The sequence below is a fragment of a genome, unplaced genomic scaffold (assembly GCF_019419815.1).
Source record: "Pyrus x bretschneideri cultivar Hongxiangsu unplaced genomic scaffold, Pyrus_bretschneideri_v1 Contig10, whole genome shotgun sequence".
Taxonomy (NCBI): Eukaryota; Viridiplantae; Streptophyta; class Magnoliopsida; order Rosales; family Rosaceae; genus Pyrus; species Pyrus x bretschneideri.
This window is the reverse complement of record NW_025999391.1, coordinates 6,185,952-6,241,861: the sequence shown is the minus strand read 5'-3', so window position 1 is coordinate 6,241,861 and position 55,910 is coordinate 6,185,952. Positions and strand designations below refer to the sequence as shown.

General features: G+C 38.2%; 6 protein-coding genes across 8 annotated transcripts; 3 read left to right on the top strand and 3 right to left on the bottom strand.

Annotated features, from left to right (window-relative positions):
- The first annotated feature begins 11,248 nt into the window (after positions 1 to 11,248).
- Positions 11,249 to 12,305, top strand: LOC103960058. Its single transcript, XM_009372450.3, has 2 exons — positions 11,249 to 11,497; positions 11,810 to 12,305. Exons 1-2 carry the CDS (start codon positions 11,373 to 11,375, stop codon positions 12,024 to 12,026), a joined length of 342 nt encoding a protein of 113 aa, XP_009370725.1. The 5' UTR covers positions 11,249 to 11,372; the 3' UTR covers positions 12,027 to 12,305.
- Positions 12,306 to 12,828: 523 nt separating this feature from the next.
- On the bottom strand, positions 12,829 to 20,051 carry LOC103960067. Its single transcript, XM_048567527.1, has 15 exons — positions 19,864 to 20,051; positions 18,899 to 19,060; positions 18,654 to 18,770; positions 18,491 to 18,575; positions 18,049 to 18,157; positions 17,873 to 17,940; positions 17,648 to 17,767; positions 16,511 to 17,571; positions 16,081 to 16,281; positions 15,929 to 15,989; positions 15,427 to 15,540; positions 14,806 to 14,919; positions 14,589 to 14,695; positions 13,978 to 14,055; positions 12,829 to 13,398 (listed from the first exon to the last, which is right to left on the bottom strand). Exons 1-13 carry the CDS (start codon positions 19,953 to 19,955, stop codon positions 14,597 to 14,599), a joined length of 2,403 nt encoding a protein of 800 aa, XP_048423484.1. The 5' UTR covers positions 19,956 to 20,051; the 3' UTR covers positions 12,829 to 13,398; positions 13,978 to 14,055; positions 14,589 to 14,596.
- A 1,721-nt stretch (positions 20,052 to 21,772) lies between these two features.
- LOC103960093 (WD repeat-containing protein WDS homolog) lies at positions 21,773 to 25,526 on the bottom strand. Of its 2 annotated transcripts, none has more exons than XM_009372525.3 (5): positions 24,968 to 25,526; positions 23,814 to 24,527; positions 23,584 to 23,685; positions 22,205 to 22,840; positions 21,773 to 22,092 (listed from the first exon to the last, which is right to left on the bottom strand). In XM_009372525.3, the coding sequence occupies exons 2-5, from the start codon at positions 24,456 to 24,458 to the stop codon at positions 21,907 to 21,909; spliced, it is 1,569 nt and encodes a 522-aa protein (XP_009370800.2). In that variant the 5' UTR covers positions 24,459 to 24,527; positions 24,968 to 25,526; the 3' UTR covers positions 21,773 to 21,906. The 2 variants fall into 2 exon arrangements, with proteins under 2 accessions (XP_009370800.2, XP_009370792.2); XM_009372517.3 differs by lacking the exon at positions 24,968 to 25,526 and adding an exon at positions 24,632 to 24,961.
- A 2,877-nt stretch (positions 25,527 to 28,403) lies between these two features.
- Positions 28,404 to 33,223, top strand: LOC103960082 (receptor-like serine/threonine-protein kinase ALE2). 2 transcript variants are annotated; one of them, XM_009372485.3, is made up of 9 exons: positions 28,404 to 28,924; positions 29,095 to 29,178; positions 29,424 to 29,537; positions 29,619 to 29,717; positions 30,390 to 30,758; positions 30,842 to 31,102; positions 31,193 to 31,588; positions 31,721 to 31,961; positions 32,266 to 33,223. In XM_009372485.3, the coding sequence occupies exons 1-9, from the start codon at positions 28,858 to 28,860 to the stop codon at positions 32,978 to 32,980; spliced, it is 2,346 nt and encodes a 781-aa protein (XP_009370760.2). In that variant the 5' UTR covers positions 28,404 to 28,857; the 3' UTR covers positions 32,981 to 33,223. The 2 variants fall into 2 exon arrangements, with proteins under 2 accessions (XP_009370760.2, XP_009370752.2); XM_009372477.3 differs by having other exon boundaries at positions 28,406 to 28,924; positions 31,190 to 31,588.
- A 658-nt stretch (positions 33,224 to 33,881) lies between these two features.
- Positions 33,882 to 37,305, top strand: LOC103960117 (ribokinase). Its single transcript, XM_009372535.3, has 12 exons — positions 33,882 to 34,115; positions 34,204 to 34,293; positions 34,516 to 34,593; positions 34,702 to 34,776; positions 34,930 to 34,982; positions 35,232 to 35,382; positions 35,497 to 35,607; positions 36,065 to 36,191; positions 36,338 to 36,435; positions 36,567 to 36,705; positions 36,904 to 36,956; positions 37,050 to 37,305. The coding sequence occupies exons 1-12, from the start codon at positions 34,071 to 34,073 to the stop codon at positions 37,155 to 37,157; spliced, it is 1,128 nt and encodes a 375-aa protein (XP_009370810.2). The 5' UTR covers positions 33,882 to 34,070; the 3' UTR covers positions 37,158 to 37,305.
- Positions 37,306 to 43,396: 6,091 nt separating this feature from the next.
- LOC103961439 (FT-interacting protein 4) lies at positions 43,397 to 46,866 on the bottom strand. The gene has a single exon (XM_009373984.3). It carries the CDS (start codon positions 46,765 to 46,767, stop codon positions 43,684 to 43,686), a length of 3,084 nt encoding a protein of 1,027 aa, XP_009372259.2. The 5' UTR covers positions 46,768 to 46,866; the 3' UTR covers positions 43,397 to 43,683.
- Between the last annotated feature and the right edge of the window lie 9,044 nt (positions 46,867 to 55,910).

Genomic DNA, 55,910 nt, shown 5'->3' with positions numbered 1-55,910 from the left:
CCTGCAAAGCCTCTAAGAAAGCACTGACATTTATGGATATTACCGCCAACACCTGGGACAAGTTGATTTGTTGTTGTTGGAAGAGGAGGCAGCGTCTAGCTTTCCAAATATGCCAACATGAGAAAGCAACAAAAGACAGGATCCTCTCTATGTCGGGCTTCAAGTTTTCATTGGCCTTGATAATTGCAAAAAGCCAATTCGTCCACGTTGTAATCTCATTCATGTTTATCTTGTAGTTTAGAACTCCACCAAACCATATAGTTTCCACCGACGGACACAGGTGAAGAAGCATATTTCAGTTTATAGAAAGCCGCCATTGTGGCCAGGGCATTATGCATCATTGATAAGCTCATATTTATATATTTTTTACATCAAATTCACTTGTCTTTTCGTAGTTAATTCCTTATATTTTTGAGCTATTTACTTTGTTTTTATGTTTTGAAGGATTTGTTAAGCAAAGAAAAGAAAAATATCACAAGTGGGATTTTAAGTAACAAATTCGTCAAAAATGACTGTGCAGGTCAACTGACTTTGGAAGCAAGTTGCGGACAGATCAGAATGAATTAGATAATGAGCCTTATATGTTTGGAAAGCTATGGATGTCTATTTTCTGGAGCATTTCACGGATTGCTAATATAGAAGAAGTTATGGCCATTTTAACACTGAAAGGTTTCCAAGAGGCTGAGCAGTTTGTGACTGACAAGAAAGCATTGAAAGCAATAAATCCAATACATCTAGCAGCCAAAACTGATGCAGCCAAGAACAAACCAGCTGACACCTATTCAAATATAAAAGGAAATGGAATTAAAGATGAAGATTAAGTGGGAGTAATTGGTATAAAGGCTACCCAAGGAGTTACAATTGTTTTACCATTTCCTCTTACTTATTGTCATCACTAAATGGCTATTAGTGGGTGAGTTAAGGAGAAGAAAATGATGCAGCAAGAATTGGTTTAAAAGTAGTGTTGGGGAAGGAAGGAAAGAAGAGGCCTCAGTCGATTTCTTTCGGTTCTATTTTCTCAAACTCATGTCTATCTTTTGTTTTAACTTAAGGATTGTGTAACTAAATTTTTAGTAGTTAGGGGCTGTTTTGAAGCCCTGAATATGATTGCAAGTTTGTTATGACATTTCGTTTGAATTACTTTTATGAATGGATGAAAATTGGTTCACTACTTGTCTTGTTGATGAATTCTTTATGTGTTTTCTACGGATGCATACTTAGTAAGCATATCTAAGATTCTAATGCTATGAATATGTGTGTGTCTGCCCTTATCGAATGAGGACCTACATATATTCTAGAGTAGTACTTGTTAATTGCGATTAACATATGAATCAATTTCTAGGATAAGTAAGACAACGCCAGTACTTACGATGCCTTGTGATGACTCAAACTCTTTTTGTTCTTAATGATTTTTACTTGTTAAATCTATGAACACGCCATTCTAAATTGCATGTTAAGGACTAAGTTAAGTTGAAAACGTCATTCTCTTAACATACTACACAAGAAAGAGTAATAGGTTGACCTCTAACATTGAGCCAACTTGAGCATCTTCATCCAGAAATAGAAAGAATTTGAATGAAACATAACATGTTTGCATGATTATTTGGTGGTGGATAGCAATTCCCCTAACTCGTTTTTCTTAATTTGTGAACTACTTAAAATCTATTTTTGTCCTTTTTTGTTCGATTTAATTTAAATAGAAAATCAGCTCCAAAAATCCCAAAAATTTGTGTGAGTCTAGTATCTGCATATAAAATTTCATAGACTTTAGATAAGTGTAAATCGGTCTAATAATTATTTTTCGGTGGGTGGCCAATAGGGACAGCAGCCCAGTTTTTGTGACATTTTAAGTAGTTAGATAAAATAACTTTCTGCGGGAAAGACCCTTATTTTCATATGCTACAATTGATAAATCTTAGTTTTAATAAGGAAAATCAATAGGACATTGTGTACTACTTTGTGGTGTGCTTTTAATCCTATTAATCGTCTTCCACATGAAGCACGGGATTTTTTTGGGAGGTTTTCAGCTTCCACACCAACTTCCATAATGAATCCGGGATGGTTATAGATGATGAAGATCTGGGGTTGATCCTTGGAATCACCCGTGAATACGCCTAGTGGTAGCTCGACTTTACTGAGTATAGCCCTTTTTTATCTAGCGGCCATACCAACTTATCCCGGAGAATGGGGTCGCCAACATGAGTTTCAGGATTATATCAAACTCTACTGTCGAAATGAACAATTTTAAAAATTCAATATCCCAATCCCCACTTGCTTGGTTAATTAAGGATTCCAATGTGGTGTTGCAGCCGACTTGCACCAACCCAGTAAGGAGAGGGTGTCCGACCGAAAAGGATGGCAGCCATCTATCGCTCCAAACCTGAATCTTCTTCCCATTCATGATCTGCCAATGGGTTCCCTTAAGCGGAATGTCTCATCTCGTAAGCAAACTGGACCACGACGAAGATGCTTGGCTTCCACGCTTGGCATCCATAAATGAACAGTGAGGGAAGTACCGAGCCTTCAGAACCCTCGCCCATAATGAATCAAGTTCTTGGATTAGACGTTAACATTGTTTCGCCAAGAGGGCATCATTAAAATCCATGAAGCATCTGAACCCAAGCCCCCCTTTAGCCTTCGAGAGCCCGAGAGTATCCTTGGAGGCCCAATGAATGTGTTTCTCCTCCCTATTATGCCCCAACCAGAAATTAAAGATCAAAGAGTCCATTTATTTGCAAATGGTGGCGGGAAATTTGAATAGGTTCATCGGACAGGCCGGGATAGCCTGAACCACAGCCTTAATCAAAACCTCTATACCCGCCTGTGATAAGGTTGCATGTTTCCATCCTTGAATTTTTCCCAAGATCCTCTCCTTGACATAAGCAAGTCCTTTGCTTTTGGACCTCCTCCACATGGCAGTCACTCCGAGGTAAGTCTTTGGCATCCCAAGAATACTACCAAGCTTATCCGATAAGGTCGGGACATTAACACTGAAGAACACACTAGACTTCTGGAGGTTCACATGCTGTCTAGAGGCCTCACAATACTTCTTGATTAAATTCACTAGGTTGTTGCACTTCTTCTTTTCTGCTTTTATAAAAAAATAGGGTGTCATCTGCGAAGAAGATGTGGGAAATAACAGACCCGTATGGATTAATTTGAACCCTCGTAATCAGCTTTTTTTTCACTAGTTCACATAATAAGCAGGGAGATGACCTCACTTACCAATAGGAAAAGATATGGGGATAATGGATCACCTTGACGAAGGCCACATGAAGGAGCAAACTTTTGTCCAGGTTAACCATTTAGCATAATGGCCAAATCAACCGATGAAATACATCTGAGGACAAGACTGCGCCAATTTTGACCAAACCATATCCTCTCCATGACTGCCATTAAGAAATCTCATTCCACCCTATCATAAGCCTTGTGCATGTCTAATTTGACTCCGAGTTCAAATTTTCTCCTTGTTCTTTGCATTTCGAGGAAATGGAAAAGTTTATGTGCCATGCCAATATTATCCTAAATCTGCCTTCCTACAACAAAGGCATTCTAGGAAGGGGCAATCAGCTCTAGCAACAACGATCTAAGGCGATTCGCCATGACCTTCAACAATATTTTGCAAGAATAGTTACAGTGGCTGATAGGTCGGAATTGAGAAACAGACTTTGGATTTGGGACTTTAGGGATGAGGACAACATGTGTGGAGTTAATTCGTTTAGGATTGTTGTTGCCCATCATAAGATCATCAACCAACCCATTGACCTCCTCCGCAATATTTCCCCATAATGACTAGTAAAAAATGCCTTGGAAGCCATCAGGGCCGAGGGCCTTTAACCCCCTCATTTGTAATGCAGCAACCTTGACCTCCTTCGTTGAGATCAGGGCGATGAGGGAATAATTCATTTCAGCAGTCATCTTTGGCTGGATGCAATCCAAAATTGTTCCCCACTCTCGTTAGCCCGTCGACGTGAAGAGGTTGACAAAGTGTTTGTCAATGGTTTCCTTCACTTTCCTAGGACAATATGTCCACACCCCATTTTCGTCCTTGATTTTGAGCACTACCTTATTCCTCATACGCCTCTGCAAGGTGGACTGATGGAAGAAGTTAGTGTTTGCATCCCCTTCTTGAAGCCACTTCACTATCGATCTTTGTTGCCAAAAGCTTTCCTTATGCCTCCACAACTTATCCACCTCCATAGAAAGTTCCTTAATCTGTTGTTTATTCCTTCCCTAATCTTCTTGCAATTTCCCTAAATGTATCAACTTTTCCTCAATTTGCCACCCCCTGAACTTGAATTTTTTCCTACTCCAGCCGATCAATTTGAAGCAGCAGTCATTCACTTTTTTGTTCCATCTATCCATGCTACCTCCTAAGCATCGATTTTCCCAACAGTTCCTCACAATTTCTCTGCATTCGGCTTCTTTAGACCAATAAGCTTCAAACCTGAATAGACATATACCCTTTCCACAAATAGGATCCCCCTGGACAATAATCGGGCTATGCTTCGAACACAAAACAGTATCATAGGTAACAATGGTATTAAGCCACAAGTCCAGCCAACGCTTGTTCACTAAACCACGGTTCAATTAAGCCTCAACAAGTTGACCATTGCAAGTTCCCCTCCATGTGAATTTTGGGCCACTAAACTCCAAATCCTTTAATTCCATACTATTCATGAATTCCCCCAAGTATCTATACATGTTGTGTCGGACCTCTGCTTCACCCAACTTCTCCCAATCCCATAGGAAATCATTGAAGTCACCTTCGCAAATCCAAGGGGTGGTAGATGGGTAGAAGTCATTATTCATTCCTTGCCAGAAGATTGTCTTTTATGCTCTATAGGAAGTACCGTAGACCCCCGTTAGTCGAAAAGCATGTTGTGACTCAACAACTCTACAATGGGCATCAATGAAGAATTTAGATGAGTCCACAGTGTCCACCTCTACCGATTCATCCCACCATAAACTCAAACATATAATTTCACAAATCTTCACAACAAAATCGAAGAAAGTGAAGAGAAAATGGAAAAGAGGAAGCCACGCGAGACTTATGAGGACGCAGTAGTGGTCGAAGGCATGGTTTGGCCAAGTCATGGAGTAGGACGAAGACACTGCAGGGAGTGGGGGATGACTTCAAATTGGTTGAGACAAATAAGGAGTCAAGCAGGATGAGAGAATGGGCTTAGCAATCCGCTAGTTTCTAGGGGGAGTCTCGCTAAGACCCTCGAGCGAGCCCCATAGTCGGAGCGAGTGAACTCTAGTCCCACTAAAGCTAATTTCATCGGCCAACAAACATGGGACTAGCTAATTCTTAATCCAGTCCAACACAGTGAAACTTAAGGAAAGGAAACAAATGCACCCTTAAGGGCCGTTCAATGGCTAAGACTGGACAATATGAGAAATGAGTACGAGTGTTTCCTATAAAATTTTGACCTTTTAAGGAGACTTGGAAGACACAATTTGCTGGACTGTTATCCAATTTATTAAGTCTGGTTTCAATATTTTTAAGCTCATTAAATAATGGTGAAGGCAATAGTTTAATTTAGTTAAAATAGTTCAATTCAAGTTGAACCACCAAGCGATCTCTTATTGTGTTGTCTTGGTGCATTGTAAACTTCCTCCTACTTGAACATAAGATGGTATTGGCATTCCCGAACCGGAGGTCGGCAGAAAAATTAACTCCATGGCTAGTCCGCAAATTAAGAAAAAATAGAAGAAAACAGATATCTCTTCATTCTATTGTGTTAACTACTTAACAAAATAACTCATTTCTCTTTCCATTAGTCATCTTGTCAAACTCTTAGTTCCCAAATCTAAAACCCAATTTCATCATTTTATCAGATCCTTACCGAAAGGACTTCATTCATTTTCTTGTGCAATTTAGGCTGATCCTAGATCTTGGTACCTCGAGAGTGGACTCAACTAATTTTAGTTCCATATTTTCATAAATCCGTAGTTACTCACTTTAGGACTTCAACAAATTAACATAGTTATTTATTTACATTGATACTTTTCAAATGAGTCCATAATCTATGAGATAACTATTGTTCATAATAATTATAAATAAATATCAACATAAGGCCATCTTCAGTCATGGAGGTTAAACATAGCCCTTAGCTATGTTTTAGCCCTTTAAAAGTTAATATTTAAATACTACTTCAGGGCTAAATTTTTCCACTTTCAACTATGCAGGGCTATATTTTATCCCCTTTCATGTTTTATTACTTTTAAAGCCAAACTTAGCCCTGTCCTAGGCTACATGTTGCTTGCCCTGGGTTAAACTTAGCCTATGCTGATGCTACATGTTGCTTGCCTTGAGACCAACTCAACCTAATTCTTTTATTTCGATTCCCCTTAGACCTTTGGTTGGAGACAAATTTTATCAATTTTTGAGCTAATTGTGGCCTATAGCCCTTGTTGGAGATCACCAAACATTCCAAATAAACAATATTATTCAAGAATCAAAGCTATATTCATAAACATTTGAATCATGTTGATCAAGTCATGCAGTTGAACCAAATAACACACATCACATCATCGTCATTTTTATGAAAGGATGTAAGATGAACGTGAACATACGTGCATATATAGTAACTAAATTTTATCCCCTTTAACAATTAAAATATACAAATACATAATCAACAATTAAAATACGTCAACATACGTGTATACATAGTAACTAAACTTTATCCCCTTTAACAATAATTCACTTCAAAAAGGACACTTCACTTAACAAAAATAATAATTCTCTCTTCGTTAAAATCTTTTAACATTTCAAATAGGTCTTTGAACTTTTGATAATTAAACTTTGGTGCCTGAATTTGGTAGAAATTACATAATTTTCCCAAAATTGAAACTATTTTTGCATTTAGGTCCATGGTATGAAACCAGCGAGTTCCAGGTCAAAAATTTTTTTTTTCTTCCGGAAATTCCACTCCAACTTTCAAGCCAAACACAATCTATCAATACCGTTCCAGGTCCAATGGTAGAAAAATATCGTTCTTCAATCGGATTCTCGGATTGAAAAGTTATGAATTTCAGAAGATTGAAGGGTTTATATATTTTTCTTTTTCTCTCTATGCTCTGCCCTTGTTGTTCTGCAAAGAAGAAGAAGGCATGGAGTTATCCCATGGTTATGAGAAATTTTTCATTGTGATCGGAACATAGGTGGTATACTCCACGGTTATACCGCCTCACTCTTCCTTTCAGCGGTTGAAGGGGTGCTCGACATGTGGTACAACTTAATTCCATCTCACTCTATTCTAAATTCATTTAAAAATACATCCGACCTCAAAAAACTAATCTGAAAGAGGCTACGAACTCGTGATCTCGCCCAACTTCATCTTATAACCTTAAAAATAGTCCTTGAAAGAGGCTACTCTCTCACTTGTTCAAAATCAACCACAAATCATACAATTCGAATACACTTCACAATTCTCCAAAAATAGTAACAACACTTTCTAAACAATTTAAAATTTGAGGGGGTCTCACAGATACAATACAAATACAATTTATTTGTACAAATCATCACCTCTAAGTTGGTGAGTACCAAATAGAATTTAAGAAGTGAGTGGTTGACTTTGATTGATGCACAATCTTTTTCTTTTCTTTTCTTGAGATGGCATTCAAAACGTGGAGATGTGATTTAAAATGGGCACGCCTCATCATTCACAAATGTATCTAAATGGAAGAATGATCTTCTCTCTTTTTTCCTCCGTCCCTTCTCTCCTCTTTTCTTTTATTTGAAATGTTATCTTTAAGTCATATCAATATTTTATATTAATTTTTTTTAAAGAGAGAAAAATAAAATAAAAAATGTGAGAGGATGAGAAGAAAATAGAATGGAAGAGAATTATACTCCGTAAAAATGTGGAAGCAATAGTTAGTCAATACATCCCACCCACTATTTTTATATGTACATGCATAATTCCATATACACTAATAAGACCATTGCAATTTCAACTCAATTTAGAGGCAAAATTAAATGAATTTGATCATCACTTGTCTACTTTTATAATCCAAACGGGCAGCCAAAATTGAAAGACAAAAATATATGATAAAAAATGATTGATCGAGTCTCGTACATATCAAAGGACTAATTCTTTGTCTAACAGTACTTTTTGTTTTAATGTTTAGAGAAATTGAAGTTTAATTACTCTATTTGTCGTGTTAATCTGTTTCATCCAGTAGTACTCTCTTTTTCTTTGTCGAAAGATTTTTTCTTTTTTTTTCTTTAAAAGAAGGATGACTAATAGTAAGTCATGGTTATCCACCTCTTTTGGGATCGGGAAGACTCACAAAGGCATTTTAACCTCCCCTGACCACAAATTTGGCTTCCACACCAACAACCGGTTTTGAACCTGAGACTTCCAGTTTTTAATTTTAAGAAAACCTCGTAATTCGTCCTTTACCAATGGACCACCAGCTTATGATCTAAGGGTGTGTTTTTTTGCCTTCACCAATCTTAATTGGACTGGACTGGACTAGCAATGAATGTAGTCCCGTGTTTGTTTGATGGAATGATTAACTTTAGTGGGATTAAGAAGTACTTGCCTCGACTAACACCCTCACTAGAGGTTCTTAGCGAGTCCCTCCAAAAATAGTTGGATTGCTAAGACCGCCCCTCTAATCCTTTGCAGGCTTTCGTCAATCTCATCCTTTTGGCTAAGACTGGATTGCTGTAGCAGATCGATGACTTCCTCAGCAAAACGATCTCGTAATTTTGTGGGGGCGATTATGGGGTTTTAGAGGGATTGACCGACGACAACGACAAGCTTCTTGTTGTCTCCAGTCCAGCCTATCTTCCTCCTGCAAGCAGTGACTTAAGGTTATCTCTTCCACCTCCTCCTCGTTTTCTTTTTTCTAATTTGAAACAAATTCAAAGTTGCAAACTTTGAAGAAGAAGAAATTGAATTGTTCTATTCTTCTTGTCTGCAAATTCTTGAAGTAGCAAAGAAAAAATGAGAGCTTTATGCTTTTTTCTTCTTTTTTTTTGCGATTATCAATTTTGGCTGCAGTAGTCTAGTGGGTTTATGTGTTTTCATCAATTCAGAGCTTGAGGAAGTGAATGTAAAATCTTTTCTTATTTGAAGCTTTTGATTTTTGGGTTTTTGATATAGTGCAAGAATCTTTCAAGTGGAAATAATTCATGTGTTTTATGTTGTTGTTCATGGTGTGTGCTCAATTAATCGAGTATTTTGTGTTTAGAGATTTTTCATTAAACAATTGGTTGAACTTGCCGGTGTATTTGATTGCATTCAGTATCACCTGCATCTTATAAATTTAAGAATTCCAGACATCAAATAAAAAAAATAAAAAATAAAGGGAATCTTCAACTCCAATTTCTATGATGTATTTGATTGCATTTAGTATCACATGCATCTTATGAATTTAAGAATTCCAGACACCAAAAATAAAAGAGGGGGAGGGAGGGGGGGAGGGGAATCTTCAATTCCAATTTCTATGTTAATTTAAATTTTAAGCTTGTATTTTTATTAAATCTCACTCTCATCCAATATTATTATTCAATCTAACTTAATTCTTAAAATTATTCCAGCACGTTACAAATGCACATAATACCTTTTTTTTCCCGTTGTCAGAAAGAAATCTAAGTTTGAATATCTCACATGTGGCTCGTGACTAGGACCAGTAGAATGTTCCAGTACGGTTGCACGTGGAATGGCACGTGCAGAAATGGTTGTTTGATGGGGGTGATAAATAAAAAGGAATTTTAATGAAAAGCTTACGGTATTGTTTACTTTAATGAAAAATTACATTTTTACACTAAAAAATCAATTTTGGTACTATTTACTTTACCTTTTATTTTATCTTTATCAATAAAACACAAAATTTTCAAACATTTTTTATTAATTTTTTTAAATAAAACCAAAAGATGCGAACATCATGGGACATGAAGGATATGGATGAAGCCAAGCGAAAAGGTCTGACAGAGCCATGTCGGTATCTTCAAGATCATGGTTCCCAGTCAAACTGTAATATGCTTCATCCGCTCATCTTTTGCCACGTACTCTATGTCAGTTGGAGTCACGGTCAAATTGTTTGACCAGTGACTGGATATTTTCACACACTTAGCTTTAGATGCATCGACGGTAATGGATTAAACATCAAAATTATATGACACCAAATGTATGACGTCCCGTTAATTGTGTTTGACAGCAATTCATCGCATTTGTGACGTCGAACCATAAAAAACTATGATATTTTATGTCAAATGTACAAATATGAGAGAAAATGAATGAGTATGGGATCACCACAATCCTTAATAAATCTAGTTTAAAGTGTTTCAAGTATCGGTTTACGAATTGTAATGTAAAATTCACATACCTTTCAGTTTGCATGCATATTTTTAAACATAGAGAAGATTCAAAAATTCCAATACTCATTTCAGATAACTAATTAGACTAAAAAAATTATTCTTTGTACTTTTACCCAAATGATAGAGCCAAAAGGAAAGTGTTGACAGGCACCATGTTGATGAATGCACATTGTTCTTGGCATGACTTGATTTCTAGATTCGAGTTGTAACTGTGGTTCCTTGTCATGATTGAAGGTATTTTTTGAATGAGAAATAGAATTGCACATGATGCTGGATGAGACGAATTTTATGTTTGTATTTCATATGGTATGTCTTAGATTTAATTTCTAGTGCTGATGAATTACACGATGATGATCAGAAAGATGCTGAAATGTCTCTGCAAGTCTTAACGGCTCCCGAAAATGTAGATTGCTATGGCAAAACTACCAACTGATCTTTTCTAAAATGATAAAAATTATTTGAGTGGACAACATTGTGCATAAAATTCTCCTTCTAACACCGTCTAATAAATTGCACATGTAAACTTCCATGTGCACAAAGGAGTTGGTCGCATGGGTTGGCCCTCTACCCCATTTGCCATAACTAAATATAGTGTAGCTAACCACCTACCATATAATTAAATTTGTGCATTAACGTAATACTAGATACACATTTTTTTTTTTTTTTTTGTATTAATACATAAAAAGGAAAAAGAATTGACCTTCTTTTATAAAATATAATAAAAGTCGAATTTTTATCGTGAATACATAATGCATCACAGCTAAGATATTTTGATTCTCAGCGTATGAGAAATAAAATTTTGTTGACTGTGACATGATCATGGGATAAGTCAACGGTAAATAATGAGGAGGGAATAATGGGTATACCAATATCTTGTCCCTCTCTCTATATATGGTAAGGTTTCTTATCCTCTACTGCCTTGTAAAGATGCCCTTTCCTAGAGCTTCTCAAGAACCCTCACAATACATATAGCCCAACAATTCAACCAAAAACAAAAGAAGATATATTCCATCCTTCCAACTTAGTAATTTTCATGGCTGCACAACCCTGCTCATCATCACCATCAAGTTCCTCATCATCTTCAAACCTGAGAATCACAGTTGAAAGAAACCCTTCTGAATCTCGCTTATCCCAACTGGACATCAAGTGCTGGCCCAAGTAAGTCTCTCACCTCCCCTCCTCTCACTCTCTCTCACTCAGTAAATGGAGGATTAAGCGAGATTAGCTCTTCAGTGCCCCCGAAGGCACAAGGTTTGCCACTCTCAACTCCCAAGACGAGAGGACCCCTCCACTCTCTCTCTCTCTCTCTTTCTCACTTCCTATAGAGGATTAACCGTGATTAGCTCCTCAGTGCGGTCAAAGGCACAGAGTTTCCATCTCTCTCTCTCTCTCTCTCTACAAAATATAACGTGGTATTTATTTATGTTTTGTTTTTGTTTTTGTTTTTGTTTTGGGATTATGAATTCACAGATGGGGTTGCTCGCCTGGGAAGTACCAGCTGAAGTTTGATGCGGAGGAGACGTGTTATTTGTTGAAGGGAAGAGTGAAGGCGTATTATCCAAAAGGGTCTTCGGAATATGTCGAGTTCGGAGCTGGAGATCTTGTCACCATCCCAAAGGGACTCACCTGCACTTGGGATGTTTCTCTTGCTGTTGATAAACACTACAAATTCGAATCCTCTTCTTAACCATTATTATCATGAATTAATCATGATTATTGTCTTCTTTTGCTCATAAATTTCAGATTTTTTATTTTGTTTTGTTTTTATTTTTTCTAGGGTTTGTGAATTTTTAGAGAGAGATCGATATGTTCGAGTAGTAGTCAAAAGGAAGGAAAATAATTCGTCAATGCATGTCCCATTGGAACCAACCCTCTTTTACGTATTGGCTATCAGCTTTTAAGGCTCCTTTGACTGGTCAAATAGGATTTGTTAAAAAAAATAAAAAAAATCCTCTTTTGTGGGCAATGATTTAGCGACCTGACTGCTCTTCCGGTTTTTATACACTCTTATCACCTCTTATAACATTAACATTTTATATCACTATTGATTTTTGTCTTAGTATCTTTATAAAAAAATTAATATAAAATATTAATGTGATTTAACCGTGATCACATCAAATAAGAAGAAATGAAAATGTATGAGAACTGGAAGGGCAAAGAAGCCGGGTACATGATTTAGACACCCGCCTGTTCTTTTGAGTTGGTATGATCATCAAGTTCAAATCTTCTGCAACCGTTTTTATACTAGCGGAGAAAATTAGACAAATCAAACTTAGAATCTCCGATGCAGCCATGCATGGTTAAAATGCTTTAAAGCATTGTCTTACAAACAAAAGCAATTAGGAAATTGGTTAAGATTCTTATTTGCATGTACGACCACAATTAACAATCTCGACAAACAGTCTGACAACACAATGTATCAACTCACCTAGCAAGAATACATCACCTTAATTCACCAAAAAAAAAAAAAAAAAATTAGAAATGACGGATCAATGCAAATACGTATGATTTCATTAACAACCTGACAACCTAACATCTAGCTAATCAATACAAACCACTAATCTTAGTTTTGATAAAGCATTAGACTTCGGATCCCATTCCTTTTTGTTTGTTTAGCCGGACATGATGCTGTTTTGTGCTACTTTCCACCGTGAGTAGGTCTAGTATAACTAGCTGGTGACGCAAAATAATCATACAGGATTTTTGGGCTTCTTTCTTTGAATTCTAGACATACAAAAGCAGTCCCCATATCAAAATTGCACTTCACAATTTGATACGGTTACAGGAACACAAAATCGGCTTAACGGTCTCTTAATTGATCAAACATGGTACAAGCACGAAACTTCAATCTCGCTTCGCCATCATCCGTAAATGCATAAACTCTGCCATCAGCCTCAATGAAGCTGGTTGTGCCATCTTTCAGGACCCCCGACGCCAGCTTCCGCCGCTGATTAGATCTATGGGTTGAGAGAAGCACGCATAGGGTTAGAACCATGTGGCTCCAACTGCAGAAGATGTTTTATGGATTTGCTTTCCCAATATCTACATTGTCATGGATCCTGCAACCAAAACACCATTCAAACAAAAGGTGTAAGGTGGATGGTTCTCCCAAAACACGGAATGTGCACTGCTCATAAAATCTGGATTGCACCAAGTTTACTAAAAACAATCTCAGTTGGTAAAATGCATTTTGTATGGTCCGTAGAGTACTCAAAGCAAGAATTCAAGTCATGCAGGGAGGCGAAAATGAGATGGTACACGTTCTAGTCTAGTTTTTAGAACTTAGAATCTTCTGAATTACTAGACATGGAAAATATAGAACAAAACCAAATACCAGTACTCGAACCGTAATGTATTACAAGCCAAACAAACGCAAATACATGTCAAATTTTTAAGCCAATTTATACGATCCAAAACCATCTCCATATAAAATGTTGACCAAATCCAGAACTCTAACCAGTTAAATAAATAAATAACCCTCAATCTATCACAATTTATCATACCAGTTATACCTCCCCTCCCCCACCCTCCAAAAATAAACAAAAGAGAACAAAAACCGATAAACACCCAAACCCAAGTTTGCAAATGAATATAAAGATAAGCATGCAAACATTGAAAATATAGGAAAATACATCTACCTGAAGGAAAAAGGCTAGGCTTCTGGAGTTTATAAAAGATGCTCAGCAAGCAATTCTCTGAACCATTTCCCTCAACATCTGAACAGAGAATAGGGATTCAATTCTAGCGAGATTATTATTATTATTATTATTGAGAGAGAGAGAGAGAGAGAGAGAGAGAGAGAGAGAGATGTCAAAGTGAAGTTCCAAAAATAGATTGCATGCAGTGAATAATTGGGTCCAAATAGGTCATTTTGTTTGTTCTTGTTTTCCTTTTTTGGGGTAATAAAGATTCCATATGGTACGACCATACAGCCCATTTGATTTCAGGCTTAAATCATCCTTTTACGCATTTATATCCAAGGTCGTAAATGGATGACCCAACACCCATTTATTCAGAGCAGGTAACTGGTACGGGCATATATATCAACACGACAATTGACAACAAACATTATGTTTTTTTTCAACCAACACATAAACACCAACTTTTATCATGCAACAAATGTAAAGATCTTCAAATGGTAACATTACGACCTGCCAAACCCGGCAACCCAACTAATGACTTTATTGACCCCTTATAATGACACAAGGAAAACTCAACAAGAAGCATGAAAAGAAGAATATGCTACAACCTTGCTGACTATACCGCAACAGCCGTATTTTCCTCTGTAAAGTAATTTGGTCCAACGAAGTTTTCATCTCGAGCACCATGAAACTGGAGTACCCTAAGCTTCCCTTCCTGCAATTCATGAAAATTAGCATCGTAAATGGGCAAACAAAACCTTCCAAAAAAGAACAAAAGGGCAGTAGATTGATCATTGCAGGATTTCTGAAACATCAGAAGCACACCTTGGTCCCATAAACTAGACCTCCACCAGCAAAGGGATGAAAGCAAGCAACATTAACCTCATCCTCTGCACTGGGAAGTACTCTCACAAGTTCCATATCTGAAACTCTGTAAACCTAAATAAAGAAAGAAATGACGGTAATTTAAGAGTCCGACAAAGTAAAACTTTAACAACAGTAGTAAACAACATGCCAACTGAGAGAGTGCTGACATATTAATTAAGCACAAAAATCTATCTAAAACCCTGTAGACCTAAATAAAGAAATATAGGTGGTAACTAAGAGTCCAACAAAGTAAAACTTTGATAATAGTAGTAATGATCACTCAATTTTGAATTTTTATAATGAATCCAGTCCATCACTCTTTGTCATAAACACAGAAAAAGAAGTCCAACCATTGTTCCTTCACAATATCACCAAATAGGCATACTATTACATTCTCTAAAGGAAGACTATTCAACTTTTTATGCTTTCTAACTTATATGTCTAAAAAAATAAAGCATATCTCAACGAATAGTACTTTTTGCTAACTAATACTTTCCCAAAGAACAAACACGAAGCAGAAAGTGAGATAAAACATTTTCTACTCAGTTGCAGGACAGAAGGAAGACTCTGGAAGCTCACCTCAAGAACAGTGTAAATAGGTACAGTTGTATCCCCATCAACGACAATACTTTTAAGAAGAGAACCATGGCGGCGACCATAGGCCAGTAATATGTGCTCAGACGTGGGGGAGAACTGCAGGCACAACATAAAGCACAAAGGCTCAACTCAAAAATATCCTTTCCACATCGAAAGCAAAAGTACCAGTAGTTGCAAATTACACTAAATCAACTATAAGTACCAAAGGAACAGGCACAAATACAGTTTATTGTCAGTGGCAAATGACGAGAGCTAAACAGCTTCCGGAAATAGACATAAGATTAAACAAAAAAGAAAGTCATTATCCAACCTAAACCTGCATAATTTTCAACCATGAATTTCGACCTTATCATACATAGAACAACAGGTCAATGATCCAAGTCATAGTAGAAAATGAGCCTAAGGTAATAAAAGCACGACACAAGGCACCAGAGCATAAATAGAAACAAAAGCAAATAGTAGTCAAATTTTCTTTGAAACTAACTTGGATTGAAGTCAAACAATGTGCCGCTCTAATAGCCCGAGAGACAAGTATCAAACCAAATCTGCACGAGATAATAGAATAACTCATATATAAGATGTTGATAAAAGAATAAAGGAAATAAGAAACAGTTGACAAAAGGATTAGAAATTTACGTGGCCTCCTCAAGTGAATATATGCGAAGCTCATAGATAACTTGGTGAGCTGAGATTGGGTGCCGAGTTGGGGATGTTGGAATTCCAGAATCCTGATGAACTAGACTTTGTAGTCCAGGGTCAGCTTCCGTATGAGGAAGCATGCATGCAACACAGGCAGCTAAAAATCTCCCACAGGGGGAGAAATGAGCCCCCATTTCACTGCAAAAGCACATGCCACACAAAGTTGTAATAAAACATAATTACAAGCTGAGCAAAAAAAATCCTTCAATTGCATCTGATTACAATTGTTTTTAATATAGATGCGAGTGCTAGAAGCTATTGTAAATTTGCAATCAAATACTGAAGCCATGTAGAAGAATGAAGAATATTGTAAAAGGAAAACCGGTAAAAGAAATGAAATAAAGGAATACCAAAGATGTTCACATACCTGCAAAGAACAGCATGAGGAACAATTAAACAACATCTTTCAGCATTCAGCAGAGCAGAAGGATTTTTTATATCATGCGACCATACTCTTAGTTTTACAGTGCATGGTAATTCTGCAGCCGCTGCTGCAGCCATTAATGTATCAATATCAGACTGGATTCGACTAATAATGGGCTGTGCATCATTCTCATCGGGTTGGGTACTTAAGGAAGCACTATCCCCTGATTCTGGTCCAGAGAAGTGGAAGTGCTGATAATAATGCTGCAAGTCAGATCTTCCAGAAAGCCCAGATACATTGGTGCTTCCTGGCAATGCTAAAGAAGCTGCCACATCCGCCACGTTATGAGCAGACAGATGCGACACTAAACTAGAAGAACCCATAGGCTGAGCTAAATTGTTAAGCCCACCACGATTAAGAGGAAGCATTGAGGGAAAATTAGCTTGGCTTTGACCTGTTAACCACCCTTGGAGAAAAGGTTGCTCCCAGAATGCAGGATCTCTATAAGGAAACGTTCTATGAGGTTGCCCAAATTCAGTAAAACCAGGATGACTTGAAGTATTTTCAGGTACTCTATTATTCACAGGATCTAAATTAATCCAGCTTCCATGCTGGCTTCCCCCTACAGCTGGCATCTCATCAGTCTCCATTGCATCTCCTTTGTGGTCACAAGCATCACTTCCATTAAGGAAATAATTATCTGCATTGCCTTCAGCATTGTGATTGGAAACAATTGGAGCTGATGGAAATGTCTCCATTCGAGAAACTGTGGTAGCATCCTGCTCTGCTGCATTTACATCTGTTTGAAACTGCATTGAAGCAGAAGTGACTTGCATGCTATTTGATCCAGCAGGTCTGTTTTCAGGCTGCATTACTCTTCTTGAATCATCTATATATGGCGGCACGAAGACAAAAGGCAAGGACATAAGTGGTAGTTTAGTAGCCAAACTAAGACGTTCACTAGAATCAATGTTTGCCACAAAAACAGCAGGAGATGGACATTGCATGTAGCCGGGAGATGTTGCTTGAGACATTGAGGAATCTGAAGAGTCAAGATCATTGACCTGCATATCAGTTTAATAATGTAACCTATACGATAGCAGGAATGAAGAATCACTTAAATGCCCTCTTGAAAATTACCTCAGCAGTTAAGAGAAACGGAGCAGCTTGGGGGTGAAAATGCACTGCTCGAAGGGAACGCCATGTTTTTAATACCATGTCTGGAGAAGAAGGTTCCCCATTGTATTTCCATATATACAACTGAAACCAGATTTTCAATGTCAGTGTTATCAAAATATATATCCCATTACTAACCATCAATGATTGTATGATATACTAAAGAACCGTAATAAAAAGAATCAATACCTTGTGTCCTGATGCAACAGCTAGGAGTTCCCCTTTGGCATGAAAAGCAATAGATGCAACAGGTCGATCTAGGGAGAGAATCATAAAGGGATATGAACTATGTCAGAATTCTAAGAAAAATGTACAATGTAAGAAAGCCTACTAATTTAGTAAGACACTGAAGTTTCGGAGATTACAGAAATCACGAGAGCCGATACAATCTGATGTGTTTAAATCCCATAAGCGAACTTCATGATCCAAACTTCCACTAGCAATTATTTTTGGATTCAAAGGATGAAACCTAACCTGTAAGAATGCCATTAGTTACTTCCACGTCAAAATAATATTCACAATTTAGTGGTTGGATTTTACCCGTACCAAAAAACACATGCCCCAGAAGCAACTACCTAAACTATTAATTAATTAAATGTTAAACAATTTAGACCAGCTAATTGATATATCATATTTCAAATAAATTGGATAAGACTGTGTAATTTGTATCTGTTTTTTTTCTTTCAGCAGACTTCCATTTACATAGATTTTACTCTTAGCTAAATAGTTCATAGAGAAAGATGCAAATATTAGCAAAAAAAAAATTTGAAGAATAAATAGATCTGCAATTGCACAAGTCATACGTACCACCCAAGGTGTCCTTCTATGGCCGCTCAAAACCTTTACACATCTGCCAGTTTGGCAATCAATTATCTTTACAGTGTGGTCACCACTGAAAGCATGAAAAGATTTCAATTAGAGTCAAGATCAGAAATAAGTATTCAGATCTAAACAAGATTAGAAAACTTACTGTGTAGAAGCAAGTTTTCTTCCATCGGGGCTGAATGCTGCTGCAATGGTTGACCTTGGAGGAGGCACTAAATCACAATACTTGGCTGACAAATGCCGCAGCGACTCTGCTTCAACCCTGAAAGATCAATGAAATACAGATTCAATAAATACAGCATGGCATCTTTGATAACCTAATATAAAAGGTACAAAAGGTCTCACACTAAAACCTGCTTGAAAAAACTTAAAAAAGAGAACTGTTGGTACCATGAGCAGAGGCCACGTTTCACATCTCTGATTGCTTCACCCTTAGGCCCATAGGTGGAACTAGATTTCCTATTAGAAGTTTCTCCCCACCGCCTTGTGGGCACATGTTTTGCTCTAGGAGAAATCTCCCTCCGTGCTATCAAGGCAACCACATTTCTGCCACTGAAAAAAAAAATTAAGAAGTTCACTTATTCAGAAGGACATCATATGAATAAAAACATGTCTCAGGGTGGCATTTGGATATGTGGGTGTGATTTTTACCGCAAACCGTTGAATTAGACTTTACAAAAAGTAATATTATGATGTTGTTAGTTACACATAAATTTCACTATTTAGGAAATCCAAAGTGTTCAAATAGTCAAGGAAAAATTATTATTTCACATCCACCCTCTAAATTGTTGTCATTTTTAACATTGTGTTTTCTTCTCAATTACTGTATCAAAACTCTTTCTTTGTATGATCTTTTAACATTTCATACCAAGCATTCACATTCAGTAGTCCAATCCAAATCTCTCATTTTTCCCTATTCCCGGAATCCAGAGTCATAGCTATATAATCATTGATTTCACTACTAAAGCGTACAAGCGGTCCAAGTCCATCAGTACTTGATCCTCAACACTGAACCGTCCTATGTACTCGAGCCTTATTTCATAATTCGAACAAGCATTTCACACAAACTAAACGAAAAGCTACATTGAACTTTAAATCCATTAAGTGCAACCAATCACTACACGACGTGATGAAATTCATATAAACAAAAACATAAAAAATGAATTCAAAAATCCAACTTAAACTAAACACAATGATTACCGGATTGTAGATTCCTAATTACAATAATATAACTCAAATCCAACACTTGCAAGAAATCAAATTTAGCTGAATTCCAGAATCCGAAACGCATATGGATCGAATTACAGCAAACAAAAAAAAAAAAAACCCTAACGCAGAGGGTTTCGAATTCTGACCTGCAGTGATGATGCTCGGCGGACAGCGATGGAGAAATCGGGGTCTGATCCAACGGTCGCGAAGGTCCAGCCATCGTACGATCGGACTTCATGGGAATTTAGCCGAATTTGCGACTCCAATTTCGGAATTTCAAATTTGAGGAAGAAGAAGAGAACGAGAGTCCGTGCCTCTCTCTTTCCTATGTTGTGCTTGCTACATTGGTTTGCAGTCGTTGCTTTTTTTACCAAAATGCCCCTTTTTTATTCCCTCCCGTGCTTCCCAACCGTCCATCTGAATTTCTCGAGGGTTCGTACGGCGCCACGTCACCGTCAAATTTTTCAAATTTTAAAAATCAAAACGTTATGTCGTTTTTTCTCCCTCTCAGTGCATTGATTAGAGATAAACTTGGGCCATCCAATCACATACTGCCTGGCGTATTAACTTTTCGACACAAAAATAAAAACAAATACTAATGAAGATCGACCTGGAATTTCAAACAAGAAAAATTGCACGGTTGATTTAAATACTGTTACAATAACATCTCGTTGAAGTTATTGTCAAACTAACTTCCAATTGTTTGCTTCGGTCTTCAGAGTGTTATGTTGCTTTCTTACTTTTGGTTTTGGGCTGTGAGAAAAACAGCAAGCTAAAAACAGAAAAAAGGTTTTTTGATCTCAACAATGCCCTATCACTGGGTACATTAAACTTGGTGGGCACGGCATAAGTTCAGTTATTAGTTCGCTTCTTACCACCATATGCGACTAAGATCAAAACTCACAGAATCAACTAGTTCTTAATGTAGCAACATATCACGTAACAAGTCTAGTTTACAATAAAAAATAAAAAGTTTAAAACTCACTTAGGTTTGTCTTTCGCAGCCCTACGGGCATGGTTGTCTCTAAGATTTCAGAGGCCCTGTGTGAAATTTATAAAATGGCCCCTCCTTAAGATAGTTTAAAAAAAAAAAAAAAAAAAATTGGACAATGTATTGATGTTAGAAAGTAATAACTTTAATCAAAACAGTCACTTAGTACTACGGTCTAGTGGTATTTTGACTCGTGAAAGTGAGAAGTCTTAGGTTTGATTCTCGCCAAAGGCAAATTTGAACAACATTATTATGGTTGGCCAATTGTGAGGTTTAGCCCACTCTCTCATCCCCTTCGTGTAGGTTATATCATTTTGTTGAAAGAAAAAAAAATTTAAATCAAAACAAACTTTAGGATTCACCTGCACTTCAATCTTAAACAACCAAGCAAGAAAAAAAAGCTTCAAACACTCTTAACTTCAAAGTTTCACTTGAATACATATCATTATTATATAATAAAATTGAAAAATAAAACATTTTTAGAGTGTTGTTATTGGTACTTTTTGTACGGCGTGCACAATGTGATTTTAAAGAATAAAAGCACTTTTTTTTTTTAATATATAGCATTATTACATGTTTTTTTATTTTTTAGTACATTGATATTTTTACATCAAAGGGAAAGAAAGCCACACAATGGGTAGCCTAATTTGGTATCGAATTTGTCATCCACAAGATTCGAACCTAAGACCTCTCACTTCCAAGTGAAGATGAATACTACCAAACCATAGTACTGAGTGGCTATTACATGTAACCTTTAAATGGCAAAATTTTTTAGAGGCTCCTTCAAATTTAGGACCCTGTGCAATTGCACCTTTCGCTCCCCTCAACACCCCCCTCTGCCTACGGGGCGCCACCTCTTTTTTTTTTTTTTTCCATCTTGTTTGATGGCTCTTCCATCCTCAGTAGCGATGGATTTTCCACCCTATGCGGCTGCAAGGTAAAGAGTATATGTGTTGGTTTGCCCTCATTCTCACCTGGCCTCTTCAGGTCTTTTTCTGAACCTGCCTTATGGTGATTACTGTGGTGATCGTGGTGGTGCTGACTTTTTATAAAATTAAGCAGGATCTCAAAGTGGAAATGTACACCAAAATTTTCAAAAAACATATATATTCACACTCATTAACAAATAGGAGCTTGAAAAGAACAAAAGCCATATATACAGAGGGTGACGGGATGTAAAATAGGAGATGTGATCTTTTCAACTCAGCTTCTGAGGTTGAATCTTATTAGGTCGGCTCGATCCCCATATACGGATGGTATGATCATCACTTGCTGATGCCAGCATCTGCGGTCTCTTATGATTCCAACTCACACACTTCACAGTCATTGAATGCCCACGCAAAACCTCTATCGGCTTAGAATTTCTTCGGTTCCAAATGTATACCTAGACAAGATAATGATTTTCACTTTGTGAGGTTCCATTTGGTTCATTGGATACAAGAATGATTTGTATCTCAGCACATGTATGGGCAAATTCTCTAATTTGGGAAGCATACCTGTGAATTCTCACTACCACTGGCAATAAATGTGCTGTTCAATCCACCGAAGCAGGAGCGTATCACATACTTGCTTTGCTTGTGGCCCGTAAACTTCAGCGGCTTCTCCCATTCCCCAGCGACATCCCACATATGAATCTCCTGGCTATTTAGGTTGACAATAAAGAACTTACTGTCTCCAGAAATTGAAAGGGATGTGATAGAATTGTCTTCAGAAACGACACGTTCTGCATTTGTTCCCACATTTAAAATTCGAATTTCTTTATCAGAGAAAATGCTGATAAGATTTTCCCCATCTGGTGTCACAGCAAGATCTAAAATCTTGGGCATCCTCATCCCTCTCCATGCTTTCAACTCGTTGCCATCACAATCCCACATGTAGATGCCCTTTTCAGGGTCGGAACTGCCACACACAAGTCGCTTTGAGTCGGGAAACCAAGCACATGAGCTGACAATGAAGCCGAGATCCCCAAATGTATGCTTGCATGTACCTGTTTCCACATCCCATAGTTTGACAACTTCAACATTTCCACATGTAAGCAACTTTGAGTCATCGGGGCTCCATGCTAGAAAGGATACCGGTTTCTGGTGACTCCTCAGAGTATGTTGTAATGCCACCCTACTGTCCTCCAGCACCTGGCAAGGTGGTATGCAGTTAAGTGTCATTTTTTGTCATTTTTTGCTATCTAGATTACAAGTTTCTCAACATAAACAACTCTTTAAGCATTCAGTTTATACGAGCATGAAAGTTGGATTTAAAGTAATAATCATATATGTTAAGATCCTATATGGCATTTATATCCGCTTCGCTTTTTAAAAACTATATTAACATCGGCATAATACGTTTGGGAAAAAGTAAATGTTTTCACTGAATTACCAAAATTTAACGATTAAACAGACACCTCTTGGATCATGCATTCGTCCACGTGACACAATATAGTTTTTTCTGTTATATTGACGTAGCTTAAGAATAGATCCTTCCTAAAACAGAGAAACTATTTTTCATTCCTTATCAATTTTAAAGAGAACTAAAAGCAAGATTTTCAATGATCTTGAAAAAAAATCTCCTTCCCATTGTTTTCCTAAATCTGCAATAGTTCTCAAACAAATCCTCTCTTCTTATTTTTCCTTCCATCTGATTTTTGTCGAGAGTATATTATTGTTATATGAGCAGTGTCAAGAACCCTAAACATATACTTCTTATCCACAATTTCTTATGCATGAAGGCCACATTTCCACCAATTAAGTAAAATATTGTGTGGGTTAATATTTAATCATTGAGAATGAAACTTTGGTACCAAAGCAATATTCAATTAGTTGAATAAATAAAATTCTTATAAATTCTAATACAAATCACTCCGGATACAATTCTATGGTACCTTCCATATGATGGCCGCGCAATCACTTGATGAAGAGGCCAAATACTCCCCGTTATTAGAAAATTGTACAAACCAAACTTCATTCTTATGCTCAGTCAAAATCTGCACCAGGTGAAACATGTGTTCATGTGTATGTCAGTCCTCCAATAGAAGAACATCTGAGCAAACAAAAGTAAAACCCTCATAACTTCAATTTCCGAAACATAAACATTATTGCCGGCAAATCACACCTGAACAGTTTCAGTGGGGATCTGATCCCTACCACAGAAATGGTCAGCATAAAGTGAAACCGCATCCGACAAATTGTGATACATACATGAATCAATCTGGGACAAAACAGCAGTTTCAACCAGATGTTCCAACCTGTTCTCGGGCAGTGTGATTGGTGGAGGAAGCAATTTTTCTAATTCTTGCAATAGTTTTTTACGCAACTCACAAACAGCAATATCATCTATTTTGCTCTGCTCCATTTCCTTCGATGACAGGATACTGCGAGCAAGCTTATGAACTTTCCCTCTGTCTACATGTAATGTTGACACCTCTTTCTGCAAAATGGCCAGAGCCAATTTGTCATCCCCACATTTCAAAGACTCCAAAAGACATTGTTTGAATACAAGAAACAAAGCAGCAGCTCTCGTATCATCTGTCAAATCACTGATGGTATTCAGGGTATCAACACAACCATCCCAATTCCCACTTGATATCTGTGATTCCAGCATTTGAAAATCATCGGATTTGCATGAAATGCCAGACTCCAACTCCAAGCATGAAGCAGACTTCTCATAGCCAATTGAAAGCAGACATTGAATAATTATCCTTACAAACTCATGTTTCCTAATTAGGCCTTTTGAGCCAAGCCTAGGCGAACCCTCCATCAGCAATGGAGTTCGGGAAATCCTAAGATGGTTTGATGAACTTCCTAGCCTTTTACAGTCTCCCCATTTCTTCCACCAGCCATGATAATCACAAGAGAAAACAAACACTCTGTCAATTGCCAAATTTCACACCTACCATCTCGAAGTGCCAGTAATGACAAATAGAAGATTACCAAAATAACCAATCCCGAAAAGAATTCGACTTTATATCTCTGAAACCAAATACCCGAACCTATACAAGTCAACTGTATAGCTGGGCACTCTGCGGAAAAGCTCCCTGAAACCCTAAACCTCCAATTTCGTAATCAAACAACAAAAGCAGCAAAACCAACCAAAGTTTAAACAAAAGCGTACCAACTCAACAGAAGCTCTCAAATCCCAATGCCCAAAAGTCCTTATTGAGAAAACACTTATATTCTGCAGAGAAGCTCCCTAGAACCCCAAACCCCCAATTCTGAATTCAAACAGCAAAAGCAGTAAAACAAACCAAATCTCAAACCAAAACGTACCTGTACAACAGAAGAGCTCAATTCTCAATGCCCAAAAGCCCTTTCTGAAAAAGCACTTATACGCCAACTGCAATTACCAGCTTTACCACCATAACCCACAAGCCCAAAAATACGGAAACCAACCCAAAAATGGTATCCAACCGAAATGGCTCAATACCCAAAAACCTTCAAATGGTAGTTAAAACAAACCGCCATGGCTGACGATGCTAGTCGTAAAAATTCAACGTACCCGGAAAAGCTTCGAGCTCGAAGAAGAAGAAAAAACGATAATTCGAAAACCAGTATGAATCTTTGGCGGTGGGAAGATTGGATTGGATTGGATTGGTGGGGAGGAAATGGAAGAAGTAGTAAATTTGTGAGGGTGGATTGGAATTCTGGGAAGCAGTAAAGTGGCAGTCAATGGGAGAGATCGACAGAGTGAACGACTACGAGAAAATATACAGAGAGCAGAGAGATCTATGGAAGTACCTGAAAATCTTGACACGTCTTTCGCCGACGTTTTGAGGAAGAAAACCGGGTCCCAGTTTACCAGTTTATCAGTTTATCGTCTGGTTTTATCCAACGAGATTATAAACGGCACCTCGTTTTTGGTTATATTCAAAATAATTGGCAAAACATAAAATATTAGAAAATATATTTTATATAAAAAAATTAAATACTTAGGTCTCGTTTGACGGGTCATATAGGTATCGTTTGGTATGCAGACGAGACGGGACGGAACGGAATGGGATGGGACAAGACGGGAGATGGAAACAAGGAGGAAGAAGAATGAGACGGAGATGTTATAATTTTGTGTTCCGCATATATGGAACGAGTCGTTCCAGAGGGTGAGGTGGAACAAAAATTCACCCAAAACTCGTCCCGTAGAACAGCTCGTTCCACCCGTTTTAGGCGCACCGAACGTGGGACGGAACGCCTTATCCCACTCTGTTCCGTCCCATTCCACGTACCAAACGGTACCATAAAGAACCGAATATGATTAATAATACGAATCTGATCGTTTGGTGTCCTCTCGTATTAAATAATTAATTTAGTCAGTATGCTTATTTAGTAGGGGTATACCTGCATAATAAACCCTTCCAAAGGAGTCCCTAGGACCATGACTTCTTGGCGCGCGCTTTTTCTCCTTACGGCGGTGGGGATTTGGGGGAAGAAGGTGGAGATTACGGTGAGAGTTACAGAGAGCTTGAGGAAATCGAAATTGGGTTTTGGGGTTTTATCGTTTTCATCATCATTGTCAGCGAGTAAGAGGTGGGAGGAGGAGGTGGAGGAGACGGCGAAGGAAGGGAGGGGTTTTGACGGGGTTTTGGTGAGAGGTATTGGTTTGGGTTATGGGGATAAGGAAGAAGATGAGCCTAGAAGGCAATGGTAGTCCACGGAGCTTTTCTCTCTTTATCTCTCGCTTCTACATTTGATTAAGCGAAGGTTTTGTGGACGAAAAGGTGCGACTTCATTTTTCAGCTTATTCTCTTTAGGGTTTCTGTGAGGGTGTTGGGGGGGTGCAGCAGAGAGATCTGGGGAAGACAAGACTAAAGAGATGATTTCAATTTTTTTTTTAATTTTATTTTAAGTTTGATTAAAATAAAGGAAGATTTTGTTTTTTTCTTTTTTAAATTTGACCCATTTGGTGGTCGTGAATGTGTAATTTTTTTTTCTTTTCCATTAATCATAAATTTTTTTCTTAAAAGTAATAATACTTTAAATTCATTCTATCCGATATAGTATCAAACATAGAATAAACAATACGATTGTTAGTTTGATACTGTACTAAACATCAGATAATTTAGTCAGTACTATTCAATGACTATTTATCCTATCCGACTGAAATAGTCAATACAGTCTGAAACGAGACCTTAATGGTCTAAAAAATGTAATATGTTATGCATGACCTATGATAAAATAAAGCTTAGGGAGTGAGCTTAAACAAATGCCATTTTTGTTATATTTGATATTGTTATCTAATATTAAGCTAGTTATATTTTCTTTTCTTTTGAAAGTGAACACGATAGCTTTATTGAACTTCAAGTGAACTACAATTTTGGAAGAAGACACCTGTTTAATGATAGTACGAGGATCCTCAAACCAAAATAGGAAATTACCAATTGACAAACCAAACTTTGCTAAACGGTGTGTCAAACCAAACTTAGTTATACTTGATATTGTTATGCAATTTTAACTCTTTCGATCACCTTATTAATTTTTCATGAAGTCGATACATTATCTGGACTCGTCCATTACAATCATCACATTACAATGAGCAATCATTAAACTTTAATAGTTCAAAGACAAACAGTTATGACATGTCATACTATCCACATAAAATTTGGATTATACATGTGTGTGTGATCGCCTACAATTTTCATTTAAAAAAAAAGAAAAAGAAAGAGAAGAAGAACATGTACAGTTAGTTACGTGAGACCATATGTTCTACTTCTTCGGAACAACGAATTTGATAATAAATTGTACACTACTGGCACTAGGGGTATGTTTGCTCTGTCGATTCATTATGGAGTGAGTCGGGCGCTCCGGGTATTACAATAACAACATGACAACATAGGGTGCTTGCCAACCAAATTCTCAAAACCACTATGTTGTCGAAATCCTAATGGGAATATGCGATCTCTCACGCATTCATGTAACGCAATTTTTTCAAGTTCTAAGCTGATGTAATAGGGCGCAAGGCCTTATATGTGACTCCATTTGCTATGGTGACTCAGATGGTTAGCAAAGCACTCAAGCTGATTCCTAAGAGCTTATAAATAGGTCACTTAGACTCCTCTCAAATGGTTAGACACTCGAAATCCTCTTAAAATATATAACTTAACATCTGTCACTCATTTCTAACTTTACCGTTATAGTACTTTCACTGAGAATAGCCTCCTGGTGCTTGGTTTCACGATGTTTTTCTTGTCTTTGTCCTTGCAGGTTCACTCTGGCAACATGTGCAAAATTTGGTTTAACAAATTATGTTGCTAAAGTAAACAATGTAAACAATAATCGCAACATTTTCGTAAGTATCAAATCATCTCCAAATAAGATAAGATATGACCATTAATCCATTAACCGAATTATTTGACGGGTGTATAGGCATAAATACAAATTATTTATATGTTTGGTAAGATGTGATGGTTAAGACCATCGACCAATGTAGTTATAATTGGATAAAGTTCAAATTTGAATCTTTTGAAAACATTTGCTCCACCATTTTCGATCAAATCAAAACATAATTGTCTCCAAATAAACAATTAAATGTCAAAGATAAAAACAGAAATCAGGTAAAACGGCCGCGTAACTCGCGTTTCGTTAGGTAGGACCCTTCCCAGACACATCCCACCTACTCGCACAAATTTGCCGCGTGGATCAGACGGCCATCATTCAATTTTACCGAAGCCAGCAGGCAGCAATGTTGCTGGAGCGCTACTCACTCTTCACTCACAGACAGCAGCAATAAAGTCTCCCCCACATCATTCCCACTGTCTCCTCCCTCCTCCCTCCTCCCTCCTCCTTCCTCCTCCAGATCTCTCTCTCTCTCTCTCTCTCTCTCTCTCTCTCTCTCCACTCCCTCTCTCTCTCTCCACCCACATTCTCTCTTTACACCTCCGCCTCTTTCTCTCCATTTAGATCTTTCCACCGCGTTTCATGGATCTACAGTCCCGACTCACTCCCCCAGTCTCCGCCTCCAATTCTCTCTCATAGGGTTTAGTCGCCGCCACCCTTTCCACTGTTTTTTGTAGCTTAAAACCATGCAGTCTCTTGCTCAATGCGACGGAGAACCTGGCCGCCGGGTAATGCCTCGCCGGAAACCTAGAAACCTCAGGCGACTTCTCCACTGACAGTCTCTCGAGCTCCAAGGCGGCTGCTTTTGACGATGTTCTGTGTGAATTTCGACAATGCGAACTCCGATTCTGCTTCTGCTCTTTGTTCTCCTCCTGCTCAGCTTGATTTTCTGCTGCTCAGGTTAATATTCAGCTATTTATACTGTGCATTGTAGTCAAATTGTGCTTCGGTGTTTAGTTTATGTGATATTATTAGCTTAAATCTTCGGTTTTTGCTCGAGAAGTATCGGCGTATGCAGAAAACTGACGTATCTGTTTTTTTGCTATTTTTTGAATTTCATACTATTTCAGGCGATTTTTCTCTAAATACTTACTTGTCTCCTTCCCAATTGCCAAACCAACCGTTGTCTATGAAAGATTTCTCAATCGAACGCGGTAAGGATGCTACTATTTGTGCATAATTCATTTGCCAGGCTCAACCTTAATCAGTACAATTTGTTAGCATAAATATTGTCTGTGATGAGCATCCTTTGAGGTCGACAATCATGTAGTTCTACTTATGCGTGGTCTTGCATATTCACCGGTGTTCTAGTTATACATCTTGTCGTGTCAAATTTACTTCTTTTGACATCTATGCATATATAACATGTGGATGACATGGGTTGCCCTACTATTTGCAGCAAGGTCAATTTTGATGAGTCTTCCATTTGCTTCAAAACGATCCAAAACATGGGTGGTCAAGCCTTCTTTGGGAACCCTTGCACCTGCACCCGCACCTTCCCCAATTCATCATGGTATGTATTATTTTCATACTATCAATACCTAGATGTTCTAGTGTCGCTGACATTATAGTCATATTAACTTATCAATTACAGGTCCTAGCAGTTCTCCTTCACCACGGCGTGGTCATCATCGTCATCGTCATGTGAGAGTGGAACCCCATGCTGTTGCTCCAGCACCATCAAAGGACCCAGGTAATTATATGCGGTTTGCGATTTATCATCAATCACCGTGCAGTCAATGCCAGGTGCCACTCATCTGTTACTGTTGAGAGTTGTCCCACATCGGTGAGGGACAAGGTTTGCTATGTGCTTATATGGTCTTGGGCTACTCCCCATATTACCAATTGGTTTTATGGTGGAACCTCCATTTCATCAGTTACAACATGCAGAAAATCAGTAGATATCAGTTGAAATTGTTGAATTTCCAAAAAAGTTGTTTAATTTCTATTATCAGTGCAATGGGGTGGCCAAGAACTCATAAACTGGCCCAACTAATCTTCTAGTCCCTTGTAAAACCATTCCTCTGCCAAGGCAATAGTTAAATGTTTTAGATGTTCTAATTATTCAATACAACAAAGTAATGGTCTATTTAGTTGCATATTTTGGAAGATCAGTTTGAGGCTTTACCTTGTCTTTTCAAAATTGGAAAGAAAATGTTTGAGGCTTTACCTTCAACTCTGGGTTGGGGGTGCTGCTGGTAACTCTTTAGCACAGCTGCTGCTAAAAAAAGGGACTTGGATTCATGGAAACCAAAATTTTTTGTTTGTTTAACCATGACATGACAAGATTATTTTACCTCGGAATATTGTTTCTCTTAGCAAGTATCTTACCAGTTTATTTATGCGATCATGGTACTTCTGGCAGGTTGTGATCAAATTTGTGTAGAGCCACTTACAGCATCTCCATTTGGTTCACCTTGTGGTTGTGTGTATCCCATGAAAGTCAAACTCTTACTGGACATAGCTCCTTATGCTATTTTTCCAGTAATGAGTGAGCTAGAGATTGAGATTGCTGAAGGCACATATCTGACGCAAAGTCAAGTGAAAATAATGGGTGCAAGTGCTGATAGTCAAAATCAAGGAAGAACAGTGGTGGATATTAACTTGGTTCCACTAGGCGAGAGGTTTGATAATACCACTGCGATACTGACATATGATAGATTTCAGCATAAGAAAGTGCCTCTAAATTTGACCCTTTTTGGAAACTATGAAGTGGTATACATTAGTTATCCAGGTACCGTCCTCAATTCTCATGCTAATGTGTTGGCTTATCATTTCAATGTTGTTTGAGGTTGACACTGAAAGAGTTATAATCAGGGATACCTTCTTCACCACCATATGAGAGTTACAATGGGCATGGTCCAGCTGGAAGTGCTGGAGGTCTCCCTATCACCGCAGAATTTGGCGGCAAGAACCAGAGGATGAATATTAAAACGATTATGATTATTGCTTTGTCTGCATTTGTACTCCTGGTGGTTCTCCTTGGGGCTATCTGGGTCTTTGTGCAATGGAGGAGAGTTGGAAGACCATCTAGCGCTGTCGGTCCTGCATTCACATCTTCTGTTCACAAAAGATCTGGTAAGCATGTGGCTTTAATAAATTTTGAATTCAGTCCCATGGTAAATGACTTTAGACTTAGTGGTTGGATATATGTGTGTAATGCAGCAGGTATCGGGTCTATCTTATCAAGTAGTATTGCAAGCTCCACTTCGGTGTCCCTAATGTCCACCATGGCTACTAGTATTCTCTCTGTCAAAACATTTCCACTAGCTGAGCTTGAGAAAGCAACAAATAAGTTCAGTTCCCAGAGGGTTTTGGGAGAAGGGGGATTTGGACGTGTTTACCATGGAATTATGGAAGATGGGACTGAAGTTGCAGTCAAAGTGCTTACAAGGGATAATCTGAATCAGAATGGAGACCGTGAATTCATTGCAGAAGTTGAGATGCTAAGCCGATTACACCACCGTAATCTTGTGAAGTTGATAGGCATTTGTATTGAGGGGCGGACTCGCAGTTTGGTATATGAGATTGTTCGCAATGGAAGTGTTGAGTCTCACTTGCATGGTATATTTTTCTTGTCAACTTTGATCTCTTTTGGCTTGAAGTTATTTTTCCGAATTAGAACTACCAATCCCACTCTAAATATTTAACCACAGTGCATCAACTAACTAGATGTGTGTTATGATTGTTTTTCAGGCGTTGACAAGGTAAATGGACCTCTTGACTGGGAAGCACGGATGAAGATTGCCCTTGGGGCAGCAAGAGGATTAGCATATCTTCACGAAGATTCTAATCCTCGTGTTATTCACCGAGATTTTAAGGCTAGTAATGTTTTGCTGGAAGCCGATTTCACGCCCAAGGTTTCAGATTTTGGGTTGGCTAGGGAAGCAACGGAGGGAAGTCATCACATCTCTACGAGGGTCATGGGAACTTTTGGGTAATTATAGTTGCTTAAGCTATCACTATTTCAGGATTTCGCAAAGCTTTTTAAAGTGCACTGTTTTTCCAACATTTTCGTTAGGCTAATATGGTGGTGATAAACACACTTAAGTTATATAACAACATAATTCACTAGAAATTTGGAACCTTTAGTGAATAATGATACTTAGGGAACTAATTTAATTAGAGTTTTATATCCTCTGTCCAGATATATGTAAAAATCCTAGTACTATATTTTGGTGACTGATGAAATAATGTTTGCTTTAATAGTCTTCTCTTGACCAAAGTGATGGATTTTGCAGGTATGTTGCCCCAGAATATGCAATGACAGGGCACCTACTTGTCAAGAGCGATGTTTATAGTTATGGCGTTGTGCTGCTGGAACTTCTCTCCGGAAGAAAACCGGTTGACATGTCCCACCCACCGGGACAGGAGAATTTAGTAACATGGGCACGACCATTGCTAACGAGCAGAGAAGGTTTGCAGCAGTTGGTGGATCCTGCCTTGGCTGGGACCTATGACTTTGACGACATGGCTAAAGTGGCAGCCATTGCTTCCATGTGCGTTCACCCTGAGGTGACCCGCAGACCTTTTATGGGTGAAGTTGTGCAGGCTCTAAAGCTGATATACAATGATACCGATGAGACTGGTGGGGACTGTTATAGTCAAAAGGAGTCTTCTGTCCCAGACTCTGACTTTAAAGGTGATCTTGCTCCATCTGATAGCAGTTGGTGGAATGCTGGCGGACTCACTCCCCGGTTAAATTATGGTCAAGCATCTTCGTTCATCACAATGGAGTATAGTTCTGGACCGCTTGAAGATATGGAAAACAGACCGTTTTCAACTTCAAGTCTGGTAGGGGATGAGATATCTTTACCAATCAGACACGGCAACAGGTCTGGGCCATTGAGAACAGTCCGAAGCAAGCCAGCATTCTACAGAGTAAGAGGAAGTAGGAGTGAGCACAGTGGACTGCTTCCCAAGCAGCGCGCTTGGAACAATGGCTTCTGGGTTTGAACAATGTTAATTTAATTTTTTGCATTTTGTACAGCTCAAAAAGGACCTGGATGGCTTTTGAGTAAAGCCGTCGGTGTAGATTAGGGTTGGAAAATCCTGCGGATTCCATGTTTGGAGGGCGGAGAGAGAGAGGAGACGACTATTGGCTTCTAATTTTGGAATTCTTGATTCATTTGCATACAAGTTGGATGGAGAATGTAAGTTCAATGCCCTATTGATATGACAATTTTACCCCCTTGTATCTGTGGCTAGTTTGAAGATGAACCACACCACAAAGTCTTGGTTATTTTTCTTCTATAATTTTTCTTCAATGGCATGTATCATTGATTGATATGAAAAATGAATAGTTGATATCGAAAATATAGGATTCAGCATTTGTGGAACTCAAATCTAACGGTTAAAACACGAAGCATTGAAGCCCGATCATTTTTCGATGGGGGTGTGATATTCACACATTATTTTTTACTTTTTACACACCGTTTTAATTTTCGACTGTCGAATTATAATGAATTGAAGAAGATGGAGGGACAGAAATCAACAAATGTGTGAATAGCACACCTTTTTTTTATATAAAAATAGATAAAACGTGCTATGTTAAATACAAACTTAAATTCGTTCTCAACTACTGAACATCATGTGGTGTTGTCAAGTCGATAGTCTTTTATTAAATAGGCTCAAGTCAACCGTGTTGCATTTTAATTGACTTGAACATCGGTCTAAAACTGAATTCCTTCCTAACTACTGAGGTGTTTTCAAGTCTATAGTCTTTCGTTAACTAGGCTCAAGTCAAAAGCGTGTTACGTGGGCTTCCAGCGTTGAGTTGACTGGACCATCGACGTCGTCCCAGGGCACGAGAATCCTCTACGCACCGGCCAAAGAAAGAATAAAAAGATGATTTCTTTCTACGCAACTCACCAATCTCCTTCTCTCCCCCTCCCTCCCCACCTCGCTCTGCCAGGTCTCCTCCCTCCTCCTCCCCTCTGAGCACTGCACCATTCTCCTCCAACCATTTCATTAACCAACCAAAATTCTACATCTTCTAATCACAAATCTCAAGTTCTAACTAACAAGCTTGACTTTCAGGTACAAAATGTCTCACGATACTCTCCCACCTCTCTCTGAAAGCCGAATCGTCGTAAGTTCGTTTCCATTGATTATTTATCGTAGATTTGACGACCGTTATGCTACTGGTTGCTAAATATAAATACTAAGTGAATGCGCAGCTCGGCGTCGGCGGGGTGGGCGTTGACTTTTTGGCCGCAGTGCCCTCTTATCCTAAGCCGGACGAAAAGATCAGAACCACCAGCTTAAAGGTAACTCTGATTTACCCATTAAATTTACCCCGCTGTTTCTTTAACTTGAATTGACTCAATAGCTTGATTGATGAATCGCACGATGGTGGCTAGGGGAGGTGGGAAGACTCAACTTTTTTCACGTGCCAATGGCGACTCCCTATTGTTGTTAATAAATGTTGTTAAAGCATGAGCTATGCTGTAGCTTGGCTTTGATAAGTGGTGTGTTGGTTGGTTTCTTAGGTTGAAGGAGGTGGGAATACGGGTAATGCCTTAACTTGTACAGCTCGTTTGGGTTTGAATACGAGGGTGATTTCCAAGGTCTTAAATCCTAACCCTTTCAAGTATATCAACTATTTTTTTCGCCGAGCATTGGTGGTTTTATTGTTGTTAAGTTTGTAACGTGTCTTGAGCAATGTGAAATGATAGATTGCAAATGATACGCAAGGCAGGGCTATACTGGAGGTGCTACGGGACGATGGTATTGATACTTCTTTTCTTGTGGTAAGCTTCAAAAGGAAAGCCATGCATGATCTTGGTTTCACCTGGGGTGTTTTTGTCGGGCAATTATGATGTTATTAGTGATGCTTGCTGCTTAAGTTTCATGATCTTGGTTTCACCTGGGGTGTTTTTGAGCTGAACCTGTCTTGTATTCAGGTTTCTGAGGAGGGCAATTCACCATTTACCTACATTATTGTAGACAACGAAACGTAAGGACCTTTTCTCATCCCTCTCTCTCTCCCTCAAACCCACCCCACCCCCCCCCCCCCCCCCCCCCCACACACACACACATGTGCATGCACACACAACCTTGTGGCAATCTGATCTGATGCATATGGACCTAGCCGGTGCTAGGCACTGACCCTTCATTTTGCAATGGAATTTCTCTTTACTGTAGCATCTCAAAGGCTTTCTAGATTATCATTCTCAATTTGAGTAACTGTAAATGTCATTTCCAGGAAAACCCGTACCTGTATTTTTACTCCAGGGTATCCTCTCATGATGCCAGATGACCTTTCCCAATCAAGTTTATCATCTGCCTTGGATGGAGCAAGAATTGTTTATTTTGATGTACGATGGCCTGAAACTGCTTTGGTTGTTGCGCAGGAGGTGACTCTTATCTTCTAGTTTCTAGTATTTGATTCTACATTTTTAGTTTGGTAATTTCCAAATAAATTTGTTATTAACTTAAGAGAATAAGTCAGCATAACTCGATTCTTACAGGCTGCTCGGAAAAATATACCTATATTAATTGATAGTGAACGGAAAAGAGAAGGGTTGGATGATCTTATACCCTTGGCTGATTATGCTGTATGCTCAGCGAAATTTCCACAGGCAAGTCAGCCGTTCTTCCCTGAACTATTATTTCTTGAAGAAACTAGGACTTGTTTTTCCAACTGAGCATATATGTTCAATTTCTTTCCTTGAAACCCCAAAAACTAGGGACAAGTCGTTGGTTTCTTTCTTGTCTGTTGCCAAACAATTTTCAGCCGAGAAAGCCAGTAAAGGAACCTTTTCTCCGGATAATAAGAGGTTTTATAGAGAACTAATCTTTTTATACCATATTATTTTTTAGTCTTAAGCATCTTGTGGATGTATGTATGGTAATGTGTGGCTCTGATTTTGACAATTAACTTAGAACACGTTCAGAAACATTTTTTTGCTATTCACTTTTTCTTCAATCTCTTGGTCTGCATTTAAAAAAAAATTCGTACTGGATTTCCTTTACATGCATTGTATATCTTCATCATGTTACTTAAGCTTAACGCCGATAGATCATTTGTGTGGGCAGGCATGGACAGAAGCAGCATCTGTTCCTAGTGCTCTTGTTTCGATGCTTTTGAAATTGCCAAAGCTCAAATTCGCAATTGTGACATTGGGAGAAGATGGATGCATCATGCTTGAGAGAAGTAAGGATGGTAAGTATGTATCCAGGGTTTATTGAGGAGGAAAGCACTAAAAAAACATAAGAGTACGGAATTGTGGCTTAGACTGTAGTAAAGATAGTTTGTTTCATCTGATTTGAAACATTTACAGGTTTTCATTGAAATTCTGTATCTGGCAGAGATTCCAGACGTAGAAGAAATGGATGTCGACAGCTTATTGGGATCGCTGAAGCAGAGAAAGAATGATAGCACGGCTATCCCAACATCTGTTTCATCGGTTAGGAACTTGAACTTCAAAAAAGACTCATTTCCGTTTCCCATTATAACAAATCAGCATGGACCTGCTGTAGAGTCCATTTTAAATTAGGATCTATTAATTTGCAAGTTTGTCCATTTTAATCGTTTTAGCCGGTGACAAAATTGAGAGCCAACGGAATAGGGACTGTTTGTGGGAGGTTGTTGGTGGGAACAGCTGAGAAAGTACCTCCGGAAGAACTCTTAGATACAACAGGTGCTGGAGATAGTTTTGTTGGAGCAGTTCTCTATGGTATGTTTACTCCCTCTCTCTCTCACACCCGCCCACGAACACACACGTTCTTGTTTGATTTCATGAAGTTGAATTTACTTCTTCTTGCAAATTCTTCTCACCATCCGTTGCCAGAATCTGTTAGTTTATCTATCGGAAGATGTCATCTCTACTGTGTCATGTAATCTTTTCACTAATGGGATTGTTGCTTTATTGTAGCTATTTGCACCAACATGCCACCGGAGAAAATGCTGCCGTTTGCTGCTCAAGTGGTAAGTAGGGGCAGTGTTTTGAAGTGGTAGGATGTTGCAACATACTTCCGTTTGTGACCTTTTCTTTTTTCTCTGGTGTGTTTCAAATTGCAGGCTGCTATCTGCTGTAGGGCTTTAGGAGCTCGAGCTGGCCTTCCTCACCGCACAGATGCACGTCTGGCATCATTTTTAGCTCAAGATTTCCCAGGAAGTCCTACATGATTGGAAAAGTGAAATTTAGGCTAGAACATGTGCTATTTCCTCTCATGATTTGAAATTTTGTAAACTATTCTTGTGAAGTTTACGTATTCTCATTAAATAACAATGTAAGCTGTTACAATGTTTTATACAAGAACCATCCATATCAGCACAGGAGTCCTAAGATAACTATGATACATTTGAATTTCAAACATACAGCAGAAGGATAAACAATAAAATAACAACTAATTATCCTTATCAACACTAGCAGAAAGCACACACTTTGCGTGTGTGAATAATTTTTCTTAATAAGTGCATTTTTTTTTTAATATTACATAATTACTGTTTTGTCCTTCTTTTGTAAATATTGTGCATCAAAAGTAAGGGTAAAATTGGAAAAATATGATTGTCATTATCTAAAAAAAAAGGGTAAATAGGAAAAATTAAGATATGATTGTCATTTTGTCAAAAGGTACAAAATTACTATTTTGCTCTCTTTTTGTCAATATTGTGGATCAAAAATGAGGGCAAAATAGGAAACAAAGAGGAAAAAGTTGACAATGAAGGTTTTCTTAATAATAGTATAGATTCTCCTCCAAACTTGACTCCGATGAGGAGACTAAGTTTGAACATAGCAGCCGGAAGCACGACTTGCTGAGTCCCTTCGTGAAAACATCAGCCAGCTGAGAAATAGAAGGTAAGAACTGAACCTTGTGACTGCCAGTCGCAACCCGCTTCCGAACAAAATGAAAATCCAAAGAAATATGTTTGGTGCGAGCATGACACACAGGATTGACAGCCATGTAAGTGGCACTCAAATTATCACAATGCATCAAAACTGGTTTGGAAACTGGAACCCGAAGCTCATGCAGCAAACTTAAAATCCATATTGTATCAACACATGTAAAGGTACGAGCTCGATATTCAACCTCGGCACTTGAGCGGGAGACCGTTCATTGTTTCTTGGCACACCAGGAGATCAAATTATTCCCCAAAAATATACAGAAGCCGGTGGTGGAACAGTGAGTGTCAGGGCACCCTGCCCAATCCGCATAAGAGTATGCAACAAGGTGAAAGGGTTGTGGAGATGGAGACAAGTGAATACCCATACCTAGAGAACCTTTGAGATATCGCAAAATACATTTCACAGCATCCATATGCTCAGAAGTGGGACAGCCCATAAACTGAGAGACTTTCTGAATGGCAAAGGCAATGTCCGGCCGAGTTAACGTCAGGTATTGAAGGCCACCAACAAGCTGACGGTCACTAGTGGCATCAGGTAATGGGGTTCCAGAGTGTGTCGAGAGTTGGGTTTTGGCCGCAATAGAAGTGATGCATGGTTTACATTCAAGCATGCCGCTGCGTTTTAATAGTTCAAGAGTGTACTTGGTCTGTGTCAATCAAATTCCCGCATGTAAGTAGGATACCTCAACACCCAAAAAATAATGCAACTTGCCCAAATCTTTGAGTTCAAATTCAAGTCCCAATGTGTGAATGAAAGACTGAATTAAAGGAGGAGAATTACCAGTCAAAACAATATCGTCCACGTGTAGTAGAAAGATGAGAATCACTAAACCTTTATGAAAATTGAATATTGAGTTATCAGCACGACTCTGAACCAAGCACGTGGGGCTTGCTTGAGCCCATAAATGGCTTTATTTAATATACACACAAAGTTAGGACGACCAGGATCAATAAATCCTGTAGGCTGCGACATGTACACTTCCACCATGAGGGAACCATGAAGAAACGCATCTTTGACGTCTAGTTAATGAAGAGGCCACCCAAAAGAAATGGCAAGACTTAAGACTGTCCAAATTGTAGTTGGTTTGACAACGGGGCTGAAGGTCTCGTAAAAATCAATCCCTGGTTGCTGATGAAACCCCTTGACAACAAGGATCGCCTTATACTGTTCAATTGATCCATCGGATTTATGCTTTAACTTGAAAACCCATTTACACCCCACGGTATTGATGTTAGGAATAGGATGGACTAAAGTCCAGGTTCCTTGCTTGAGAAGAGTGTTAAACTCATCTACCATGGCCTGCCGCAAATGTGAAGATCAAGAAGCTTGGCAGAAACATGTCGACTCTTGATCATTGTCAACTATAGCGGTCAATGCAGCAGGAATGGGATGCGGGAGGCAAAAAATGAGCGCACCTTGGGCTTAAAAATTCTGGATTTGGATCGAGTTTGTGGACTACGGTGAGGAGACGGTGCATGAAGAGGCACCGCTTCAACATGTGCAGGAGAAAGTTGCGGCAGAACAGCAGCATCTGCAGCTGCAGACTGAGCAGCATCATGAACTGCAAGTTGAGTCATGTCGGGCTGTGAGGCAGCAAGCTGAGAGGTGTCGGTTGGTGAGGCACCGACATAAGGAACCATAGCTTCAATGGGAACAGCAGGAGGGACGGTGACATGAGGAACAAACACCAATTCAGATTCCCTAGCCTTGGAAGAAACACTAAGCTGCTCATAGGGAAACATGTTCTCATAAAAAATAACATGCCAAGAAATGTAAACTCGGCCAGTGAGTGGGTGTAAGCAGCAATATCCTTTGTACTGAGCACTGTATCCAATAAAAACACAAGACAATGATCTAGGTTGCAACTTGTTAGTTACGTAGTCACCAAGAAACGGAAAGCAAGCGCAAGCAAAAACACGAAGTGCCAAATAATCAGGAGTACGTCCAAATAAACATTGATAAGGCGACTTCTAGTTAAGTACAAAGGTGGGCAATCGATTCATTATATAGACACCAGTAGTGAGAGCCTCAGCCCAAAGATTGTGGGGAAGTTAGGCAGTGAGTAATAAAGTGTGACCAATCTTAGAAATATGACGATGCTTGCATTCTACAAGACCGTTCTGTTGAGGTGTATGTGGACATGAAAATCGAAGGTGAATCTTTTTTTGTGCACACAATTGTTGAAAAGACGAATTATTAAACTTTTTACCCCTATCACTTTGGAATTGTTTAATAGTTGTAGAAAATTGGGTTTGGACAAAGTTCACAAAATTACTAAAATGAGTAAATGACACCCCCCGATCTTGATATTCTCCGAGCACCAGGATAGGCACATGATGGCCGACACCCGAGGGTAAAGAAAGTCATTTATTGAATGCAAATGCTAAGAACAAGAAATAAATAAGACTTATAAATTTAAATATAATGAATATGCATTTAAGGAACGTGTTCAGAGCATACAACTAACTAGAACACTAAAAGAATTAATATAAAAATTGAATGAACAAGGAATGGGTCATACACCGAGATGACTCAAAGATGCCGATGCAGAAGTGTCTTGACGCTAGGATTGTATCCCTCGATTCTAAAACAAACATGAGTGGATCAAGTTGATATATATATATATATATATATATAAAATAAAATAGTTATCAACTTACTAGCCCCCAAAGTTTTATGAAAACATCAATAGCATAATATGTAGTAGGTTTTCCAAAAACCCTAGCATGCCATAAAACCTTTCATAAAACGTATATCATATATAGTATGCTAACTAGTGGTATCATAATCGACCCGAAGGCCAATATAATAATCTTCAATTGACCCGAATGCCCCTACATCACCCGACCCGAAGGCCCTTACATCACCTAACCCAAAGGTCAATATAATATCATTGCCCAGAGGCAGAACAGTGACCACTAAATATGCACAAAATATTGAATATAGTCTTTCCAAACATAGGTACATATATCTCAAAAACATCTTCATAGAATAAAGTCATCAATCATCTATACTATAAAGAAGCGTGTAAAAACATGTTCTAAACAGTATATCGTCATCCATCAGATATCCTAGAAAGAACATGGATTCGATAGAAAATATGGTATTCTAAAATATTCTAAGTAAGCATAATATCTCATGAAACGTAATCATAAAATCATGTTTTTCATGTATGCATTTCTAATATTAAAACATGCATTTTTAAAAGGGGTCCAGTTACAGATATTTTACTGCTGAAGAGCCACGCAAACTAGCGAAGCCAGAAACACCACAATAAATGCACCTAAGCACATAAAAAGTCCAATTAATAATACTCTGTTAAGAAATCATGCACACACAAACCAAAAAAATAAAATAAAACTCTGTTCAAATGATTGAATTTGAAAAAACGGACGTTAGAAACGGGTCCATGACATTGAAATTAGCATAGGAGGGTCCCAGATGAATACCCGAAACAGTCAATGAAAAGTCAACGTTGACCATTGACCGGTCAAAGTCCAAGTCCATGCTGACTGTTGACTGAGTCAACGATCAGACCAGGTCAAAGTCAATGGGTCCAAGTCAAAGGTATTGGGTTGGATCGGGTTGGGCCTAAAGGGTTTAAGTCCAATGGGGTTTAGGGTTTAAAGGGTATTAGGCTTTAAAGCCCGACTCAAGGGTTAATTGGGTTTGGGCCTAAGGGTTAGTTCGATTTTGGGGTTTTCTGGGCTTTGGGCTTTGGGTTTATGGGCTAGGTAACTCGGCCCAAAGGCCTGGGTTGAAGGTGGTTTTCAGGCCACACTTTTGCTGGTTTCTGGGCTACTTTCAAACACACATAACTTCTTCGTTACTCTACCAAATCAAGTGATTCAAAAACCAAAATTGTAGTACTCGACGAGATGAAGAGATTTTCACCTTGCATGATGGCTAACTCATCGTGGTTTGGCCGAAAAACGCCTTGAAAGGGGCGGTGCTTGTCGAAAAATTTGGAAAAGCTACTTTGATATGTGATTTACTCACATACACAACTTAAAACAAGCTTTGATCTACTCCTAAAACACAACCAAAAAGTTTCTAGAAGCTTACCAATGTCGGAAAATTACGAAAACTTCGGGGAAGACGATGAATAGTGAAAACATTGCTAGAGGGTTCCTTGGCTTGTCACGGAGTTTTCAAAGCTTCTCTTTGCAAGTGGTGGTGATTTGGGGTTCTTGTTTGTGTGTGTGATTCAGAGAAGGGAGAGGGAGGGCACGAAAAAAATGGGGGAGAGAGCTAGAGACAAAGAGAGAAGGTGAGGGAGAGAAAGAGAGTTGATAGTTTTAGGAAGGGAGAAATAGGGGTCACGGGTCCAAGAAGAAGAGGAAGAAGGGGGGCCGGGTAGGAGGAAACCAAAAAGGAAAAAGGGACCCACGTGGCACACACATTAAGATCCAAAAATAATTTTTAAAATCGGGGGTGGGGTTTTATAGTAAAGACTTCATATTTATACCGCATGGGAAAATGCATGAAAAACGCGTATAATCATCCATAAATAAAACATAATAACGAAACCTAGAAACATAAGCTATAGGAGACATCCAAATAGCTGAATGAATTAAATCAAATGGAGAATTAGAATAGTGTTCAGACAAATTGAACGACAAGCGATGAGACTTCGCCAACGCACAATTATTACAAAATTCCTTATTTGAAACTGAAAAATTGGACCCTAACAAATGCCCAGAAGCTAAAACACTAACTACTTCACAAGATGGATGCCCGAGATGACGATGCCATAAGGAGGGTAACGCAAAAACAGACACAAAAGCTTGCTTTGAAGTAGAATTCCTAGAAGCATAACCAAGTTTAATTGGGTAGAGTCCCTCCTCACATGGGCCCTGAAAAAGAACAACTCCCGTTTTCAAATCACGAATAACAAATCCCCAAGGAAAGAATGATAAACTAAATATATCGAGTTCCTTGTAATGGACAGTGTCTTCGGTCTACGTGAATTTTAGGCATTGTCTTGTCTGTATTTGCAGCGTTCTTCCCTGTCTATATTATCTTCTCATTCGCCTGTAATTTGACTTGGTGCTAACTGACAACAAAGAGACATTCGGGAGGGACCAGTCGACATGCGCGCCGGCGACTGACTATTTCTCTGCTGCTTCTACCTTTTGCGTTCTTTGGAATTCTCTGAGACCTCGTCCTGCTTGATATCCCCACAGTGCTCATCTGCAAGGCTCGTCCAAGGGGGAAAAACTCTCAAGACAGCTGTATCATCGTCATCTGCTTCGAATTTGATTATTTCCTTTCCCTTTCCTTCAGTCCAGAAAAAAAAAAACTTCCAGCCCTTGTATCTCCATGAAATCGCAGCATCGGTGTTCCACCATCCTGACATATCCCGGGTTACTTGACTGGAAAGTTTCACTGGATTAGTGGTCGATCTAAACTCAGATTAGTTTCACTAAGTTGTTCTGTTATACTTGAAGAAACTAATTATCTAAAATTAATGAGAAATTAACCATCAAAGTACGACGGTCTCATGAATTTCATCAGGTTGAATCCAATGTCTAGAACTCGGAATTAGATAAGGCCAATCAAGAAAAGCTAATAAATACAAATCAGATCAGATGGAAAGGAGCTTCCATGATACACGAATTTGCTTCCCTTCTGCTACAGAAGAGGCAGTAACACATCCCCTACGCGGCTACACATAACCGATAAACGACCAAAAAGGAAAGACAGCACCCTAACTCCTACCTACGAAACACAAAAGGCCCTTCCCTTTCCACCACACTGTCCAAAAGTCCTAAATCTGATGAATCATGGAGCGAATCCAACGGCCTACAGCAAGCTATCAGCCCTGGTGGGCAGCCTCCTGAAGAAATTCAAAGGCTGAGAAGGCAGCTTGCTCCTGAACCTTGGCGGTCGCAGCACATACAATCCCAGCAGAACCACCACAGCCTTAATTGGCACTGCATACAACACAAAAGTGGCAATCAAGCAGAAGATCACAAACAAGAATGTGGCTCTCGGGTCTCTCCAGCTCAGGAGTGCTTGGAATCGCTCGCCTTGCGTAGCCATGTCACCAACAACAGTTTGAATCCTCCCCGCCACGCTCCTTAGCCGGTCATACCTCATTCGAACAACCTCAGCGCTCCGGCTTGTTGGAAAAGAATCGAATTCCTCATCCAATTCATCAGCATAGACGCTCTCAGCGTGGGAAAGGCGGGTGTCCATGTGGGGTGGTTGGCGCGGTCTAGACCTATAACGCCAAAGTCCCACTAAGGCCATGTAGAGCAAAATCATTGGGATGATGAGGTCTGGATATGCAACCAGCAAGAGGAAAAGTGCAACAACTAAAGCTGAGATAACAGGGCGGTTCCAACTACGGATCAACTCCACCCATCTTCCCATAGCAACAAGTCCTGAAACAACATTCATTAGTCGAAAGAAGTTGGCTTTGCTCCTCCTCATGCTCCACATATGGGAATCGTGATCAAGCATGTATTCAACCACCTCTCTGCCCAATGGCGGCTCTGCCCGGCTAAGCCTAGAGGCCACCACATTCATCGCTTGGTACCTCAAAGTCTCCAACTGATTCACACTCAAAGGGTTCACAAAATGCATCTTTGGAAGCAGCGGCATTGTGTACATGTGCAGCATGTTAGCCATATTGGCACATGAAAACCGAATAGCCAGATGAAGCTCACCCATTTTCTTGACCCCTGAAGTGTGCAGCATCATGAGGGGATACGAATGAGTATAAACTCGATCAGATTCCAGCGTAGACAAGCGAATTCTAACCTTCCCAATACGCAAATCACGAGCTCCTGGATTGTTAGCCAAGTTCTTGTCAATCCGGGAGTTATCAAACACCCCAATTGTGACAACTGTGCAGGGATCATACACCTCCCAAGTGTACTGCTCGTTCCATTTCGGGGACAAGCTTTCTACAACGGTGCGAGTTCGAACCCATTTTTGGCCATACTTTGCAACACAATAGGCATCACTACACCCGCCTTTGCCTTCTTTTATTTTCATTGGCATAAGCCCTGTTGCGCCCAAAATCCCCATCTCAAGCACACCAATGTGAGACTTCCACAGCCGCTTGTCAGTCGGCTTAAGATCACTGCTGTACATTGTGGCCTCATCTAGCACATGATAACCACCATCAAGTGAAACCCGGAGATGGATTCTAGAACCAAACCTTGTCATCATTTTGGACTCTGCTGCTCCTCCATTGCCGAAATGGTGGTTGTCAAGGTTGAACCATCTTGAAACGACGGGCTTTTCATCTGTTCGCCTTTCTATTGCTTGCACCGGAAGTAGCACTCTTCCCACCACCTCATCACGCCCCGGCCCAACCCTATCCTCAATAGCAACCAATAAGTAGTCCTCTATTGGCTCAGCCACCACAAACATCATCTCCTCATTCCAAAAAGGATTAGAGAGGCTCCTCACACTACTAGGCTGTGCAATTCTAGTCCTCAAAACCTGGTTTCCCACCTGAACTTTCGTGGAAAGCTCGGGAAACCTCATCATTGCAGACCCCTTCTCGCCAGGGACAATGTCTTGAGCTTCGATAACCGACACTCTCAGATACCACAGCCTTGGGGACAAATAAACCTTGGACTTAATCGAACAAAGCCCGTCAAAATTCACATTGGCAGCCTTCGAATGCCAAGACTCAGCAAATGCCTCATCAGCCTGAGTCCCAAACCAAATTGAAAGCATAACCTCCCCTGCTTTCGACTTGTCCCCCTTCTTATCCTCCATTCTGTACCACTGCGGAGCCAACTGACTATCCGGAGGAACCCTCCTCGGAACCTCATTCAAATCAAACCAAACACGGCCCAAGAAATCATCTTTGTTGCTCTCTTTCACAAAAATCTCCACCATTGATGACTGTATGCTTTCCTTCGAAAAGGCGAAAACCTGACCCCACTCAACATTGTTCAAACCAACCCTCTTTGTAACCCCTCTGTAGTTCCCTAACTTCACTTCCGCCACCAAATCCCCGCCGCCAAACAACGAGACATCTTTCGCTTTCACAACCCTCACATACAGATACTGCATTTGCTCAACAAGGTCATAAGTAGAGCTAGTTTTGTCCTTCTTCATAGACTCACCACCGAGCTGCGGCCGAGTCTCCTTAAGCGAAAACTCGCCCAACCCATTTGAGTACACACTCCCACCCCCACCTCCGCCAGTCCCTCTGTCGCCGGCGGCGGATACACCAATCCCAGGCCCTGGATTAATCAAAACAGGCTTATTTATCATCATCATCTCACCTGCATTTTGCTGCTCCTGATTCTTGAACCCGCCGTTGTGGTTCTGGTTCTGCTGAGTCGGCTTCGATCCCTGCACCAGCTGCTGATTCACCGCCATAGCCGAGTTCCCCCCCTGAAGCTTGTTCTTCTTCTTCGAAAACCCGGAACCCGACACAGTAGACGCAGAAACAGAGGAGGAGGAGACTGTTCCATTTCCATTACCCCCAGATTCCTTGACCTCCTCCCTAGTCGAAAGGTAGAGCTTCAAGCTGATTTCTCCTCTGATGTGAGAAAATAAGCTCCTTTTGTCGAGAGTGAAAAGCTGGGGGACCTCTTCGCCTTCTTTCTGAATGTTGGAGCCCGAAACGCGGACTTTTCCAAGGAAATTCCGGCTGCTGCTGGACCGCCGCTCGTTGAAAACGTTCGCTTCGATGGTTCTGTAGGGAAGGTCGGCGGCGTCTTTGACGTGGAAGACGAGCTTTTCGTTCCAGATAGGGTTGAGGTCTTTGTATTTGACTTGGGTTCGGAGGCGCTGGTTCTCGAACTCGATTTCTACGAAGGGGGAGGAGCAGCCTTCGCCGTCTTTCGGCATGAGGTTGTGCGCCGCCACCACCTCCACCACCAGCTTTTCTTTGGCGGTGGTGCTCACGGTCATGGCTCCGGTTGTTTGATGAAGAACAAGAAAGCAACTTGAAACTTGAGAGAGAGAGAGAGAGAGAGAGAGAGAGAGAGAGAGGGAACAATGGGACAATGCAGAGGCAAACGAGAGAAGAAGATGTTGAACAGATAGGACAAAGAAATGGGGAGAGAGAGAGAGGGAGGGGGGGAACAAATGGATAGGCTCAAGAAAGCTCAAAAATACTGTGAATTCAGACGAGCGTGCAGCAGAGTTATTCCGCTGAGGAGAGAGAGAGAGAGAGAGAGAGAGTCTGCCAAAGTGTACAGAGATATGGACTGAGTTGGTAAGCAAAAAAAACAGTCAAATTTCCAGCGTCTCACTTGGGGCGCGTTTAGTGTACGCACCAGTGGGCAAGACCTCAAAGGAGGGAAACGGTTGGACAGATTGGATATAGTGGGACCCAACTGCATTCTTTAACGTTAACCTACCATGCAAACCAGATTACCATTTCTGTAGCCCCGAATTAATTAGTGGGGTCAACGGACTTATCATGTTGTTCGGGTCGGGTAAAGAATGTGATTTGCATCCACAACTCACAACTACAAAAGTAACAAATTAAACAAATTTTTGGTCCTTGTGATTACCGTGTTCAAAGAAAAAGTAAATAGCACTCTTTGTTTGGCTAAAGAATTAAATATTTGTTGTTGGTTCCCATTAATTTAATTAAATATCAATGTTCAAAAATGCTTAACAACTACTGCGATTATTTCTTTTCATTTAAAAAATAAGAAAGGACAGCTAGATATACCTAGACGTTCACCTAGCTTGTCTAAGCATTAAGCCCTTGTCCACCCCCCCTAATGCCTAGAACCTTTGTAGAATCTTGGGTAAAACGTCAAAATAAATTGTCCAAAGTAACTAGGATCTTCATGTTCATAACTAATTTGGGTAATTACTTAATTAGTACAAAGTTCTTCTTAGAGTCGGTGATCATACAGTTTTGTTACTATCTACAATACATTGATAATTTTTAAAACGTTTGATCATATATAATTTATTGCCTAAACGTACGTTTTCTAAGTTTGAGAACTAAGCTTAACTTGCATAAAGTCATATTTGTGATGAGTCGTAGCCCGTTGACACTGATAGCTTGCATTTTCTTCGATAAACACAGGTTAAAAAGTAGTATAATTTGACATGAATTATGCTAGGTAGATCAACTTTTTAGATCAACTTCATAAACTATATGATGTATCACCGACTTACCAATAAGAAACAAGCACGTTAATTATCACTTGAGTAATAACCAATCATCAACAACCACTCATATAGCTTACAAAAATTGAAATAAATGGTTGGTCTTCCTAGCATTACCAACCCACCACCCGAGTTTTTATTCGAAATAGGAAGCAAAATGTTTGATGAAAAGTTAAGCTGAAAAATAGGATGTTTAATAAGCACCTCATTGAGGGAAAAGATATTTTAGTATATTTGGAATATGTACACCATATCATAATACAAGTAGATAAATATTAAATAACATATCATATTTTTACTACTAGTGTGACACTTAGTGTACAAGCTTATATTTCCAATGAATGGAAAAATCTATCCATTGAAGAAGTAGAACATTGAGAAATGCTAAGGAGCCTAAGACCATCTCCAATCCATGGGATAAAGCTTAAAATATAAGCTTTAAAACCCCCCAAAACCATCTCCAACCATTGGGCTAAAATAAGCTATGGGAAGAAAATATATCTTTGTGCTAGATTTAAACCTGGCTTAAATTATTTTGAATCCACCAAACTGTTATATTTCAAATCTTATTTTGTTTTTTACTTATAATCTAACGGCTATGATCAAATGAGATCAAATCTAAGGGTTAAAAAAAAAGATTTGACGGCCCAAAATTAAATCTAATGTTTAAAATAATTTAAGAAAATTATTAAGTCAAATTTAACTTAAACTTTATAAATACCTATGTATTTGTATGATTTTTAATTACTTATCAGAATTTAAATATTTTTAGATCAAAATGTTAATAAAACTAAATAAGAATAATGTACATAAATTTAATTTTCAAAAAAGTTACTGAAAAAAAAAGGCTGAAAATCATTATTTAATAATCTCGGACTAAAATTTTTGGGTTATGACTTAAAATTTTTTTACTTAAATTTTTAAACTTTATCCCTCAGGGTTGGAGATGGTCTTAGAAGTGAGATAGCATCATAGCAAAGAGTTCATATGAATCACACTTTAATTAAGAGAGTCTCCTTACCTTTTCTCTAATTTAATATTAAACTTGTCATATATAAGAGTCAAACCTAATATTTCTTACTATCCCAATTTTGAAACAAAATAAAATACCCATTTTTGTGAAAGATAAATGTTAAGGAGACTTTCTTAAAAGTAGAATTCTCTATAAATACTCTGTCACCTCATAGTTTAATACTAATTTATGTGCCTAGCCATTTAGTACTACGGTCTAGTGATATTTCTCTTCACTTGTAAGTGAGAGGTCTTAGGTTCGATTCTCGCCAAAGGCGAATTTGAACCACATTATTACTAGCTCATTGTGAGGCTGAACCCACCCACTCCCCTTTAGTATAGATGATATTGTTTGTTCAAAAGAAAAAAAAAATCTTGTGCCAATATTATAAAATCTTATGCAAAAAACAAGGTTCTAAAAATCCCTGTAGGGGCCTAGTGCCTAGACAGATTTATGTAAATTTATTATATATCTTATAAATAAATGCCTATTTACACCTAAAAAAAAATATACTTGTATGGATAATAAAATAATGATAAAATGCAAAAATAGAAGTAGAAGAATACACAAATGATATATATCCAAAAAATTCAATATTTAAAAAATAGTAAGCATATAATCATAATGAGGAGGATTTGGATGATAGACTAAATTCTTCTTGTTCATGAATCATGATCCTTGCATTAGATTGGACATAGGCTAAATTATTTAACCTTGTTATATCTAGTTTATTTCTTTTCTTTTTATATATCCCCTCAAAAGTGCTCAAATTCGTTTCACTATTGGATGAACTTGTAGTAAATCCATCATTTACAAATTAGGTACACCATTTTCATAAGTACACCACCATGAAACCTAAAAAGAAAAAAAACACACAATTAATAAAAAATATATAAAAAAAAATTGCATAGGACCACCTAGGGTTGCCTAGCTCCAGACTGATTTTTCGAAACCATTTGCCCAAAATCAAGACAGGCCTTCACCGCCTAACGCCTAAGCGGCGACCTAAACGGCCGCATAGGCCGAATTTTAGAACACTAACAAAAAAAATATAAAATTGTAGAGAATCCTTAAAAACTTCATTTCAAAAAAATTCTTCTTCACATTTCTCATGTTGAAAAAGATGAAGTCGTCATATGAAAATGGGTATAGGGTTTATCAATTGGCACACGCGTGCCAGAATCCGCAGAGAGAATCCAACAGTACCAAAACATTTTAAAATATCTCGAAGTCCGAGGTTCTTTTTTGAAGCGAACTACTTTCTTGTCTTTTCATTTTCTCCCCAAAACAATTTATTTTATTATATTTTTTATTATTCTTTCCTGTTTTGGAGAATGTACGGTCGTCGCAACTTCGAGGCGCGTGTTACAAGGTCCCCGTTATACTGTTACGCTGTACGCAACTTGGCTGGGGTCCCAACACTCTCCTCGAAATTTGCAATTCTCATAACCGTTGATTCTAACACAGCTTACGGCATTTCGGCCCATTCTTAACTAAGAAGTTTTAAATGAATATTTGATCACCACCATTTAGTGTGGTATATGTTCATCATTCGATTTATCATCGTTAGATGAGTTTGAATTTGAGATTTAAGTTTATTCATTACACGAATCTCAAAATTTAAATTCATCTAACGGTGATAAATATGATATTGAGCATATATCACACTAAATGTTGGTGAGCAAAAATGCTCCCAAAGTTTAACATCAGTTTATCGGAAACACGGTCATACACATTAAATGTTTATATAAGTGGTTGGATATTTGAAAATAAAAATTATCATCCATTTGTGTTATGGTAGATGATATATTGAAAAGTGTTATTTACATCTTGAAAAATTTCTCCGTGTTATAATGCTATCTTATTGTCTGACTAAACTAAATTATCATAATGTATTGTAAAATAGTGTTGTGAATAAAAAAAATATATCAATTGAAAATGTTTGTACATTGATAATGCGATCGTAGATTTACCATTACACATATTATAATTATAAAAAATTTGAAATATTAAATGAGATTTTTGAAATGCTAATAACGATTATATATATATATATATTATAATTGACATGTTGAATATATTTAAGTCAAATAATAACCAACTTTTGGTGTATTGGGTACTAAACATTTTACTCCCATTGGTGGTCATTGAGCTGGTCTCAAACACAGAAAAAATCTGGAAGTTTGACTCCTTTAACTTTCACATGTTTTCACACGGCTGGTTTTGTTTTCTTCTTTTAAGTTGAGTCTGTCAGGCACCTAGATGGTGATGAAGAAAACCGTAATGAAATCAGACGGCTACGAATGAAACTATAAATATTTTATAATATTTTTTTAAGAAAGCTCGACGGTAATGAAACTACAAATATGATGCTACTACCATTAGTTTGCATGTTTTAGCAGCAAGGAACGTGGTGGCACTGCATGCGTTTGACCTCAATGTCTTGATGTGGACTCACACCAAGAGCAACTTTCATGTTACGGTTATTCCGTTGTCATAGTGTTGTATGCTAATCCGCTTTGCAACGGTCAGGATTGATGGATTGTATACAAACTAATCCATGCTGGAAGGATTCACAAAGGTGTTTTGTCAGGAATTTAGATCCTCAGAGTTTGAGGATAGCGTTGAGGTTTTATTCAAATTACATTGGCATAAATACTCTTAGATTATCTCTAAAGGAGATTTCAAATCTTAAGTGGAATGTCATGTAATCAAATTTGAAGGTAGGAGCAAGCTCTAATCGATATGTCAATTCTATGTGGATTGACATATGAGTTTTTATATGTCAAATTTGACATATGAGAAAATGTGATGTCAAATAATTTTTAATTATTATTTTGTGTGGACCCATTAATGCACTAATTATAGATCTTGAAATTTTATTTCTTTTTAAAATGGGTCATACAAATATTATTTATAACAAAAAAAAAACATATAGGTTGGAAAAAGAGAAAATCTGACATTGTCACGTCAACCGTCAAATTAACATTTGACAATTTTCTTTTAACATCTCTTTTGAAGATGCTCGTAATGACCATATCACTTAATTTCGTAGGCTTACTAATTGGACTCGTGATGTAGGACCAACTTTGCTAAAGAGTTGTTTTATAGGGGATTAAAAAGAGAACTAAAGTATCTTAAATGGATGAGAATAGCTTCTTTATTATTGTATTTTGTTTTTTATTGTCTGAGTATGATATGAATTCAATCCAATTTAAGGTAGAGATGAGAATGATTATTTTATTATCCGAATATGATATGAATTCCATAACTTAATTATAAATAGGTTAAGGCTAATCCGATCCAATTTAACACATACTATTTGATTTTGTATTATTTTATATATATTATACTTGTGTGAAATAGTACGTAGTTTAAGTTTTTTTAGCATTCAAAATACACGTATAAGGATCCTATATTATACTAGTGATATTTTGTTTTTCTTTTTAAAGTCTTAAATTAAATCCTATAAGGATCCAAATCGATATGAAATCGATGTTAATCGAATACAGATCGACAAATCAGGCTTGATGATCTGAATAAGATCTGAATACGACAACTGATTATATGAATTCGAATATAAATTGACTGATCTGATCTAAATCTGACATGTGTACAAGTCTAGTGCGTTGTGAAAGTAACCGTGTTTGTGAATTATACAAAAAAATTGCTATGGGGCCAAACTAACTTGTAATTGCACTTTTTGAGTACTTTTTTTATACAAGAATATATTTTCATTTAATGTGTGAGGAAATAAATTAGTATCGAATTCGTCATTCATAAAATTCTAATCTAAGATAAACATTTACAAAATAAGAGAAATATATTAAATCGTAGGACTAAGTGAACTCTTTTTAGTATTTTTACAAATAAAAATAAGCAGTTATCAAGGGGTAGCCAACCGCAAAAAGAAGGGGTTTTTATCACATATGGTCTCTGAGATTGATCAAACTCATCATTTTGGTCCCTCACCTTTAAAATCAATCAATGTTATCCCTGGCATTCACTACTGCACATCAATTTGGTCATTTCATTAAGATTTTGTCAACTATTCTTTTAGTTTGTATGCGGGACCCACAAATCCAATGAAATAGTGACACATGGATTACACAAAATAAGGGTTTTTATCACAAATGGTCCCTAATATTGATTCAACTCCTCATTTTGGTCCGTGAATTTCAAAAATCGATAAATTTGGTCTCTGACTTTCAATAGCGCATGTCAATTTAATCATTCCATTAAAGTTTTGTCAATATTTTTCGTTAGAGACCAAAATGCTAAATTTGATCAATCTTGGGAATCATTTGCACTAAAAACTCAAAAAGAAAAGATGATAAGGTAACATAAGCATATTGAAGTCCAAATTCAAATTTTTAATCCTTGGCTAGGATGACATGGTTGTGCATGCCTATTAGGTAAAATAATAAGGGATTTATAATCATTTTAATTGCAAAAAATTTAATGTAATAATTATGGGATTAATTACACTAACATTCTCTGAGATTTTTTGAATTTTCACAAAACAACCTCAGGTTTAAAACATTATACTAACATCCCTTCAGGTTTTAATACACTTTCATAAATGCCCCTTTGGTAAAAAATTTGTCTATAAAAAGACAAATTTACCCTTATAATTTATCACTCAACAAAACAAAAACCTTTTATAAATAAATAAAAAAAGAAAATCAAATTAAAAATTACACAAAACATTGATGGTTGATATGATGAACGAGGGATCAATTGATAGAGGTTTTGGAGGAGGGCAAGGATTTGGAGTCCGAAAACGTAAAGTTTGAGCCTTGTGGTTGGATTTTTGAGACTGGTCTAGGATAAAAGAAACCCTACTGGGGTTTTGCCGGTCTGAGTTTGCTCAAGACAATTTGTTCCCACGAATCAGTCAGGAACTTGGTTGTGAGCGTTGGGCCAGTTCCTCAATTGATCGAGCTCTTCTCCGGTTTGAATCACTAGTGTTTGGATTGTAAATTATATCATACTTCACGGCCAAAACATAATCAGTTAAGCCATTGAACTACAACCAACATATAACAATATATAACCTCAGTAAACCCTAATACGAATAAAGAAAACATACTTGCTGTCGAAGACATCATGCATGGATACTAGGATTAGCCTTCTCTTCTCTGGTGTTTAATACAATACAACCTTCAATGGGACTGGTTTTCTTTATAAAATCACACCGAGAAGAGAGACCAAGAACCTTTCTTTTATTTGCATGAAAAACAATAACTGCTACCGCCCATTAGGGTTTCGGTTATTGCCAGTTACTTAGAGTTGTTAACCAACTCTAATTCAAACATTATAACTTAATGTTTTTCCCTCCATTTATCTATATGGCCATATAATCTTTTATCTAGATGTCGGCATATATATAAATAGACAAAGGTCTGATCACACTCAACCAATAAAATCTTACATGGATAGCCCTTCATGTTCTAGAAGTTTTGTCAACACTTCCTGACGAAGGCCGGCATTGAAAGATTGTACCAAGAAATTTCCCAGTGTAGTTAGACTACTGATGAAGGTTTCAGAGAGCTGCACTCAGCTCACACTGTCGAACTCGTGAGCGGTTTGCAAGCTTGCACCGGACGGATGCGCTTCGCTTGCGGTAGGGGCGGGTTTGGCAGCCAAGCTGCTGCTTGTAATTCAAAGTGGTTGAAATCCTGTACTGAAGCAAAGAATTGCTGAGCTCCTGAAGTTGTGTAGTCTAAATACACCGCTGCACTATTCATTCCGAAGTGTAAGTTTACTGGAACAGTACTATGAAGAAAATATGGCACTTTGTTGTTTAATGTAATTTTTAATTTTCTATTCTTTTTCTTATTTATTTATAAAAGTTTTTTTTTAATTTTGTTAAGTAAATAATTATAAGGGTAGATTTGTCTTTTTATAGACAGATTTTCAATCAAAGTGACATTTGTGAATGAATGAAAACTTAAAAATGTCAGTGTAATGTTTCAAAATCTGAGGGTTTTTTGTAATGCACTGTTAGCTAGGGTTTTGAACAAGCCAAAAATGCTCCTTTATCTAAATTCAACTCGTCAATATTAAAACAAAGAATCTAAAATGTCTACGATAGCAGCAGCAGCAGCGTAGCTCAAGCTCGTCACATTCCTATAACCAAGGCTGCGCAGAAGCTTATTCTTTGCCGTTTTACAAGGTCTAACATTCTTCCCCTTTTATTGTATGATCTCTCTCAGTTTTAATCTCTCTCAATTTCCAGAGAAGAATTTTGTTTATTCTTTTTATGTAATTTGTGTTATACAATTCTTTATCAATTAAGAAGGTTAGCAGATGTTAATAGTCTTTATCTGCTTGTGTAATGATATGTAATGGCTACATCAAGGGAGGGAAAATCGAATTTGGAACTTCGAGTGCAGGGGGAGGATGTCATGAAAAATTAGTGTTTTCTTGCATCAATTATGTTATGTAATAGTCACGTCAGGGAAGGGGAAATCGAACTAAAGACCTGATGGCTTTAATTAACCAACTGAGCTATACGTTCTCTTTCTGCGGTGGTTTATTGATTTTTAAATTTCGTCCATTGTCCAATCCTTGTATCTGTTTTTTGCAGCCTTAGCTAATACGAATTGATAATGGAGAGCATTGACACCATAATACGAATACATGAACGTGAAAAAAGACAGCAGGAATACAACAAAAGAAGAACAAGAAGTTTTTGGTACTATAGAAATCCAATGGTCCCAGCAACTCAGTTCTCGATTGCAACTTTGCAATTGCAATCGATAGAGGCTCTATTTAACGAAGGAGATTGTGCTATCTGTTTAGATGAAATTTCAGTGGGGGCACAATTCACTCGCATGCCGTGCTTGATCAATAAATTCCATACTGATTGCATTGTTAAGTGGCTGAATAAAAATCATGAATGCCG

What these genes read in the sequence shown, in the direction of transcription:
- LOC103960117 (XM_009372535.3), top strand. Translation starts at nt 34,071, where the DNA reads ATGTCTCACGATACTCTCCCACCTCTCTCTGAAAGCCGAATCGTC. An exon ending in TCTCTGAAAGCCGAATCGTC is followed by an intron (nt 34,116 to 34,203) that starts GTAAGTTCGTTT and finishes GTGAATGCGCAG; the next exon opens with CTCGGCGTCGGCGGGGTGGG. An exon ending in TCCCAACATCTGTTTCATCG is followed by an intron (nt 36,436 to 36,566) that starts GTTAGGAACTTG and finishes TAATCGTTTTAG; the next exon opens with CCGGTGACAAAATTGAGAGC.
- LOC103960082 (XM_009372477.3), top strand. Translation starts at nt 28,858, where the DNA reads ATGCGAACTCCGATTCTGCTTCTGCTCTTTGTTCTCCTCCTGCTCAGC. An exon ending in CTTGATTTTCTGCTGCTCAG is followed by an intron (nt 28,925 to 29,094) that starts GTTAATATTCAG and finishes ATACTATTTCAG; the next exon opens with GCGATTTTTCTCTAAATACT. An exon ending in TGTTGAGTCTCACTTGCATG is followed by an intron (nt 31,589 to 31,720) that starts GTATATTTTTCT and finishes ATTGTTTTTCAG; the next exon opens with GCGTTGACAAGGTAAATGGA.
- LOC103960093 (XM_009372525.3), bottom strand. Translation starts at nt 24,458, where the DNA reads ATGGAGGGTTCGCCTAGGCTTGGCTCAAAAGGCCTAATTAGGAAACAT. An exon ending in TCCCCACTGAAACTGTTCAG is followed by an intron (nt 23,686 to 23,813) that starts GTGTGATTTGCC and finishes CACCTGGTGCAG; the next exon opens with ATTTTGACTGAGCATAAGAA. An exon ending in GTGGTAGTGAGAATTCACAG is followed by an intron (nt 22,093 to 22,204) that starts GTATGCTTCCCA and finishes TATCTTGTCTAG; the next exon opens with GTATACATTTGGAACCGAAG.
- LOC103960067 (XM_048567527.1), bottom strand. Translation starts at nt 19,955, where the DNA reads ATGAAGTCCGATCGTACGATGGCTGGACCTTCGCGACCGTTGGATCAG. An exon ending in CTGTTGCATCAGGACACAAG is followed by an intron (nt 17,768 to 17,872) that starts GTATTGATTCTT and finishes ATCTGGTTTCAG; the next exon opens with TTGTATATATGGAAATACAA. An exon ending in CTATTTACACTGTTCTTGAG is followed by an intron (nt 14,920 to 15,426) that starts GTGAGCTTCCAG and finishes TTCTTTATTTAG; the next exon opens with GTTTACAGAGTTTCAGATAT.
- LOC103960058 (XM_009372450.3), top strand. Translation starts at nt 11,373, where the DNA reads ATGGCTGCACAACCCTGCTCATCATCACCATCAAGTTCCTCATCATCT. An exon ending in GACATCAAGTGCTGGCCCAA is followed by an intron (nt 11,498 to 11,809) that starts GTAAGTCTCTCA and finishes ATGAATTCACAG; the next exon opens with ATGGGGTTGCTCGCCTGGGA.
- LOC103961439 (XM_009373984.3), bottom strand. Translation starts at nt 46,767, where the DNA reads ATGACCGTGAGCACCACCGCCAAAGAAAAGCTGGTGGTGGAGGTGGTG.